Here is a 72,089-nt window from a genome sequence, read left to right as displayed (position 1 = left end):
ACTGTTTCTCAGAGGAGCTGAAGTGGATTTCTGCATGTATTCATAGAGTGTCCTTGAGGTCAGCACAACGTTAAAGTAAAGGTCCGTTTATGACCACAACAACTCACAATTCATGGTCACCTTGATTTTCAGCTATTCCAGTCGACCTAATGACTACTTATCCTGGTCACCTGGGGGTAATTTAAAAAAAGATTTCAATATGTTCCTTGGCAATTACGACCTCCTTACCATGAAATTTGCAGGCCGGTAAAATGAAGCATTATCAACAAGTCTCGCAAGACCGTACTGTCTAAATTGTCACAGTGAGGCTACTTAGAATCTATGTGGTACTCAATCTAACTGATTGCTGGTGATGATTTGTGTCTATTATCTCACCTTGTAGCATGAGCTGTTTGAGGACTTCCTGCATCCTCTTCAGGACAGGAACGGACACCTGGAACTGGACCCTGTCCTGCTTGGAGCTGAGACACTGACCGAACAGCCCGTCTGGAATGAAACACAAACACAGAAGAAAGGTTAACCCTTGTTTTACCCTTATAAGTTACTCCCAGCCCCGAGAATGGGCAAAATCTTGAAACAGCACATGTGTAAATAATAACGAGTGGCTGAATTCTGTTTAGCTGCATCGGCGTCGAGGTCTGGTACTGGTTCAGGCTTGGTGCCATTGTTGTCATTAGTGACATCTGTGCTTTTGCCGCTATGACGAATCGAAACGCCTGCTGTGAAAACAGGCTCAGCATCTGTAAGATGGCGTCGAATCAAGTCTTTCTTCCCTTTGATTTTTACGGCACATACAGTATTTAAATGAAGCTGAACTTGCGGCACAGTACTGTACTTTGTAATCCCCTTTAGTTCTTGTGTTAGCCCACACGGCACAAGCTCACAGCCGTGAGTCATGGTTTGAAGCGCAGCCCACACACTTAGGCCGCTCGTCACATTACTTTTGACAAGGTTCCGCCATTGTCGCTGTGTGCGCTTTGCAAAAAATAAAAATCTCCTTTGAAATAGTTGCTAACCTGCAGGCTGCCTCATGGCAACAGAAATAATAATAGCAACTCGGATCATGATCGTGAAATCATCCAATGTTTTGACCCTCTACTGCGCAGCACACAGAGAAATGTAACGTTAGCCCAAAAACAAGCCGATGCATCATTCTAAGCGTCTTGCTTGCGGGCCCATATCAGTGCACTGAAGTGTTCAGACGGATTCGTGCATGTTAAACAATCTGAAACTTTACTGTAGAGCTGTCGTCGTGTGGACGCACTGGCGAGGCCTGTGTTTTTCGCTGCGGCGTCTCCAAAAAGTGAGGATATTTTTCGGGAGAGGGGAAGGTTGTCAGACTGCGATGTGATGGGAATAAAGATACAGCCGAGCAGACTGTGTATTATCTGGCGCACCGATGAGTCACCCCAGTCTTTTCACTACGCCGGCTAAATCTCACACACAACCCAACCTGGAGCAGTGAAAAGGTGAACTGATAACAGGTTTAGTGAGGATTGATGCGTGTATAGAGCCACAGACGCTACAGGAAACAGCACAGATCTTTTTTTGTTACCGCTCAATGTACTGATTCATGATTTATTCACTGTTCTGTGGCTGATATTTTCAAATCCCTCTGGGTGGGTGGGTGCAAATTTAGTTAAGCCTTTTAGCCTTGACAAGAAATACAGAGAGATTTATATACTGTAGGACATTGTGTGTTTCCCCTCCCCAATGAATAAACAGAAAAGGGAGACAGTTTTTTGGATTATTTCCCCGTAATCAAATGACCCATGCTGATGATGTGATACGACGCAGGATATTGTATCTGGGCAGTGAATTGCACAGATAGAGATGATTGGGATGAGTGATACAGTAGCTCTTGTCCCTGGTGGTGAGCTGACTGATGACAGGCAGGGAGAGAGCGGGGACACAGGGATGATGACGAGGAGGAGGAATGGAAGATGAATGGAGGGAAGGCAGCAAACTGCACGGCTTGATTGGATTGGGACTATTTCTAGAGTTACAGCTGGGGTTATTTCCGCGGATGTCAGTTCTGTGCGGGGGAAGCTACAGCGGCGTTCAGCGCTGGACAGGGAAATCTTGGAAACTGAAAAAAAATAATAAATTGTCGGCTCGGATTGGGCTGATGCCTCGTTCAGTCTCGTTCTGTCCCTCTCATTCATCACCTGCAATTTTGGTTTGGTTTTCTTCTCTTTTAGAGATGGTAGGGATCGAGTGTCGTAAATATCCACGTCAAAGAATCATCCCGCTGTTTGAACACATGTACAAGTCCCCTGATGATCTAGGCTTCTAAAATCCCCATCAAAACAGGCCAACTGAACCCTCCCTCATGAGCTAATACATGGTTAACGAGGTCAGGCTTAACAGACCCCGCAGGCTGGAGGTGCAGGGGAGGTTCCTGCAACGACAACATCGACATGAGCATAAACTCATCTTCCTGGAGAAGGACAAGGTTAAACCAGCAGAGCCTGATTGCCCTGACACAGTGCCACAAACAGGCTGGCAACAAAAACCTCCACCTCTGACTATCTTTGACAGGGGAGGAGCACCTGCACTCCACTATTCCTACCAAATGCAGGGCAGGCGACAGGATAGGAGTTACAGGCGAGAAGGCAACCAAAAGCAGGTATTTTAAGCCAAAACACAGTGTTCTCCTCCCCCAAGCAAGTGATATTTACAGCATTGTCCCAACATGAAATAGACAGCTGAACCAAAAGAAAGTTGCAACATACAGAAATGTAAAATTTCAACATGTCCGTTGCGACAACCTGCAAAACCTCTAATCTGCCTCGCGCAGGGTCATCCACAGATAAACAGCTGCTGCAAGCGCCTGAAAAGATGCTGTGCATTCCACACCGAGGCAAGCAGGACACAATCGATCTTCACTCTCACTTGTGGCAGCAGGCCAGCAGAAAGTAAAGGACTTATACTACGAGGAGCCTTGAAGTCTGGTGAATTCGCAGCGGAGATAGAAGGCTAAGCAGCGCAGCGAGCACACATCAGTAGACATAAAGGCCGACTGTGGATGCACCACTGCCCTGCAAGAAACCTTACAAGATGTTGTAAAACAGGCTGATGTCTGTCATTTGTGTTGCAGAAGCAGACATTACACATTCATTTGCTGATTCAATGAAATTAGTTCAGTTCAAGGAATTACATCTGACATTGTTTTTTTGTTGATTCTGGCGATGAGGTTGAAACAGTGTTTTCTGTGCCGTACTGTACCACAAGACTACAGAGAAACTTCTCTCCTCAGGCTGTGACATCCTCGACAGCCTCAGCACTTTACCATAAAAATAGTTTACATTTTTATGACTTGTCCAACCAGGATACCCAGAACCTGTTGACAGGCAATAAAGATATAATATGTAAGAATTGGCCATCTGTTGAATTCATGAATAAAAAGAATAGGGAGCAGCTCACCAACCGGAGTAACGGCTAATTGCTGCTACTTTTAGCAAGTTAGCTCAGCTAGCTGTGAAGTAAGCAGTCTGGACTGGGAGTTCGGAGTTGTTATATGAAAAAGCAGCCTCACATATTAACTTCAACAGACATCTCAGCAAATACAGTACATCTTCAACATTACATCAACTCAGCATCAAGTTTTGTTATTTAAAAAAAAATCTTTTTACATATTACACCGTCACAAACTATTTTAAGCGTACAGGAATAGACATTCTTCTCACTGATGGGCTTGTTTGCTCATGTATGTCATATACAGGGATACAGTGTTAAACTGAGACAGTTAAAAGTTCACTGAAGTACACTTAAGCTAAGCTAGAAAGTGTTTTCCATTTTTTTCCATATCAGTCCCTATACGGAGAGAGAAAACTGCTATTGATACGTCAGCAAACAACAGGCTGCCACAAAAAGTCAAAGGTGCAATATAAAAGTACTCATGTGTACTCGTACACAGAACAAAATATCACTGGAGTAACCGCTAACTGCTGCTAACTGTGTCTGCTGTTGGCTAGTTAGCTCAGCTAGCCGTGCAGCTAGCAGTCAGGACTGGTAGTTTGGTAAATTGTGGGAGTGTTGGTCAGTTCTAGCACAGGAGCTTTGGACCAGGACAGACCGGGGTCTAGCTGGTGAGCATGCTATCATGTCATAATGTTGAAATTGTCGATCCATTTTTGTTGATTTTTACGGTTAGGGTTATGTTTTCACTAAAACTATTACATATTGCACCTTTAAAGTAATGATCAGTAGGATTCATACAAATATTGAAACAGAAACCGAAACTTGATGGCCATATTTTCAATGTAGCATAATTTAGCTATTTATTAGATAAGATATTAGATTAGCTATTTTAGATAATTAATGCCAAAAAGCGACCAGTGTTAGGATATTTCACAACAGCTCTGACGCCAAGTGTCATGAAAGCATCAGTTTACAGACATTTTACAATGATGCACTGTGTGGTATTGAAAGGGGTTATACTGAAAATAACACATATAAGATGCGTCAGCCTGAATGTGTTCTATTCATTCAATGTCCGACACCTCTGCAACCTCTTTATCTGAACTCAACACAGTTATTCTTCATGTGTTAGTCACCAGGAGACCTGCGTGCGTCTACAGAGTCTGGGGTTGTTAACTCTCTCCCTCTGTGGAGACTTGTATATCTTCCTCCAACAAGCCAAGAAATCAGGTCAATTAGTATTTGCTGGTGTCTAACAAACACACACGCTGATTGTTTACAGCTTGTTTTGCATTTTAGGTTCTTGAGGAGACAAAGAAATCAGAGAGACAAAAGCTCCCATTTCAGACAATCAGACTAAAAAAAAACCCTCTGAGTAGTCATTACACCGAGTATTGATCTCTGGGTGTTCGGTCCTCAGAACCACAGATGTGCATCACTGCAGCCCGGCACAGGCATGCGCCGATCCATTTTGTATTCTCTCCAATGGCCGTGCGTAAGTGCAATTTCCACAGAGAAGTGCGTAAGTGTGTGTCAGTGACTCATCGCTGTATTAGCACAACAACTGTGGGGGTGTCGACCTCACCGTGATGTCAGTGTTGCCATGGAGACAGCAGGGCGGAGGAGGGGCTTAGATAAAGGAGGACGAGGAGAAAAAAAAGGGAGAGGGGCAGGTGACGGAGGGGAGGCAGACACACAGGGCCGAGGGAGGAAAAATCCTTGACTTGTGTTTGTGTGTTTTCATAGGCGGGGTTTGTGTCGGCATGCTGCCAGGGACATACGGCGTACGTGTGTCCAGATGCAGGGTTAATAATTCAATGCGGTCTTAAAAGTGCAGAAAAGGGTCGAGAGAAGTAGCCCGTCTGTTTAAAGTTTAATGCTCAAGTTTGAAAGAGGGGTTTTGTTTGGCTGTGCGCATGTTTTTGTGCTGCGTCCTGTGTGTGTTTTTGTACTCACCATCCGAGCAGAACTGATCCCTTGTGCACAGTTTTCTCTCAAACAGGCAGCCTGAGGTGGAGAGAGAAAAGAGAGGACTCACTCACAGGTACTTGATTACCACGAGAACACAACAAAATGTGAGACTGGCCTCGGCTCGCTCGTTGGAATCTGCGTAAAATGTACCGCACAGTCACAACAAGAGCACATTTCTCTTATATTTAAATACATCTGTTGTAGAAGCCAACCTACACCGCTCTTATCATTTGTGATGACTTTTATATAATCACACGAGGATGCTTCAAAAGCCCCCTCACCCCTCAGCTGTGTCATTAAATAGTGTGAAACCTGGATCTTCATTTTTGTGGATGTGATTCACTGGGAGGAGAATAAACCTTGTAATTAAACAGGGGACACAAATTACAGCGCTGTCGTTAGTATTTTCGTTCACTCCTTCCCATTTTAGCCGCTTCACCGCTTTTTATTTTAGGGTGGTGAGTAAGGCATTGGAGCAATGTGGGAAGGAGCAGGTGGCTTCTGGCAGATAGCAGAATATGTGTTACACGTCACAGCCTGAGCCTCTTTTCCCTACTTCCCTAAAAAAAAAAAAAATCACATTTCGTCTCAATTTGCACACCCCAAAGACAAAAAAACAAAGAAGCGCACACACGGTGTGAACATTTGTCTGTTGGTCCATGCAGGTGTGAGGAAGTGACAGATGTGACCCAGGTGGCAGGTGACAGGTGAGGAGCTGGTGAGCAGAATGAATGCAGGTGTGAGGTGAACGAAGAAAACTCGGTCGGAGAAGACTGACGTGACGCAGTTGCTCACAGCAGTTTCAGTGACTCACCTCGACTCTGTTGGAGGAGAAACACGCACATCGCACGCACACACACACACACACACACACACACACACACACACACACTCAGGGAGAAAGAGTGTGTGTCTTGTGTTTCCTTCCTGACTTCTCAAACTTAGAACTTTTGAAACCTGAGAGTACCTTTTGATGATGAGTAATGGGGACAAGTGATCTCAAGGTGAATCTAATAAATGTCAGTACTGGTCATTAAACACTGATTGGTTGCCCGGTGAAGGACATCCTGAAGTGCTGGACCATCATGAGCAACACGGAGCTACGACAAAGGCAAAACAAAATAACAATATTTTTGTTTTTATTTTCGAGGGTTTGAATTGTTTATATTTCTCAATCTCATTTTAATTAAAATTTTTCACTGCAACACTGATTGAGGAAGTTAATATTACAACAACTTGTGTTTTTAGACCCGCAGAAACTCCCTGATAGTGAAATAAGTGGCCTGGTAGCAACAACACTTCTTTAAAGTGGCACTCTGTAGTTTTTCAAAAGACCCTCATTGTCTTGTTTTATGTCTGTACTAACAAGCTGACCGTAAAGGGCAACACAGTTTCATGCTGTTTTTCTTTGTGGCGGACCCTGCCAGCTTTCTAGCATCAACCACTGTTCTGTGGACCTTATTTTCCTCTGAGAGCAGCTTGTTTATTCAGTTACATAAAAGATAAATATTTATGAGTTTGCATTATTACCTCATAAATGTTCCAGATCTGCATTGTGTCCCTTTAATTGTTAAACAGGATAATTATCTTCATCTAAAACGTAAACAGCACGCACTGTATCGATGAATTTCATGACACCGATGAGCAGATTTATGGAAACCGTCATAAAAACAAGAGATCCACCGCGGGAGAAACAGCTGGCTGCGGAGACGTCATCTATACCGTGTGAGAGAACGGACGGAGGGACGTATGGATGGACGTCTAATCAGATGAACGGGTGGATGGACGGATGTGTGAAAGAAGAGAGGCAGAAACAAAGAGGCGTGAGAGGATGAATGGACAAAGGGAAGCAGCAGTGGTCGGTGGTTTCTCTCCATGGTGCTGAAAACACACTGGCAGAGCGGCCTCCAGCTGAGCCGCCTATTGTTCAGTGTTCTGTTGGATTTTATTTCACTGCCGCTGTAAATTTTCTCACAGGTTTTCTCAGTGGTGTGTTATCTTTAATGGCAAACTGTACAGAAAATGAGCATTTTGTGTTCTATTCAGCTTGTTTTTGTGTATTTTTGAGATGCATAGTACGTATAATATGGCTTCAGAGTGTTCACAATGAGAGTTTCGACAATGTGGCAGCACATTTTGAAAGTTATTTGAAATACTGAACGTTCACGTCCCTTGTCATCACGACGAGCTGTCTACAATGAGATGTCCACAAACAAACCACAAACAATCATTTCTCAGCTGCTCGATGCATCACATTCGGTTGCTTCCACTGACACTGATTATAAAATATACCTCAATTATGCCTAATTATTCAAATTGACTCACATATATGTATCTACAGGGAGCAGGAGGAGTAACAGGGGCATTCTTCTAACAGAGCGAGAGCGTCAGAGAAGCTGAGCAAGAGGATGACATTTGGCCTTTCCGCGTTCTCTGAGTCTGAATCACTCACTGAATTTGCTCCCTACTTCACAAATCTCCACCTACACATGTCGGGCGAGCAGGTCGTCTAAAAGTGTTTGTCTGTGAATGTTGCACTTGTTGCATCTTGGCGTCGATTACTGGCGGCGCCTGTTCAATACATCGATCCACAGAGAGAAAACCAATGAGGTCACTTTATCTTTAGCGTAAACCGATATGAAATACTACTGTTGATAGTAATATTAACATGGCAGCCACTAATGCTGATGTGGCAGCCATTTCTGCTATTGAAAAATACTAAATTGAACTTGTTTTTTCAATTGTTTTGTTATCAGTATTTGATATATACATTCTCAAACATATCTCTGATTAATAAATGCGGTTTTCTGTTTACTCGAGTCAGTTTTTGCTTTTTCTTTTTGGTCTCTTGCTTCATGTTTACTGCTGCTCTGTACTCACTTTCTCCTCTCCCTTCTCAATAGAGAAATACTCCAAATAATTGCTAATGTAATTTCACTAATGGCACGAGGAGTGTCAGTGGCATGACGAGGGTCACGATTCCTTAAAAAAACGCCCAAGGAGAAAAAGGACAAACAACAACTGGCTAGATTCTGTTTTTTTATTTGCCCTTTTTCACTCTTTGCACCCTGCATCTCTCTCTCCCCCTCCTCGCCACCGTTACACATCATTAGACTCTACATGGATCATCCCTGCTGCAAATCCACTGTTCAGTTCACATAAGAAGACTCCTCGCACAGATGTGTCTTAAATGGAAGTCTCAGGACACTGGCAGTGGTGCCACAGCAGGTGGTGGGGGGGAGGTAAAGTGTCCTACAGTGGGATTAGATCACTATAAAGTCATAAAAGGCTGCAGACACACCATGTACCTGTGGGAAACATAACAGCCATATTTCTGCTTTCATCCTCATCATCCACATCATCCTCATCATCCTCATCCTCATCACTGTCAGCTTACCGTATTTGTCTGACATCCCTGGCTGCCACAGCACGGTCAGCAGCAGCAGAGCTCGCCATGGCTTCAGGTGTTGCATGATCCTCTGATGCCTCGCAGCAGCAGCAGCGGCAGCAGAGGAGGAGGAGACGCAGAGAGAAAGATGCGGAGTCCTCCTTTTTTTCTTTTAGTTGGTATTTTTCTTTCCCCCCTCGCTGCCTCTTTTTAAATCCCCATATTGTTCACACGAGCCGCGGCCGGTGTCGACAGCTCACACACTGCATCCACAGAGCCCATGTGACGGAGGAATATAAATAAATGGGCTGAAAGAACTCATTCCTCGCGAGAGGGGGGTGAAAAAAAAGGGCGGGGCGTGCGGGTGAGGATGATGATGAGCAGGAGGAGGAAGAGGTGGAGGTGGGCGTGTTTTTTTTAAATTTATTTTTTTGAATCTAAAGCAGGTTAATAAAAGGCGACTGCACAAGTGCGGAAGTAACGTAGAAGCCGAAGAAGAGGGGTAGAAGGGGAGCTCTCGAGGGTTGGAGGCATATCGACCTGAAACTACGTCAGCATGACGGTGACGTCTCATGTCGTCCACAAACGTCACGCATTCATTATCGCTCCTGCATGCATGCACACAAAACGTGACGAATGCAGCATTTCTGTCCTATCAGACAGCTTGCGGGTGTGCACAGGTATTTAGATCCAAGTATGTCTTTTTTTTTTTTAAATAAATAAATAACTTTAATTTAATTTAATTTAAATATGTTTGACAGCTATCAAAATGTATGCAGAATTGGTCTCAATGGGACGAAGCCCATGCAGGAGCTAGGAGCTAGGTGTGCTAAGGGGGCTGCAGCACCCCACAAAACGAGGTTATAACATGCGCCGAATTTACAAGTAGGCCGAAGGAATTATGAATTTGGTGAAACTCTTAAGTTTCTTCTAAATCAACAACTCACAAAATTAAGCGATTTTTCAAGGGAGTCTGGATTCTGAAGTCTGAATTTCTTCCCCTCGTCATCTCCTTGCTGTTGTTGACTGTAGTATGTTGGTGTTCAAGTTTGCCATCTGCTGCAGTGCAAAATGTTTTCAACACATCAGATAGATGTTATCCTGGCCATTCAAATGAATACAAAAACTATTACACTATGACATCATTGTACAGACTGACCCCTCAGCACCCCCAACTGTGACTTACCATTATGTTTCTAATGCAATAATAATTTTAAAAATACATATAATAATGTTTATTGTTTAATTCTTTTAAGCTTAACATGCTCTTTAAATGTGATATTACAGAATAAATGCTCAACAGCTAGCTAAGGAAGGAAGGAAGAAAGGAAGGAAGGAAGGAAGGAAGAAAGGATAGCCCTACACACTCCTCTCCTAAATCTACCTCAGCTCAGGTGAGACTACGCTACAGAGGTCCAATATATGGAAACAATACCCCTGTATTTAATCAAAGAGCACATCCCCAGTGTCCTGACAGATGAGATATCTTGGGTGCACACTGATGTTTCCTAACATCATTGCTATTGTCTCTGGCAGCACTGTGTCATTAACCTTAATTGATCCCCTCTGATTGGAACTGCACTGCATTAAGCAGAGAACCATAATTAAACTGAGGAAGTCGCAGCGGTTCATCTCGTCTCGTTGTCCTCTTGCTCCCTCTTGTGTCTGTGAAAACCAACTGGTTGGAAATTTTCCTGCCTGAATTTGAATGATCGGTCCACTTATTTATTTCTGTATTATTTTCTCTTGAATTTGCCCCTTTGTATTTTGCTAAATAACAAATGATTATAATAACACAAATAATAACAAGTAAAGGAGTCTGTAGTTTGCAGCAACCCCTCCTCAAGAATTATAGGACTAAAAATATTTGTAACTATATTTGAAATTGAACTTGTATGGAACGAAACACTTTAAAATGTTGTGTCAGCTCTGAACCGGCGACTCACTTCTGTTTAATTTAAGCTGACTGGCTCATGGAGCACCAGACTCTTGGCTTTAGCCCTGATACGCCCACACTGATCCTATCCTTGGCATATCATGGGCAGCCTCCGATGAATGTCTGTAAATGTCAGGGGATTAGCATCGCTAGAGCTCCGCAGAGTTTACTTGTGCTGAATGTGAAGTTGTGCATTGTCCTCTCATGGAACAGTGCTCGTTCTCTTGTCAGAAGTGTGGGGCAACTGCACTGTTTTTAAAACAGAAAGCCGCCTTTTATATCAAGCGTGACTCATGGACCACATGGTCTGACTCGATGCCCGCTGCTCTCTATTTCAAGCACATTGTGTTGTTGCCGGCTTTTTGATATCATATCTCTCCTTAGATAGACTGAAAATAGATCTGGAACAACTTTCCCAGTAAAAGATGATCACAGAGTTTGTTCCGGTTACTATGTTACACGGCTTCATGCAATCATGTGCAAACACTGTGTCTCTCTTCCTCCCTCCTTCTACTCTCATCCTTTCATCCTCGTGTCACTCTAGCGTGACAGCTCAACTTGCTGGCATGTGTGTATTTGTGTTTGGTCGGTTGCCGGGCAACCTGCAGTCAGCATTTCTGAAGGGTGAAACCAGCTGAGGACCCCTCACCTATACGCACAGTTTATGTCGTGATGAAATATGATGGGATTTTCACCACCTTTTGCCCGCCAGCTCTCACTTTTGCTATTCTGCAGATCTGCACGGTGTAACGTTCAGTGAGTCTGTGACTGTGTTACTGTTCACTCGCTCTTTCATGGATTCATACAGAAGCCTCTTTGCAATGCCTCTGTTTACTGAAAAAACAAATTGTCTCTCTATTTTAGTTTTCTCATCTCTGGTGGTTTAAAAATGGGATCATCGAACAATTTCCCATCAGGCAGTTTTCCTGTCGTGTCATCCACACTGCTCGGCTTCTGACTGCCCCAGCATGCCACAAGCCCGACGCCCCCCACCCTACCCCGAACACCCCACCCATGGGTGGCGTTGTGAACGAAAAATGTACAGATGCCAGGATAGACTGAACTGTTACCACAATTATGTCTCAATAAAAGTCCTTTTAGAAAAAGAAATGTCCCAAAAATGTCACCCTGATGGGGATATTCAGTTAATTAGCTTCTTCTGACGCAGAATTTTTTCTAAAGACGACTCCTGATATTTTTATATTACAACTGCATCCTTTCCCCAAAATAAGGTCTGGCTGCTATGTGCCGCTGATATTCTCAGACCTGTTGCGTGAGTGTGTGTCTGTGTGATAACTGTTTCTCCAGCCGCTCTGAGATCCGGAGGCTAATTTAAGAGCGTTTTTTCTAGGCTACAGGTCAGTTGATGCTTCTGTGTCTGAGGTTGTTAGGCAACATATAGGTGGCTTGTTTTCTGCCCTGTACAGAGATGATGTCGTCTTCAGCCGGGAAACTCCAGGAGCTTCTGGTCAAGTAGCGTCATGTTCATGTTAGGTCAGTTCTGCATCATATGTGACGGTAAAAAGCCCCCTCATCAATCCTGACACATCAGTGCAGGAGGTGGATCAAAAATTATAACGTCTGACTCAAAACAGGATTTATTATTGGTGAAGTTTTGGTGTCCCACTTTCTTCAAGTCCAAAACTGAGCCCTTGGTATATAACAAATCACACGACTTGTCAACATTTGAATATGATGTGTGTTAAAGTCTATTCAGACATCTTTGGTGTTGGAAGAGGCAAAATCACGGTCCAGAAAAGAGGTCTGGGAAGTTTCGAAGTACAAGCCACAAAGGACAGAACTTCTGTATGATGATAAGGAACATACATCGGTGTACATGTTACAAATGGTTTGGGAAAGTGGCACCCCGTCCCCGTCCCCGTCCCCTTACGTCTCTGGCATTGGTTTATGATGGGAGAGGAAAGTAAAGTCAGTATGTGGGGACCACCTGTTTGGATTTCTTTGAAGATGATTTACAGCTGAACAGGTGCATTCAAATTAAATTCCTCAGGCCTCTGGTCGAGTCTCGCTGTAGAAAAATGAGTCTTTCTTTCGCTGCAGAAGACAGTCTCCAGCAAAAGAAAGTGCAAAACAGAAATTCCGTTTTTGTAGGGCTTCCAACCTAACTTTTGTGTGGTTGAAGTTGGTGCTTCATCTGGAAAATAATCGGTAAAACGGAAATGCAGGTCATATCGACAAAGTCCAGGCCACACACCACAGAAACCTGACGTTAACAGTAATTGCAATAGATTTTTTAAACAATTTTATTTACTTAAGTGACAACCCAATGAATCCTTACATGCATACATATATGTTTATATGTTAATGTCACTGTTAACAAACAAAACAAACCGATTCTTTGTTGTTTATTAAGTAACAAATAATAGTAAATGCTTTATAAATATGTCTATAAGCCATTCTAAATTTGCAGCTGATGTTTATATGCCTTTCAAGCTACTTTGATTTGTGGGATATAAAGCCTGCCATTGTTTGTAAAATGAAAATGAAATAACTATTAACAAATGATAATCGAACTGTTGATTTACAATTAATTATTGAAGCGTTACCTTTACAGTTTTCCAAGGTACATTTACGAACGTTTTCAAGACATATATTTGCGAGGAGACAACTTTTTGAGCTGTGAAGCATTATACACAAGGAGTATGGAGTTCTCTGAGACAGTGTGTTCACCAGTGGCCGCTCGTCTCTCCAGCAGACATGTAGAGTGTGTTTTATGCGGTGCAAAGGAACTTGCAACAGACTCCTTTAGTGATACCTGCTGTTGTGCTTGGACTCCAATCTGAGGGAAATCTTATTTTCATTTGATATTCGATATAAGAGATTTGATTTATTTGTCAGCAGCTATATTTATCATGTCAGTAAAGAGAAACATCGTCATTATTTTTATTTTTATTTTTATTGGGGGTGTTGCGCTCTGTCTTCAGTCCCATGATCCTTTGGGAAAGTGTCGGGATAACTGAGTTCAACCGGGGAGGCTAAAAATAGAGCTGACACCACTAGCAGCTGACACACACACACACACACACACACACACACACACACACTGCTCTGTGAAATTAACGGGAGACCACACACGAACACCAGCCCTGGCAACCCCACACATATACATATACATACACACAAACATACACACACACACACACTCTGCTCTGTGAAATTAATGGGCGACCACACACAAACACCAGCCTTGGCAGCCCCACACATACACATACACATATACATATACAAATTCACACACATACACACTCTTGTTGTCTCTTTAAATTCATTTCTTCATCTCCAGGATAAACACAAATGATTTGCTCAGGTGACTGCGAAACATTCTCAGCTCATACTGTCGTGTCTTTGCCACAGTTTGCACCACCCAGAGCAAAATTGCATCATTTCATGCTCACTCGCGTCTTTTCATTAACTTTGCAGACGTATTGCCTCCAATTCCGAATTCCCTCTTCGCTTCTCAGTCTGAATACACCTGACAAATCTTGTGTGTGTGTGTGTGTGTGTGTGTGTGACAGAGAAACAAGTTTCTCCTAAACCATAAGTGACTCGCTGTGTCAGCCGGTGCAGCTGAACATGTTGATATAATATTTGTTGGTTCATTATTCAAAGCTTCTTGAGTTGAACGCTTTAATTTCCCATTACATTTGAATGCTTCGTTGGCAGAAAACTGAGTCACGCAGTCAAATTGCCAAGATCTTTGCACTCGGAGTGACAGCAGATTCTAATGAGTGCTGATGTGATGTGGGAGGCAGCCCCTTCTGCCTTGATGCTCATGGGTCACAGACCTGCTGTTTGGATAGTGTGAGATGGGAGGAGACAGAAGAGGGGTGTATGAAAAAGTGCCTACGCACCAGTACAAAACAGGTGATTTCACTTCTGAGGCCCGTGTTGGTGTTGTCGGCTTAGTTGCACCTGTAAGGGTGAGAAAACGTCCCCTCGTGGTACATTTTGTGCAGGTTTTGTGATGTTATGCAAAGCAAATCGAAACTCCACCCACGTTACCAAGAGTAAATTGAACCTTTAAATGTAACTGTGTTAGGAAGCCAACGAATGTTATGCCTCTGTTCAGCTCTCGAAAGGGATGTTTAGCATCTCATGTTCTTCCTCATTATCGTCATCGTTACCACCAACACATTAACACAGATGACACGGGGAGGGCGGTGCAGAGATGCCTCACAAGTGTGGGCTGGCTTTCAGCCGCAGCAGCCCCGGGTGTCTGACATGAGTAATATCCGTCCGTTATAGACCGACAGCATTCATTCATACGCTCACACATCGACACACTCATCACACACAGGGCTAAACTGCAAAAGTTTTCCCACTTAAATACATTCAAGGACGACACGTTGCGTTGAGGGCTCGGATGAAAAACATGGCAAATGGTATTCAACATATGCAATTTTTGGATAGTGTGTAAAGAAAGGGAAGTACCTCAGCTATACTGCTTCTTTTACCTGAACCCTTTACCTGGGCTTAAATATAACCAGTAATGTGAGATGAAGGGATTGCAGGTTCTGTCATCACCAAACTCGGCAACTCTGTGGCGCTTTTTAACCTATTTTAGCTCATTGTTTCGGTATTATGGCCTGAGCCTGAGATGCTCAACCATGCTTCCATGCCTGACTTACCGGATGTACATTGTGGTGATAAAGCCTGCCACTTGGTTCCTGATCCATTATGCTATCTGGTTGTTACTGTCCCTGGTCTCTGTGGGATACAACAACAACCTCCAAGCTAGCAACCCACACTTCGGAAAAAATGGCAAGTTACTCTAACAGGCGAGCAGCTCTTACCTTTTACTCTGCAGGGATTCGGTCATTTTAATGCCATGGCTGACTTCCCAGCGTGCGATAAACAATGTTCCCCCCAACACTATTTTGCAGGGGCTAACCTTGCAGCCTCCCGGGCTTTCTGCTGCCCAAGACGATTGTGAAGTGGTTCCAAGAAACACAAACAAACCACAGCATATTTTTCCCCTAATGAAGAATTAGTTTTGGTGCAGCACCAAACAGCACTCTGATTAAATTAGCAACTAACTAACGCAAGAAGTCAAACAATAAAGCAATCTAAGGAAGTTAAGAGACCAAAAATAGACCAGAATGGAACACAATGTCACTGGATGTGTAACCAGGCGGCTGCAACTTGCTCGCCATAACAACTTTACGGGATGATAATACACTTGTGACTCAGCTTTAACCTGGTTATAACTCTGACAGCAACCAAAATATTGATGCTCCGACTTTGTGAGGATTTAATTTTTGCCTTCAACTTGATGAATATAACACACAAATAGCTAATTTGATATGCGGGATTACAAGATGATGCAGAAACAGATTTGTAGACTCACACATGGTGCGTGTAAATCCAGTGGAGATTGTAAGTGACCTTCCTGGCGGCAGCGCTATCAGTCAAACCCTGCTGCTCCTTATGTAACCAAGGGTATAAACATAACTCTTTTGTAAGAGAGCTCTATAGCTGCTGGCAGAGTAGTAACTCCAACACTGTGAGATGTCACAATATAAGATAAATCTTATTGTCTCAGCACCAGGACACTGTTAGGTATCAGTATTATGTGAGTGAAGGGATCACATTCATGCAGTTTAGTTGAAATCATCATTACCATGATGTCATTAAAAGAGCGGCTGTATGTCTGAACAGAGGGATGTGTGTTCTTTTATGAGCCTGTGTCTTTTGCACCATTAAACTTTAATCCGCCCCAATCACAGTAAATATGTCACATGGCTACTTCAAGCATGCAAAGCTATTTAAAACTGACTCAGAATGGGATGTGATCTATTTTGGGGCGAATGACCTATAGGCTGCAGACTGTAACCCATGGATACTTTTCAGTATGTAGATGGTGTCGATGAAACAGGCCTATATTTTCTCTCTAACAACTGCGGAGACTGACCGACTCGCTTACTCACTCACTTCATGATGGATTCAACTCAAGAATGCACACACATATGCACAGGCACGCACACACACACACACACTGGAGGCCGCCGCCCTTTGGAGCAGTTGAAATCGGACCTTTGGACAGCTGAACCGAGGTCCAGCAGCAGGCACTACATTGGGAGGGAGAATGCGAAAAGAGTGGCTGGAGAGGGGGAGGAGAGGGAAGGCCTGGAGGATAATGCATGACATGTGAAGATAATATAATAAACTGATTTCAAAAATGTCTTCTAAAAAAAATTAATTTTTCTTGGTATCAGATCGTGACATTTCCTCTCAAAGGCAATCTTTTATCCGAAATGTTCATGTTTAAGACATTAAAGGGGCAATATGTAGTTTCAGAAACAAACATCAAACTAAGAAAGTTAATATTTAGAATCATAATAAGTTGATAATACAAACTCAGAAGTAGTTCTCTGATATATTTCCAAATAAAAACGCTGTCCTCAAGGAGAATAAGGTGACCAGAACAGAGAGGAAACTGCTCGGAAGGGTCTGGATGATGTTTTTAATAGTCACCTCCTTTTGAATAAAGCCCATATATAATCTATAATTTCCAAGTTCCAATTTGTAAGAAAGACTATTGTTGAGTCTCAGTCTCAACCAATCAAATACTGTTGCTTTGAGATGGATGATCGGGGCGGCTACCAACTCAAAGTGTCGAATTGGGAAGGACACCGAGACCTTTAAGGCTCATTTACAGTTTAAAGATGATTAGATGCAAGCAACCTGGGAGTAAATGTCACAGAACATTCTCTGCTGATGATCTCCTCTATGTTTTCCTAACCCTAACCCAAGGGGAAATCTTCCTACATGGGTTCATTGACAACTTTTTTTACGATGGTGACAGAGTGATCAATTAAAGCAACATGCGGTTGAGGTACAGTGTTGGGGTGATGGAGTAGGAGGCAGTGGGAGTACTGAAGTGACGAATGTAGACGGGGGGGAGGACGGAGAGGAGGGGTCGGGGTGGGAGTGGGTGTGGTAAATCTACAAATAGCTGCGCTCGCGGTCTGGGATTCCTTCACATCGTCTCTCTCCCAGTTGCCCAGTGGGACAGTTGGGTCTCTCAAGCAGCTTCATCAAATACCACAAGACAACCCGCACAGTCAACCAGCAATGAGCAAGTCATACTCCTCGTCAGCCCAGAGCGCCTCCTCGTACCGCCGCACCTTCGGCTCAGGTGTCGGGTCAACCCCAATGTCCTCCTACTATTCTTCCGGAGCCGGTGGCCGCAGCTCCTCCTCGGCCAGCATGTCTTCCCGCGTCTATGAGGTGAAGAGCAGCAGCCTCCCCTCCTATTCCAGCTACAGGGTGTCCTCCGGTGCTGGTGGAGCAGGGTACGGCGCCTCTACAGCCATACGCACCTACTCCGGAGAGAAGCTGGACTTCAACCTGGCCGACGCCATGAACCAGGACTTCCTCAACACAAGGACCAACGAGAAGGCCGAGCTGCAGCACCTCAACGACCGCTTCGCCAGCTACATCGAGAAGGTGCGCTTCCTGGAGCAGCAGAACGCGGCGCTGACGGTGGAGATTGAGAAGCTGAGGGGCCGCGAGGGACCCGGCCGCGTGGCTGAGATGTACGAGGAGGAGATGAGGGAGCTGAGGAGGCAGATAGAGTCCCACTCCAACCAGCGTGCCCGGGTGGAGGTGGAGAGAGACAACCTGGCTGACGACCTGCAGAAACTCAAGCTCAGGTAGGTTTGAGGGTGATGAATGAGGGGATGATTTGTAGCGACGGATGCACGGTTAGAGAGTTTGGTTGAATGATGAGGTTGATGTGGCTTTTAACAGCAAGTTCCCAGAAAACAGAGAGAAAGACCAGGAAGGAACACAGCAATTCACCTGGTCTCGACAGAGAATTGGATGGTACAACTGTCTCCATCAGGAGTTCCCAACCTATTTGGCTTTTAACCCTTAAAAGCGAAGCAAGCTCTACTAGCAAACCCTCGTCAGGGTTGGGGTTAGGTTTGGTATGTCTATGAGAGATAGAATAGTGGTGTTTGCCCCTCACAAAGCTAGAATATAAGACATTTAAATCTGTAGCACAAATACTGTACTTTCTTCCCTCTTGTTAGAGTTAGGGTTGGGTTAAGGTTAGGCTAAATATGTCTATGAGAGGTTAAAAAAGTGATGTTTGCGCCTCTTAACAAAAGAATATTAGAGAAGGTCGCCAAAATAAAATCTGTATTTGAAATATTTGACATTTTCCCCCCTCGTTAGGTTTAGGGTTAGACTTGGGAAATGTCCCTGTTGTAGGACTAATAAAGGCGTATCTTATCTCAGTCGTTCAATGACCCTTCAGATTACTCTTGCCGCTCCATGGAGGGCTCTCGACCCCGAGGTTGGCAGCTGCTTGTCTGCATCAGAAAAACAGGGTGACATATTGCTGGATGTTACAAGAAAATAGCAAATAGGGAGAGAGGAGAGGGAGGAAAGTGGTACATTTTCTTTTTAATGCGAAGACGCCTCGCAGTGATTTCCAGAGGGTTTCTGTTCTCTTCAGGAGAAAAGGGTAACAACAAAGGAGAGATTTTGAGAATAGCTACACTTCAGTGAGCGGTTACGGTCCGCCAGCTTTTCACAAAGGTGTTTTATAATTTATTCACAAGAGACACTACGCAGGGAGAAATGAAGAGACAGACAGACAGACGGTAGGAATAAAGTCGAGGCAGATAGAGTTTCAGTCAGACGGAGAGAACAGATGAAGACATGGAGTCTGTTTGTGTACGCTTGTGAATTTAGAGTGAGAGTAAAATGAAGAAAAAAGAACAATTGTTTCCAAAAAAAATCAAGGATGGTCCTGTTTGACAGGGAGCCGTGATGTATCTCTGAATAGTCTATTTGCAGCTACTAGGTCAGTTCTTTGGATTTAGAATTTCTGTCACAGCAACAGCAAGCAGCATCACTTAAATGCGCACACACACATACACACACACACACACACACACACATTCAATCTTCACTTTCTTTCCATCAGTCCTTTTTTAAATTGTTGCCTGCAGCACTGAGTGAAGCTTGCCAAAGCACCTGCTGCTCCCACTGAGATCAAAATACACACACGACCGCCTGCCTGCAGTTACAATGCATGCAATGCAGACACGCACGAACACACACACGCGCACGAATACACACACGTACAGACGTATACATCTCTATAGAATGTGTGCAGAAGCTACAGATAGCATCGGCTACATTACATACTGTGAAAACAAGTTCATCTCAAGGTGCTTTGCTGCAGCTGCAAAAAGGCAGAAAGTGAAAGGTGTTTGTAAGGCGCGGACCACAGGACTGTTGATGAGGAACAGAACAAGTCCACAAGTGCGAACCCAATGTGCCACATAGTACGAACAAAGAAATCGAATCAAATTCAAGAAAAAAAGACGTGTCAGGAGAGGTCAGGAAGTCATCAGGCCCAACAGAAATCACAGCATAAAAACATAGAAAAACGTAAAGAATTAGTACAAGGAAAAATTAAAATATATCTACGTTTACAAGAAAAAAATGAGCCTTTGTGAATTAAATGTGACTGTTAAAAAAAAAAGAAAATGCTTAAAGATGACGAGCTCTCACCAACGTGTCTCTTCACGTTTCGTTCAAACCTGCAAATCTGTTCAGTGTCACACGTAATAAACCTTAGATTTAGCACAAATGACCAACCAGCGTCTTTAAACTGCGTATGCAAACGCTCCAGGTATGCATCTTACTCTTCATCCTCCATTTGTTCAGGCTACATAGTGAAATGCTAATTCTGGAAACATCACCAGCCGAGGGCAAACCTCTGCTCCTTGCTCACTGTTACCATTATTATGACTGTGACGGTGTGACAGCAGCTGCACCACAACTTTAGGACCCAAAGAGCGAGCTCACCAGTGTGTGTGTGTGTGTGTGTGTGTGTGTGTGTGTGTGTGTGTGTGTGTGTGCACGTTAGATTATGATGTATCATTGTCTAGCCGGTTCTATTCTTGTAAATGTAGCGACAGCCCAAAAGAACAGGGAGCAGAAGGCTGGAGGAATGATGGTGGTAACTACTTTATCCATCTGGTAATTGGTCCCTGGGGAAGAAGCCGTACGCGTTGCTCAGACGCAGCCGAGTGTTTGCATCCACTCGTGTTTTAACTTTGTTTTTTGCTCTTTTGTCTGTCGCCGTACGCAGACTCCAGGAGGAGATTCACCAGAAGGAGGAGGCTGAGAACAACCTCTCTGCTTTCAGAGCCGTACGTCTCCCATTTCCATAACAATCACACCTTTATATCTCGAAGCTCAGTCGTTTTACCCCTACGAGTTCAAAGCAGAAAGTCAAATCTGTTTTTCTGTGTGTGTGTGTTCGTGTCCAGGATGTTGACAATGCCACTCTGGCCAGGCTGGACCTGGAGAGACGCATTGAGAGTCTGCAGGAGGAGATCGGCTTCCTCAAGAAGATCCACGAAGAGGTCTGTTGATCCGTCTGTAAATTCTGTCTGTCTGCAAGCAGGCCGCCACACCTACAGTGCGTCTATGTACTATGTATGTCAGTAGGGTGGTGTGTACTGTATCGAGTTTTACTGTAATATTAGATGCATCGGATCCTCAGTGGATCAAATGTTTCACACTTGAACACACCCACTTGTGCTAAAATAATATGTTTAATATGCACATTTACACACACACACTCTCTCCCTGTCTCTCTCTCTCATACACACACATGCACACTCCCTCTAAAAGATAATAACAACCTGGGCGGTTCAGGTCTCATGCAAAGCAAATGCAATGAGCGCCCATTCGTCCCACAGACATCAAAGGGCACACGGAGCTGCGCGCTCAGACACATGTCAGCACAGTTGCGGCCCCGTCCTGTCATTTTGTCTTTCCCCTGCCTCAACTCTGACCTCCCAGAAATGCTGAACCAGTGATTGGTTGAAGAGAGCATGTCAGCTGTTGTGCGCGTCTATCTGAATATGTGTGTGTGTGTGTGTGTGTGTGTGTGTGTGTGTGAGGTGAAGAGGGAGAAAGAGTGTGTGCATGCGAACAGATGCTAAGCTATTTATATCCTTCGGTTTGAGGAGAAGACAGCTGAGTTGGACCAAAGAAAGTCCCATGTTTCACAAGGTTAAAGGAACAGTTCGCCCCCAAAACAAAAATTCGGTCATTATTTCCTCACCCTCATGCCGAAGGAAAGTTTTGCGGGCCACAAAACATTCATGGAGCTTTGGAGGGTTGCAGCATTCTCCTAAAACAACTGAAGTGGATGGGGAATTGTTTTAAAACATACAAAAACAACCAAGAAAAGAAACTTAGAATGCCTCCACACAGCGTGTCCAGTGTAATCTCCAGAAGCAACGTTTCAAACAGCGTTTTAGCCTTTTAAGCCAAAATCTTCACTGTAGCTGCCGAGCTTAAAGCATTAGCGCACGTCAAAGGGTTCGATAAAGTCTTTTCAAATCAATCTGAGAATGTCACGTCACTTAACCACCGGGAGAATTTGTTGTTTGACATGTTCTCGCTCTATATTGTACATCACTTTAGCTAACCTCCTGTCTTTGCGGTTAGCAATCCCCTCTGTCCTCTTTATGTCAGCACATAATCACCAGAGAAAGCAGCAAACGAACAACAACAGACAGGAGGATCCTGCCCTCCAAGCATTTACGAGCAGACAGGACCGCCTCTTTGTAGAGTTCTCCGTCCTGATTGGATAAAGTGGGCGGGGGTACCAGAGGATGTCTTCTCTCTTGTTGTTCATCGTTATCCTCCTGTCACCTCGCAGGAGATCCGCGAGCTGCAGAGCCAGATGCAGGAAAGTCAAGTCCAGATCCAGATGGACATGTCCAAGCCCGACCTGACTGCTGCTCTGAGGGACATCCGCATGCAGTACGAGGGCATCGCCGCCAAGAACATCTCAGAGGCTGAAGAGTGGTACAAGTCCAAGGTGAGATGGAAGCACATGCACACACACGCACACACACACAAACACACACGGATTATCTCCTCGAGCCCTTTTAACTACTAAAACCTCTTCCCTTCTCTCCTCAGGTGTCCGATCTGAACCAGGCTGTGAACAAGAACAACGATGCACTGCGTCAGGCCAAGCAGGAGAGCATGGAGTACAGGCACCAGATCCAGTCCTACACCTGCGAGATCGACTCGCTCAAGGGCACTGTGAGTATCTCCTGAGTGTCCTTTCTTTCTTTCTTTCGTTCGTAACGAGCGCCCTCTTTCTATCTTTTTCGTTCTGTTTTTCAACCACTCTGCTCCCCCGCAGAACGAGTCTCTGCTGCGGCAGATGAGAGACATGGAGGACCGCATGGGCCGCGAGGCTTCCGGTTTCCAGGACACTATCGCGCGGCTGGAGGCAGACATCGCCAAGATGAAGGTAAACATCGTCAGTGGATGAACCTCCTGCGAGAATGCTGTCCGTGTTTGGGATTCCACTTCAATCTTTCAACAGTTGATTTTGTGTGTTTTTTTGGGGGGGGTTTTTTGAGCGGACAATAAAACTTCTTGTGTATTGATTCAAAGGACGACATGGCTCGTCACCTGAGAGAGTACCAGGACCTCCTCAACGTGAAGATGGCCCTGGATATTGAGATCGCCACCTACCGCAAGCTCCTGGAAGGAGAGGAGAGCAGGTGTGTGTGTGTGTGTGTGCTCCTCACATTCAGATTCTGTCTCAAGGCCGTCGTAGCTTGGCATTTTTTGCCCTGAATTGCTTGCCAAGCTGAATATATGTTTTTGTCCTCCCTGCAGGATCACCACCACTGCGCCTGTGCAGTCGGCCTACTCCTCCATCGGCTTCAGAGGTAGAGAGACACGCCACGTTCTTCCCCTCACTCTGTAAAAAAAAAAAAAAAACCTTTTACATTCCAGATGAGTCAATGGGGGAAAAAAAAAAAAAGACTAATTATAGCTTGTGACTGTATATGGCAGGCGCTATTCTGAGAGCTGTGCACCCGCAGTGACACATTCTGACCACCGTGTGGCGATACGCACATGTCAAAATCACTCCACGGCTCCTTGATTCACAGGGCCAATCATCAACAAGGCCACACATCAATAATCACACAGCTTAACCCGTTCATTTGACGCATTAACATTTTAAAACGCGCAATTAATCTCTGCCGGCGAGGAGAGGTGATTAAAGATGATGTATTACTGTAGCTCCGGCTGAAGCTGATTGTAAATGTGAGTGAGGATGTTACACCTGCGCGCGGGATCAGACGGTTTCACCGCTGCCCTCTGAATATTGCTCAGAGACAGTTAACCTGCCGATGTCAGTGTCTTGGATCTCCACGAGCTTTGTGCAGCTGTGGCGAAGCTTATTGTACCAGTTTATGAGACGGTGTGTGTGTGTGTGTGTGTGTGTGTGTGTGTGTGTTTGTTTATCACAGAGACCAGTCCCGAGTCCCAGCACCAGCGCTCCTCAGAGGTCCACTCCAAGAAGACTGTTCTCATCAAAACCATCGAGACCCGCGACGGAGAGGTTCGAAAACACACACGCACACACACACACACACACACACACACACACGTAAATACAGCAGTCAGCTACAACGTTCAAAGGACAAACAGATAAAGAGAATAATATCGATCATCCCCGTTTCATTTCAATGTTCTGGTCCTGGCTTTTATGTGGATGTCACTTGACACACACCACAAGTGTTGTCAAGTGCACAATAATCCTTTGTGGCGTGGGGTCCGAGTCGAGATCCCAAGCAGAGCATTTGAGATGATCCATGTTATTCACATCACCTGTCCTTTCTCATACTGTTGCTGACATGACATACGGCACACTTACATGACATCAAGTAGACTTTTATGGTCCTGACACACCAGGCTGACGGTCGGCCAGCGCCTGTGTTTCTAGTCCATGCGGCGTGTCCCACACCGTTGGAACCGACCACCCTTGTCGGTGGCTTCTTCCCAATCGAGCACGTAGAATCAGTGTAGTATCCACGATTTCACCCATTTTCTCTATATTTTACTCCTCTGCCTCTTCGTCAGTGCCATTTACCACATTTTAACAGACATGTTCTCTTTTGGAGGCGGGTATGTTAGCGAGAGTGGCGTCAAACAATGCCGCTTGACGGTGCGTTCGAGTGCAGCTTGATGATGATGAAGGAGACATCAGACAATACAGCAGTCAGCCCTCACCGTAGCTCATTCTTTGGTGTGTCGGGGCCTTTAGGTATATAACAAAATCATGAGCGTCCAACTGAAGCGTTTTTGCTTTGCTATATTTTTATCCAGATGAAGTATTCTATGAGCCAGGGTGCCCAGTCTGTAAGTCTCAGCCAAATGTTCCACCTACGTGTTATCGTCTGTTCCCTCCAGGCTGAAGCAAACTACCAGATTTGAAAAGCAGATTCCCATTTTAGATTGGACTCTGATCTCCACCTTTGAATTTCCAGAGAGTATAAAGCAATATAAAGTATAAAGCGAGAAACATTCGAGGGAAAAAAAACAAAAAACATTTCTGGTCTCTAACCGATCCCTCGAATCTTGTAGTTTGCATCGACCCTGTGTAGACACGCTCCACACACTCCCCCCTGTCCGTGAACAAGCGGCTTCACTCGCCTGCACAGCACTTCACTCCAAACAACACCTGCTTCACTTGATGGGAAAAATAAGCTCATGAATTACCTGCAGCCCTGAACACAGATAATGATGTGTTTTCTCTTCTTTTCCGCGATAATCCACAACACCTCTTCTCTCCTCCTCAGGTCGTCAGCGAGTCCACACAGCACCAGCAGGACATCATGTAAACCGGAGGAGGCAACCTTAGAAAACTGCAGTACATCCATTAAAACATAGTTTAAAAAAAAAATCTACATTTTCCTTCCACTACCACGACGCTGACCATTTCAGCTGAAACACAAAATCCACAACTGAATGCAAACGGGAGACATCGTCAGACAGCGTACGGTACGGAGGCACAGTGCATAGTGCCTTTAGCCTGGTTTTAAAATAAAGGTCATTCCAGGAATAATGCTTGATTTGTGTCATTATCCGAAAAATGTGTCATATCTCATAATTCAAGTAACGATTTCAAGTGAACGACACGGCTTCGTGGAGCTGCAGCGGTGCGAGAAGCCTGCAACACCAGGGTCACACGTAACGGTCGTGTTTTTGTTGTTGCACGTGTTCCAAGTCTTTCTGTGCCAGCGTGCGAGTATATGACTTGTTTAAGGATTATCTGTGTAACTGATCGAAGGGAAGTGACGTGTTGGTGTCAGGTTTGAGACATTTTTTCAGGCCGACGAACATCTGATGAGAAAAGGGAACTCAGTCATGTTTGAAGTTTGAGGCTGGGTGTTTGTGTGATCATGGGTGACCACGTTGTGCTGCTTCGCCGTGCCGAGTATCTCGAATAAAGACATTTGTTACCACCGTTTTAAAGACAAATCTCTTTTTTTTGTGTGTGTGTGTCTGTTTTGTGTAAGACGCTCTCTTTCTTTAAACTCCAGTCATTAGCATTCCTCATGTAGCCTACGTGCCTTGGCATTGGCTTCCTTTATGAACTGTTTTCTACCCACTGCGTTCATCATCTGATGTGGGCCGCATTAGCCTGTTTTTTTCTGAAACGATCTCAGCTTCTTCCCCCAGCCATGCGAAGCAGTCTTCTGTTAACATTTAATTCACTTTTATAAAAGGAGAGAGGCGTTGCGGCCCCGCTGAAATTATCAGTAACTGCACCGGTCTCTGTGCAAGGGAGAGCAGAACAATGGTTTGTTAATGAGCTGGCTTTCGGTCGCTCTTTTGTTTCCCGGGCAAGAAAGCAGATTAACACAGCAGTGAGAATTGTATAGTGTGTGTGTGTGGGTGTGCGGTTTCTGTCTGAAGTCACTGGACTGAAAATGTCAGCAGAGATAAAAAAAAAAAAAGAAAGAAATAAAAAGAAAGAAAAGAAAAAAGTGGGGGTGGAGGGAGGAAAGAGAGAAGACAATAAATGAGAATGCGAGACAGTGAGGGTGGTAGAGGGAGAAGAGAGAGAGAATGAAAGAAGGATATTTAGAGGCAGAGAGGAAGAAATGAGGGAGATTCAGGGAGAGATAATGAGGGCAAAAGTAAAGAGCAGAAGAGGAGACAGAAGGGAAGTGAGAGGAAGTCTGCTTTTGCCAAGAATTAGTGGCCAAGTGTTGATCGGGACTTTTCTGCCTCCATCGCAGCTCCTGTCCACAGCTTCCCAATCATTAAAGGTCAATAACAAAGGGCAGCATGTTCCTCTGTTCCATTTCCTTCAAACACAGTCAGCTTAACTCTCTGACCTCTCCTCCATCAGCCGCCCGAGGGACACCTCGACGGCACTCGGGCGTAAAACAAAATGAATTTTAATTCAGCTTCCTTTTTTTCGTGCGGCCTGCAGCTTTTGTAGCAAACACTTCTTATATCCTGATTAGATCTGTATTTGACACTCAGTGTTCAAGTTACACCATTTTGCTGTTACATAACCGCCGCTGCTACTGTAGCCCGCTATTAAGCCGCGATGCAAATGTAGCCTGAAAACCTCCTGTCAGAGCACATCAACGCTTTTGTGAGGAGTTAAGTGGAAGAGAAAACATCATGAAGAGGAGCTCAAACAGTCCACGTGTTCTCTTGATCAAGGCTGAGCTGCTTATAGTCGGACACAGACTTTGTTTGAGACTCATACTGACATAGATAGCTGGTAGATCTGAACTGGAAATGTACTTATGAAAAACATTATAAAGTGTCTGATTTTACTCTAGAATGTTGCTGTTTTTTTTTATCACTGGTCACTCCAAATCGTAGATAGAATGTAACTAAGTACATTTACTCCAGTACTGTGCTTATGTTACTTTATACTCCACTACATTGATTTAAACATTTTGGTAACTCGTTACTTTGTAGATTGCGTGCTGCATCAGAGCCAAAGCAGCACCTTTTGAAATTAATTTGTTTTATCAGCACTCAGATTTAAAAAAAACCCACACAGATTCTAATAACAAGAAAAATGAAACGAGCTTTGGATCTGATCATTTGACAGGCCGATAACGGCTCGACTCATTATATATATATTAAACTTTTACTTTCAATACTTCAAGTGGCAGCAGACAACTTCTCCCCCGTAGCACTGTCAAGTGGTATTATTGCTGTAATAGAAATGGACCGGAAGTTAACCTTTCTTTTCCTGGGTGTCTGCATGACCGGTAGCAGACAAAGTTGTATAATGACAGTGAGGTTTACAGGGAACCAATGTAAACACAGATGGTTTCATTATTCTGTGTCCATTACCTTGTGCAAACATTTACTTCATACGTTGAAGCAGAAAACTCGTGCGTTGCCAGTTTAAGTAAATCCAGCGCTAGAATATTACTTTGACAGTTAAATATGTTTAAAGCAACATTATGTAGAAATTGGCAATTTGTGAGAATTGAAGTTCCCCACAGTTAATGAGTGCAACAACACTGTCATAATTACATATCACAGGACTGTCAGATGTGACGTAGGTGCCTCCTACGAACAAAACTCATCACGTCAACAATGTCATGTGTTGAAAAACGTGTATGTTGACGTGAAAATGTGTGTAACGCAGTGATCCGACCTTCTCACTGAAGTTACATAGAGCAGAAACAAGTGATAGGAGGCGGAGTGACTGAGACAGAGACACCATTCACCCTGTCACAAGACACTGCACCATCTACATGATGTTAAAGCTGTTATTTTAAGGTACAAAAGTTACAAAATGCTGCTTTAACTTTTGCCAAAGCACTATTGTAACAGGATATAACTGAATTTAACTGAGCTGTGACTGCTTTTGTGTGTGTTTATTTGATAATTGCACTCATGAAAGCACCTCTGAACACAAATGACTAAAGCATGTTGGTACAACAGAGACAACAAGACAGTTAGATTGTAGACTCACAATGTTTATCATATTTTAGGTCCATATAAATCCATGCTCAATAATAATAATAATAATGTTGATAATAATAATAATAATAATAATAATAATAATAATAATAATAATAATAATTATTATTATTATTGTTATTATTATTATATTAATAATAATAATAATAATGATAATAATAATAATAATAATAACCAGGCAATGTGCACAAATTTAAAGGGAGTGGTAGGAAAATGAATCTTCTCCTGAGGGAGAAAACTGTTGAGTGACAGATGTCGAGGCTCAGTTTGTTTGTGCATCCCCCACCCGTCCAAATCAAAACCAACCGGACACACAGCATGACCCAATATAAATCAGGTCTTATCCATAAAAAAAGAATCTCCCCCAAAAATCAAATGGATAAATTACATAAGCAATCATGATGTAAACATGAAAATTAAAAGACATTTGTACACTTAAAAATTATTTACAGTTCAATATCTACAATTGTGTGGTGTTCCCCCAACGTAAAATCAGCAGTGATGGGCGATGACAGAAAATAATAAAAAGCAGAAATAAAAGAGCTAATAAAAAGGATTAAAAATCTTCTAACAATAACTCAGTTGGTCACAGAATTTTCATGTTGTTAATATCAGTCTTTCCACGATGTAAAGACAGCGACGATGACACAGGTGCACTACGATAAAACTACAAAAGAAGAACGAAAACGGGACTGAAGTGTGAGCAAAAACTCAGAATTACACTTGGAACAGCCACTACTGCAGAAACATTACTGGAGTAACACTGATACAGCAGAACAGAGGGTGACTTAGCACGGAGCATGACGGGAGGAGGGAAATGATTCAAATGCCTTTTCAGAGCCCTTTAACCTGGACAGTGTAAACAGAGAGAGAGAAGAGAGAGAAGAGAAAAACAGACGAGGCGTTTCTGCCGCTTCCACTTTGGATCCAAGAATCCTTGAGCTGTACCTAGTCATCGTGACAAAACAGGTCACAGGTGATCCTCAAAACTACTGAAAAACTACGAGATCGTGATGTAGTTTTTCCTGCATAACGTCGACGATGAAACGCATCGTCGTCGTTCCACAACTTCCGCTGGGTTCAGTTGACGTGGACGGTGTGTTGGGATCAATGAACTACTGGAAATCTGAGGTTTTCACATGACAACAGTTGACACACTGAAACACTGACACATCGGAAACAGTTACACACGGATTCTCATGCAGTAATGGGTTATGGAGAGAATGATCCTTCAGCGCCAAGCCCATCACATCCCATCAGTACTGAGGAATATATTTGTTTATCTTAACCTCCAGGTAATTACATAAAACACACCTCTAGTGGCCATTATCCGATTAATTCTAATACATTTCTTCAGTTTTGTATATATGTGGCTCTTTATAGTAGCATTTAGATTCAAGTGTTGGTGTCTGAGGTTCAAATAAAACAGAAATAGCTCCTTTGCACTGAAAAATACTTCCCCTTATACTCCTTCACCTCCCTGGATGTTCAGCACAAGGATATCAATAATTTGAGCGCATTTGAATTTTAAAAGCAAAAATCACACGCAAATGCATGTACACACAAACATATGCACACAAACAGTAAGTCTAGAAAAAAGAGGTCCAGTGGTAAACATCAGAGGGCGCCGTTCACAAATTCATCTTTCCACTACGTCTCATCGTTTCCAGGTTTCCTTCATTTTAAGAATCCTCCTTTTTTCGTCATTCAGCACCTCATTCAAACTGAAATATTCACATTTTTAACCAGTATAGTGGCTCAGAAGAGGGGAAAAAAACACACAGTATGTTCTGCATTCATTACCATGAATCCCCCCTCTCCTTCACCAACATTTGGTACAATCCATCACTGGCCACAGGGCTCATGTGTCCACTCACAGGCACAAACACACTATATTTAACATTTTCACTGTCACGTATTGTCATCCCTGCTACTCGCTAAAACAGCTTTCAACTGGAGGAGCAGTGTTGTCTTTGTGTCTTAACAGCATATTTAAACAAATTCTTCAAAGGTAGATTGTTTCTGTGATAAGAAGAAGAAAACGGGACATGAGAGCACGTTACATACAGCTTACAAAAATGTTCTTTTAAATCCAGTAGAAAGACAAAAGAAGACGGGGAGGTGTGGATGTGTCTCCTGCTCAGGTCCGCGGTTTAAACAGTTGTCGGTTGAGGGCAAAAACAAAGCGATGCGATGTGAGCACATTCCCCTGGAAAACGACAACAACGGAGGCGACGACACATGGACCGCTCACATACAAATTGTCCTGTACACGCCTCCAACCAGTCTCTCCCGTCCATTTTGAAGACTTGTGCTGCCATGTTTGGATACGCAGGCTGAAGATACCACGTTGACCTCATGAACACCTCGCTTTACACGCTGACCTTTCAAACAGGAAAGTGATGAAGAAGAGCTGCCTCGCGGGTTTCAGTGTTGGCTCTCTGTGTTTTTTTTGATCATTTTACTTTGAGTTGTCTTACTAGAATCCTTGCAGCGATTCGTTTATCTCCTTTAATTACCTTCTAAGCACAGATACCGTTGAATCCATGAGATCCACGTGATGCATTTTTATCTGGAATGGTGCAGCCTTATTATTGTTTTCATTTTTTCCCCACTGCAAATCCCACTGGAATTACTTCTACTGTCTCGAAGCGCCCCCCCGAAAAAGATTTTCAAATCAAATTTTCAGCAGAGATATTTCAGTTAACGTCCCAACAGACAGGTCCATCTTTTCCAGTGTGCTCCAGACCAGTACGGTAACGGAAGTGGTTCTGAAGTCAGTACGTGATGATTCATGATGATTTGTTCACATCGCCTTCAACAGCACTCAGTTCTTGCTCCATCCAGAAGAAGACATTCATAAAGAACAGAACAGGACCAAACCGGCCGAATAAATACGACATCGAACAGGTCTGACAGCAGGGAACCAGAGTGGGACCACCTTCGGGGGAAACTGTGTTCCTGTTTGGTTAATAGGCAGTTGATTAGGTTGGCACTGTTCGTTTGAGTCTCTGTCCCTTACTGTGACAAACAGGGTTTGAAGTAGCCTTGTGTGATTGTGTGTGTGTGGCTGGATGTGTGTTTTTGCTGTCTTAGATGCGAACCGGGGCTCCACTCTGGGCCGTGAGGGGCACTTGAGAGCCGCAGTCGTAGTCGAGTTCGCCCATCCGGGTGCGGCTCATCATTCGACTTTGGGAGTAGGATCGTCTGTCGGTTTGCCGGTCCCTGAAACTCCTGATGTAGCTCTGTGGAGGGACAGATGATACAGGGTCTGGGTCAGAATATATAGTGGACAAGCAGAAAAACCTTGCCCTCATTAACTTCTGTTTGTTAAAGAAATTGATCGACATTTGGGAAATTCTTTTGTCTGTTCTTTATAAAACTGGAGCCAGTAGACAGCTAGCTTAGCATAGCACGAAGACTGGATAAAGAGGCAAACAGCTGAGGTCGAACAAAATCGGCCTTCCGACAGGTAAAGCTACCAAAAGCTACTTTTCCAAACAAAATATCCGGAATTCAGCTTATCTTCGTCTGCCCTTCACAGCTTAAGCAACTCTGTCCTCAGATATATGAAAAAATGGCATTTACTTGTCCTTTTTCTGTGTGACTATACAACAAGGCCTGGACTGTGTCATTGGCCATATGGTGTTTGCTTTCTCCTGTATCTCCATGTTAATGCTTCTTCTGTATCTCCATGTTAATGCATCACAGCAAGAAAAAATAAAAACAAACTGATTTTTAGACTGCAGACTTTTAAAAATGGCTGCAACCAAATTTGAATTTTTCGGGAATAAAATGATGTCCCTGGAAAAGGGAAAGTTCCAGTTAAAACTGGCTAAAGTTGCATGTTATTTCTCATTTTTTTGTGTCAGATTTACATTTGTGGCTTCATTTTTTTTTGCCAGACTATTTCTTGGCTGGGAGCAGCGACTTCCGCAAGTCTTAGCTGGTTGCCAGGCAGCGTCACTGAGACGGCAAGACTTCAGGAAGTTGCTGCTTCTGGCCAAGAAACAGTCCCACACAAGCCATCATCAAAACCTGGTAGGCGGATTTTTGGCCATTTGTCACTTTCACGCAGAGCCAGGCTAGCTGTTTCTACTCTTCATGCTAAGCTAAGCTAAGCTAACTGGCTCCAGTTTCATAGGGAACATACTGACGTGATAGTAAAATATAGAAAATGAGTAAAGCGGCCAAAAATAAGGCGGAAACTGTCTCTTACCGGTGACAGCACATCTCCGTCGAAGCGTCTTTTTGGGTTGGACTTGCGGTGGTAGCCAGGTTCAGTCTGAGGAGGAGGGACTTTAGGTGGCTGGGCGCTCTGGGCTTGGTGGTGAGGGTGGGACGCCGCCGGGTGATGGTACTGCGGGTGGTGGTGGTGATGGGTGTGGGGTTTCTGCTTGTGGCTGGTCTTCTGGTTCTGTCGCTTTTTCTTCTTCTTGTTCTCCTTCTCCTTTTTCAGCCTCTCTTCCCGCTGGCGGATGCGCATGAGCTGGACCCTCCGTTGTTGTCGACTCAAAACCACTGGAGGCAAAACGGAGTGGGGAAAGAAAGAAAGAAAGATAGAAAGAAGGAAAGAAAGAGAGAAAATAAGACAGAGGGAACAATAGATGATCAGGAGGGAGTGAGAGGATGATAATGACAGAGAAAGGCAGCTTTGTAGAGAAACAAACGTATCTGGTAAAGTCAGGAGGAAAAACCAAAGGAACCTTCAATCAGATGAGACTTTTCTTCAATATTTGAATCTCTAGGGGTGGTTATTGTAAGCACAAGAGGAAAAAGGAAGGAAAAAAAACGCTGATGTGCGCTTCCTATTTTCCTTCATTCTTTTCAGTCCGTCGACAGACAGTTTTCCTTGCAGCATGTACTCATACAGAGCCGCTCACTCTCCTGACATATTGTGAGTGGGTGAGCGTGTTCGTGTTATTTTCCACACCCCGTCTCTGGCAGAGGATGTCCAAAATCCACCCTGTCTCACTGTTCATTGATTCCCCCATACGATTATTTTTTTTTTGTGTCTGCGAGTTTAGCATAACAGTAGAGTCAGGGATCTGTTTTCATGTTCACCGTGTGAGGTCAGAATGTGGCCACAAGCGCGAGGACCCCCGCTGAACTACAGGCGAGACGAGATGTACTGTATGCGTCACGGTTACGGCGTATGGGTGGGTGTGTAAGTGTTATGAGGTCTATTGTTGTTTCTTTGTGCGGGCGGACAGCTAACGAGGCACCATCTGCCAGGGAAACTGCTTAATGATACCCCCCCCCCCCCTTTTTTTTTTTTCTTTTCCTCAGCTCACCCCACCTCAGGCCCCTTTGGTTACATTACATGCTGCTGTGTTGTGTGTATACATAAACTGTGCATGCATGTGCTTGGACATCTATCTATGTGAGGAGCATTATGGGCTTTAAACCTCAGCAGGGGGGATATCATGTGCAGTCTTCACTTTGAGAGGCAGTTTGAGAGGTTCGGTTTAAGTCAGGCTATAAGTCACTATTCGTGATGGTTCATGTTAGACTTGGGAATGAATTATAGAAATGCATGTGTGTTCGATCATCGTCAAAACCAGCGAGACAAAAAAGAAAAAGAAAAACACGTGCGAGCTAATTCATTCAGGCGCGTGTCCTGCACGCTGTTCAATCAGCTGACAGACAGATGATTTTCCTCACTGCTCGACTCGGCTGGCCCACTTACCCGTTCTGCCCCAGTTAATCACCGTACTCTGCCCTTCCCCCAATACACCTGCCCCCCTCTTTTTTCTCCTTCTCCTTCTCCCCATCCTCATCCTCCTTTCCTGTCAAAACAGACAAAACTCTTCCAGCCTCATTCACATATAGTTCCTGTTAAATAACTTGGATGACCTTTCAGGCACCGCAAGGGATTCTCATTATTCACACATGCAGATACATTTGGGTACATTTCTGCCTTGTGACTTTTCACATTGCTGGAAAGGATGGAAACTCCAGAAAATGGTGGCGATGAAACACCTGTGGATGCCAGCTGGTGAAAAAACTCATCAGAAGAAGAAGAAGAAAAAGAAGAAAAAGAAGAAGAAGGGGCTAGGCTAGATGTGAGTGTATACTGAGGTAATCTGGCACATCACCGTCTCAACACTGGGGAGAGATCTGGCTCCACCAATTGTCATTCCGGTACAGGGAGAAAAACACTCTGGCTTGTTTGCATTTCTTTAAAACAATTGGTTTCATCTTGGGCGGCACTAAACCCAGGATGAAGCAACAAAGCAGGCCTCTCCATGTGAACGTTGTATTGCGTGTGGGGAGGCGAGCACTGGGATTAAAATGGCAATAACCCCGCATAAGAAAAAGTAATAGCTGCTAGCTTGTGCATGTTCTGACGGTTGGCAAGTGACTTGCCATTGATAGCGATAGGACGCCAGCTTTGAGGCTTTTGTTTCACGCAGCAACTGGTATTCTGAAGACAGTAACACACACATAGAGGAAGGAGGAGGGAAATGCCACCTGCAGTAGGTGCCAAATGTCAGGCTTATATACCAAGAGTCTCCATCGGGCGAGTTCGACTAAAGAGGAGGAGACGTCTCTTATCATTTTCAACAATGTGCTGGACAATGAGGTTTTTACGGTGCAAATGTTTGTGTAATGCATTTTCAAGTGGTATTATAGATGATTTCCTGTTTTCCTCAGAGCAGCAACAACATAGGCAAAATGTGAGATTATTAATTCATTTAGTCTATAATGGAGATGTGAAAGCAGATGGCAGTGGTGCCAGGCCGCCAGCCTGACTGGATCGTGGCAGACGATATTGTCTTGCATCAGAAACACACTTCTGACACAGTGAAATTAATATTAAAAAAGTGTTGGAAGCTGAACTGTACAGAAGTCTAGACAAATCTGATGACACTGGAGTTTTTTTATTTTGTTATTGCAGGCGAGGAGCTGCTGCTTTGTCATTTATTGAATTACTCCATGTGAAAGTTTCTTTTGTCCATGCAATATTACTTCACATCTGTACCTGCATTTTCCCCGAAATTTTACTAAGTCTTCAGGTGGGGAACTGGAAGTGCAGATTTTCCCTGAACAATGATCCCTGCTAACATTCAGAGACGACAGATGCAGGAAATGTTCCTGAATGTTTCGTGGGGATCAGCTGAACGTGTGAAAAGGTCTCCCGACAGCTGCTGTATATTGTAGGTATATTTCAAGGAGTTTCCTATACCATAATGACCCGGTCTGGAGTCGCTCTTATCACAAAGCAGCAGGAACTGCAAGAGCATTCACATTTCTCACTGTGGAGCTTTGTGCTTTCCCCTCTTCACGTGACCAATCACAGGCTGTGTCTACGGCAACAAGCATGAAATGCACACAGCCAACATGCAGTAGATCCAGAAATGATGTTTTCTTGTTATTTCTGGTCTTGTTCATTAACCCTCCTTTGTTACTTCTGTTTTATTCTCTCCTCTTTGTTTCGCTGTCTTTCTTTTAGTGAGTGTGGTCAATTCATCTTTTAATCTTGTGGCCACATGAGGGGGAAAAAAGGGCTTTCTGCCAACTTCTTGAACAAAGCAGTGAGTCTTCAATTTTTCGAAGAATCAATTCCGTCTCATATAGACAGTTGCCTTCCTTCATGTCTCTATCCCTTTCTAGGTCCCCACCCCCCTCTGCGCTTCACACGCAATTGTACAGTTTTCAAAATAGCACTAAAAAGCTTCCTCTATCGCTTTGCCCACACCCTCTAACTGGAAGCCACAGCAGCCGGCTGTTTAATCCCATTATTTGAGGCAATGTGTGACTTCTTCTGAGACACCACTCTGCATGTCGTACGCCAGGAAAGATCAAATGAAACAGTGTGTGTGTACAAATGAATGAGACGTGTGTGTTGAGTGTATGAGTGAGTGAGAGACGATGCCCCAGTATATTTCTGTCTCTGTTTGTTTGTGTGTATTAGTTGTGTGTGTGTGTGTGTGTGTGTGTGCTCATGTGTGTATGTGTTTATAATCTTGCCATCTGGGTTGTTTTCAGAAAGGCTGTTTCCGTCATTAACACATTCTAATGTCGGTGTGTTTAGTCTCACACGCACACACGCACGAGCACACATTGTTTCTGCCCTCATAACGGTTATGATTTCTAAAGCTGCCGATAAAACTGCCTATTTAATCAAATTAGGATAGATTAGCCAGTCTTGATAAAATGGTACCAGCTTGTAGTGGCCTCCGAGATCAATACTGAAATGAGCCGCATCATCATTCTGTGCACATGACGCGATTAGTGAGAGCCTAAGATTGAACAGGAAATTCAAAAACTGAATTTGTGCTTGGAAGTTGCACTTTTATTAAACGAAACTGGGCCAAAGGAATCTTTAATTAAACATTGGTTCTAAACTTTGGCATACCAGCAGCCAAGCGTTCCTCCTTCATTAAAAACATTCACTGTCGTGGTTACTATGGGAGATAAATACTGTAATATAAATTAAAGGATTAGTTCAACCAAAAATGAATATTCAGTCATTATCTCCTTTCGCAGTCCAGTTTCGTAGTCCACAAATCATTTGTGGAGCTTCAAAACAAAACAGCACTGCAGCATTCTCCTAAACAGCTGAAGCAGATGCTCATCCTTCTCACTGAAGTCAACCACAAACTGAGGATGAAAAACAGACTTATTTTCAAAGGGTCTGCAGCAGCCTTGCCTGAAGCTTGTGGCCGTGGCCTACATTAGATCGGACACGGTGAGGTGAGCACCGCCTCTCTTGAATCAGCCGTTTCTGAGCATAGTCATTGCACGGTCACAAGTTGGGGAACGAAGCAGACGCCATGACTGTAGCGTCTAAGCAGTAAACTACAGTTAGATGGATGCAATTTATTCATAAGATGTTTGTTTGTTCATTTTCCTGAATTCATCAGTGTTTTTAATAAAATCCACCACCAAGGAAAAGATCAAAGTCTGTGCTACAGGTTCTGAGTATGTCCTTTAGCCACAGTCACTCTCAACTCCCCTAGGACCTTGAATTATTGTCGAATTTCCCCACAACCTGCAGATCCAATTTTTTCCCGAAAATGTCCCTGGTCCGTAACCGACCTGCAGACCTCTTAATTCCATCATCAGCTCCTTGGTAGCCCTTTAGCTGTTGTTCCCTGCTAGATTGCCTGTACCGTCATGCATTCTGAGTGTAAATCTGCAGATGATCTCTGCCTGCTGTGTAGTTTTTTCCCTGCTTTTGAACACCATTGCAATTGTCTGTTGTTCGGACTAAACTCAAACTGCTGAGTTAGCCTGTTCTTGGAGCATGAAGTTCCTTTAGTCTACCTGCTCTGCCTGCACTAGTCTGCATTTTCATCCTCCTCTCTGTTGCCAGAACATTAACTACTGACAACTACATATTTTTACACAATATGTCATTAATAATGCAGAACAAGATAACTGTTGCAACTAGCAACTAATAGATTTTATGAGCAAAGTGTACACGAGGGAAGAGTTTAGTGTAAAGTCAGTGCTGCTTTTGTTTTGCTTTGGTTTTCATGGGTTATACTGTAATAAAACAGAAACATCTCTATATTGTGCTTGTGTTTCTGGTCGTAGAAACATCGTTGTATATTTGCATGTTAGTTGCATTTCGTACACTTAGTCATGATCCCTAAACAGTTCAAAAATCATCCTTAATAATGTTGTTTTTTTATATATACCTTCTGGACATTGTTGTCATATTTTCCATCTTTTCCACCCACTCACATTTTCTTGGAGTGCTCAGTATGCTGGCATCATGTGAGAGCATATCGAAGTAATACAGTCCTTCACATTTTCATAAAATAAAATTATAAATCTACCTCTTGTGGCCACAAGAACAAAATCAACAAATACGGCAAAATTGATTGATGATTTTAAGACACAGTGCTTCAACCACAACAATATTTGTGTCTAAATTCAGTGTTTGAAGCTGGTGAAAGGAGTCTTGTTATGTGTGTAATGTAGCAACACTCACCCTCTGTGTGAGAAAATCCCTCTGCAGTGACTTTCCATTGGATCAGCACTCCGAGGAGGGCCAGCACCGGCCACACTCCCATGATGACCCAAGTAAACCAGCACACTGGTTTCTTAGGCGCCACCTGCAAAGATTACACTGTTTTAGTTTAATGATTCATTTGGATAAAGTGCTGAACTATAAATCTATACAAAGCACTGTGACTGATTTGCAACTAAAAAAATGTCGCTTTTGTCAGTTTCTCAAAACCTCTTTAGAGTTATTTCTGCCCAAAAAAGAACACAGCATCATGAAATGCTAATCTATTTTAGCATAGAGAGCATTTATCGAGTGATTTGGTTGCAAAATGAGACCATTAAAGATGAGAACATTTAAAATGGGTCATAAACCATGCATGCCCCAGCAGGGCTTACCACTGTCTGCATACAGCTCCGTAGTTTAGTCAAACAAACATGAAAGAGGTCATTTCTGAATATGGCTTCTCTATAATTGAGAATCAGATTAATTTTGGCACCACAAATCAAACACAAACAGTACCAATCGAACGAAAGACCTCAACAAATGATTGCAAAGTCTGGCAACCAAGAACGATGGAGGATCTGAAAGTTTTTTACTTTACTAAACAGTCCACAGACTGACTTCTTTAAGAGGAGGGAAATAACTCGTCAGGAAACCAAAGCTCAGGTGATTGGATGGAGTAAAAACCTGCAGACTGTTGATTCTCTGTGGCAATTGTTCAATGTTCATGTACTGTGAAATTTTGTACATATTTTGCTCCATCTTATGTTGTATCATTTTGCAGTGTGGACTCTTTAATGGCAATATTGGATTTACAGGATTATTGCATTATTGTGATGATGAACCCTGACTTGTTCCTTATTAATCCTCCAAATGAGCTCGAAAACAGACATTTCCATCTGTTAAATATATCTACAAGTAGTTAATTAATTAAATGCTACAAATTTGACTGTATTCACATATATCACTATGACAGCAGCAAATTACACATCTCTGATTGAAGATTTTGTCCATATTGCCTACAATACTGTTTTCCTTTATCTACACATTCAGTGTATCTAATTCCCATCCCCGTTGTTGACTCACTTCATCATCTCAGCTCTAATCTGCAGTCCCACTCGAGCTCCTGGCAAAGTTTTGTAGACAGTGACTGCACCAAGGTGAAGTGTCTACAATTGGGTTGTTAACCGCTCTATAAAGTGGTCAATATCAGAGATTTTATCTATCCAATCGTCTGTCTGTCTCCCACTCTAACACAAACACAAATGAAAATCACTCGCCAGGACAAACAGTCCAGTAACAAAATTGAGGGACAGGTGAGCACCCTCGAATATATCGAACACTCACACGGTAAAACACGGGCTTGAAGGTGACTTCAAATAGCATGATATAAGACAATCACACAGACGAGCCTACCCTGAGTCTCTCGTAGACGTAGTGGACCAAGGCGAAAAGCTCTATAAAATAATCCACGGTGACAGTGATGATGGCAGAGCCGAAAGTGGCGGTGGACAAGGTGACGAAGCAGCGCTGCCACTGAAGGGTGAGGACGGCAAATAATGTCCCAGAGCCCAGGAGAATACCCAGGGGAACCCACACGGTCCTGGGGTGGTAGAACTCTTCCATAACCTGGGAGAGAAAAAGGAGAATCAGATCCTGGTCAAATCAACAATTATGACAGCAAACATATGAACACAATCAAATGGATTTGAATGCAGCTGATAACAACAGTAAAGTAGATCTGCATCAAGAGTTCAATGGCCTACCATTGTCTTACAAAACGGAGAGCTTAAGAATAAGTGGGCTGATTTCTAGTTAGCTTACTATTTTGCTAGCATCCTCAGTGACAGGCCAAATAGAAAGCTGGACAACGTGTACTTGTACTACCTATGCAATACTTGTTTCGTGTTGCCACCATTAATGCTGAAGGATGGTAATTTAATGGCATTTCAAAATGGGCTACAGGATCGCCTGAATGCATATTTCTTTGAAAGCTGTGCAAAAGTGGTTAAAATGTAGAAGTACATTAGCAGGTTTGCAAGTGAAATGCCACAGTAGTAACAACGGCTAGGATACATCTATCTACAATCATACTTGTCAACCTTCAGACCTCAAAAAGAGAGGATTTTGAAACCATAGCGGGGTTCTGGGGGTCAACAATTTGACTTTCAAGGACTGTATTTCCTGCATTCTGATATCAATTAAAGAATGAGAATAACACAATAAGTGCGAAAGCCTTTTATATTAAAACAATTCAAATTTTACTTTTAATTCTCAGAAAACAACGGAGAATAATTTGCCCTTCGGCGTCATTTATTCATTAACTTTGTCCTCTGCCCTTTAGAGAGTCTGTGCACGCCACTACCCTGTTTGTCGGCATCTCGATGAGGACTGACGTGGTGTGACCCCCTGTGTTTTACAGAAAAATCGACGTGGCAGATTTTACAGCCTCTTTCCTTCAAAACTTTAGTTAAAAAATGTGAATTCCTATCTCCAGGGTGTCTCTCACATAGCACTGCAGCGAATATTACTCTGCTTTATTCCTAAAACTATTTTGTTTGAACATGAAACTTGTAAGTCATTTGCAAATAAACATCAATCTAAACATCGCAAAATACAAGTCCTCACCACCAGTGAAGCCACTCCGACCAGCAGGCCCAGCAGCAGGCCCACCATAAACAGTCCCACGCTGCGGACCAACATGGTCACCAGGCCACACAGGGTCCCGATGCCGAGGCCGATGCCCACTGATGCCTCGACACTCAGCTGAGTGTCCATCACTCTCTCCTTGTAGCACAGCATGAAGATAACCACAGAGCCAAACATCAGGCCTGTGAGGAACAAAACGGCCTTGAAGCATCGATAGCCTGCAGGAGGGAAGGCAAACAGACCACTGAGAGGCAATCACATGCATACGAAACATACAGTATCTGTACTGCAGCGGGAGTCTACAGCCAGAAACACATGTGAAAACAATTATTCATTATAAGGACAACATGGAAACAACAAACAAGTCAGTGAGTGCATATGAGATATTTCTTGTAGCCTGAAATAGAGATGAACACCAGAGGGACTACACACACACACACACACACACACACACACACACACACACACACACACACAAACAAATAGGTGTATGTTATCTTTTCCAATTTCTTAATTTCCCCCGGAAGATTGCCGAGAACTTATAACCGTTTAAGTCTTCAGTTGATGGATGATTGCACAATTATAGCAACCAAAAAATTCTTCCACATGGTATGACTGACATTTAAAGAATTAATACATTATTTATTGATCAGTAATTAGTCGCTACTAAAAGTCTTGGCTGATTTTTATCATCTTTCATCATAACTTGCTTTTTCTTGCAAACAAGCTCTAACTTTCATCTGGAAAATGATTTGCAAGAACACGTTGATAGATGAAGGCAACGCAAAAAATCTGATGTATGATGATAAACTCTAACGAGCAATTTTAACCATTATTTGCAACCAAAATGAGCTGTTCCTAGACTTGTTTCTTTATTCCAGCAGCTCTTTTAAGTGTGTGGAGTGTTTTCTTGTGGATGCGGCATGCCAGAGAAACCCAATGCGAATTTCTTGGCATTTTCTCTTTTCTTTTTGTTTGTTTGTCGTTGTTATTTTCAGTCATTATTCTTAATTGTTGGGCTCGGTCAATGTTATTATCACTTTTTAAAGTGGCTGCTTGTCTATGTCTGTTTCACTGCTAGCGTTTATGCCTACTTTAGATTGTTGTATCGTGTGTTTTATTCCTCAAGAGCCTAAGCAGGGACAAGAACTGAAAATTAGCCATGACCTATATACATTGCATTGGTTGCATTTTAATTAGACATAACACTGTCTACATGACTAGTAGATAAATAGGCAACAAAGTGAATCTTGAATTTTGAATCTCTTTTCTGCCTCTGGAGTTCTCTCAATGAAAAAACCACAGCAGCATGAGACGATAGGAGTTGCTGTTCGACAACGTTCAACAACCACCGTTGATGATGATAATCTATCTGTGTGACTCAGAAATGTTCACAGATGAGGTTATGTTGTTAATGTTTCATTCGCGTTATATTCAGTCATGTTTGCTGACTTCGTTCCTCACTCTCTGGCAAGTCATCTGATGTTTACCCGAGCGTTATGGCGACAGGCGACCGGATGAAAAGCACCTTTGACCTCGACTTCATTTGTTGATTTTTCTAAACATAAAACAAGGGTGTAGTCATTTCGCACATTTCAATGGAGAAATGTTAAATATATCTTTAAATTATGTAGATAGTATCGATAACATTCACAATGAACAGCAGAACAATAAACAGCAACCTTCCTGTGGTGGGTAAGGGAGAAGCATTTTCTTATTAGAAGATGATGTGGAGAGCAGATAAACTGTTTTTGTAAAACTGCTTTAAAATATGATAATCGTCGTATTACAAAAGGTCATCCACATTCATTAGTCAACAGGCTGCTGAATAGAACAGCTGCTCTCCTTCCACTTTTCTTCTATTCACCCATTGTTTGTTCCCTCGTGTCCTTGGCTTTCTCTTTTTTTCTGTCTCACAGGTTTATTCGCATTTTAATGTGCGTCTAATGCAACAAAAAAAAAAAGGCAGAAAAAGATGCCACGGCATTAAAAAATCTAATCATCAACAGTTAGAATCTCCTTGGCTCTTGCTTCTGTGTTTATTCATGTTTGCGTCTCCCTTTATTTTTTTGCTCTACATCTCCTTCTCTCTCTGTCTGACTGGACTCTGTCTCCAGGGGATCCAGCTTCAGATTGTTATCTTTGTGTAATCAGGCATCGCACAGCTGAGCTGTACAATACTCGTCCACTCTTCCAACCCACCGTCCGCGCTCCTCCCCCGTGACTTTACCTCATTTATGTGTGTTTTCTTAGATATCGTTCAGCCACCAACAGGCCTTTCAATGAAAAAGTGCGGTGAAAGCACAAGCATGAATACAAGTCTGACAAAACATCCACAGCCTCATGAACATTTTGTTTGGTGAGCCGCCATGACTAATTCACAAACTTTGTTCTTCCACATCAGATCCATAAAAGCAGCCAGGGAAAGGCAATATTTCAAAATGTATTAATACATTCCCTGGCTGCTCCAAATCTTCTTGGCCCTCTGACCCATCCTTTCCTTGGCCCGTTATCCCCCCTATTGTTCCACCCCTCTACTCTTTGCCTTTCCCCCCACTCCTTCTTTTGTTCCTCGTTGCTTCCCTTACTTTTCCTCCAGCCATCAAACCCTCCACCCCATCTGTTCACTCGGCTTGTTCAGCTCCCTTCTCCCTCCCTACACTCTCTCTTGCTTTGTCTCATCCATCTTGCTCCTATAACATCACCCGTCGTTTCTGCTGTAACATTGTTGTTTTTCTGGGTCGAGTAAATGACAGCTAACCTTTTCTTCTGAAGACCTTTGGACTAACCGGAATCCTACAGGCAACATGTGTTGGTAGGGAGAATCAGTTTTTCACTGCTGAAAAGCAGCAGGAATGTCTTTTTCCCAAAATTAATAAAAAGTGACTGTGGGGTTTCTGAGCAATGCCGACAATGTGCATTGTGGCTCATTTGCAGAATAGTGATTTTGTTGGGGTATTGAGGAAGATCTGCCACCGAGGGGAAAAGGCACCTCTTTATTTTCTCCTTCTGCTGTCAAACAAACAGAGAGACAAACAGACAACAGATGGTGAAGAACTGAGGAGATTAAGTATCTCAAGCAAAATGATGCCATTGTCAGGAGACGCCTTGCTGCTATTTTTTGGATCCGTGTATGAAACAATTAGTGTGATTCAATAAATTGAAGTTTTTGTCAACTGCAGACATTTAGAGATGATGTTAATTGAGCAAAATCAGAGAGCATTAACATGCTATCATGAGGATGCTAAAAGCAATAAATCTAATGTGCATGCAAGTACGGCAACGTAAAATTGAAGTGGGATAAGACATCTTCTGTTCCCCTTCACCACCCTGAGGGCAAACCTGACATTTCCTCCTGATCTACGAATATCAGCGTTCTCTTCATTAGTTATCCACCCAACAGTTTTGTTCCAGAGCTACCACCGCCTTGTTTCGCATGCTGTCAACTTTTGTAAAATAAAGTTGTTGGGTTACCTGTTTGCGATGCAGGCTCTGATGCTGCCGATGCTTCACCCGGACATATACAGTGAATGTTAATGCAGTCTGTACGCTTCAGCGATTCCTCCCCTGTCCATTTGTATGCCACACATCTGCTCAGAGCTTCAACATGCATCAATATTCATCCAAAAGCAGCAGGGTTGCTTTTTCCCAAAAAAAAACTGTAGTTCTGTATATTTTCCACACCACACAATTCTGTGTTTTCATAACGTGGAACATTACCTTGTTTATTTTCCAGCATGTATTTTGTTGCTTGTGTTACTGGAAGTATGTATTAACATCCCTGTGCGGGTCTGCAGGTAAATAATCTATTTTGTGAGGAATGTAATTTTATTGGTGTTACGCAGTTTATTTAAATGACAATACTGTATATATGAGCAGTGGCCAAGACATGTAACCACGGATGATTGAGAGGTACACAATACGGCCTGAAAATAATATAATTTCATCTCTGGTGATCAAAATCAGCTTGCTTTTTTTTGCAGGAAGTGGTACCACAAAATCATGTTTACCCTAAACCAAGTGGTTTTAGTGCTTCAACATAAGCACTGCATTGTGGCAACATAGAAATTAGGAAATTCAACGGAAGCAAATGTTTAGTTTGCAAGTTTAACTTATATATGGTTCTGTACTTAGCTAACATTTATTGTGGTGACTGGGTTGACCATGATACATGATATGCCTAGATGTTAGGAAATCTCCTGAGAAGCACGTCATAAAATGGGGGCAACCATAATGACTGGGCAACAAACACATAGCACAGTGTTGTTGACCAAATACCTCAACGTCGTGACTGTATTGCCAGGATGACTTTTGGTACTTTTCATTAAATATTAATAACACAATGAGATTTCTGAACAATAACCGTCAGTATTGCGGACATGATGACTAAGTGGGAAAAGGGTGAGTGGTAGAACAGGCAGATAATGACCTCACTTTACTGTAATGTAGTGTAATGCAGTTTGTAATGCTGCCATTAAAACCAGGAAAAGACAACACTTCTGCCATATCAGGATAAAAATAACATATTGAGGACAATCCGTACAAGCTGAAAATTCAGTGCTTAGCAGTTTGGGAACATTTATAACCATACTTGCTAACCTTGAAACATCACAATTAGGGAAGGATGCCACTCCTGTAAAATGTGAGATTCAGAGACTGTGTTCCTACATTCTGGTGACACTTAAAGAATGAAAACAACCCGAGAGTAGGTGAAAGGAAACAGCATCTTAATGTAAACATTTTTCACTTTTAATTCTCAGAAGACAGTGCAGAATAAGTTGTCCTCTCACGTACACTTGCCTAAATCTGTGGCAGAAAGTAACATCAAACACTTTTCATTAGTTTCTTGCAACATGCCCCTTCTGAAGTCCGTGAACTCCACTGACCTCATCATCAGCCTCTTGATGATACGACGCGAGCCCCTTTATTGACAGGAAAATCTACATGGCAGATTTTACAGCCCCTTTCCTTTAAAACTTTGGGTAAGAAACAGGAGTTCTTCTCTCCAGGGCGTCTGAAATTCATTCAAATATTCTTTCTCCTCTCCATTTCTCTGTGCGCCAGCGGTACAGCAGACTACACACGATACAGTGCCAGAAACAGGTTCTGATAATTAAAAGGGGAAAAGGAGTCAAGAATTGGGAGATGGTAATGAAACACAGGAGTCTCCTGGGAAAATAGGGAGGGTTGGTAGGTATAATAACTTGCCTGGCTCCACAGTGTAAAGTATGTTTTATTTCAATCATGTGGATCAACTCTCTGACCACCAGTATTGGTAGCAATACCGGTGGTCCAAGGATTACTGATGGAGACCTGGAATATAGTTCAAGTCTTAGCCTGCAATACTACAGTGCTCCAAAAATAAGAAAAATAATTAATTTACAGCCACAGCAGGATGAAAATGCCTATGAGTAACTAATTACACAATTTCACTGTACGGAAACACAGAAGTTAATTGCACCTTTGAACAAAAATGCCAATAATTGAGCACTTTTATGACACAAATGAAGCGGAAATACAAATCTTAATCATTTTTTACTGTGAAATTCTTGTACAGCAGATCTTTCTCTCTAATTATTTATTGATTACACATTCCTGTAATGACTTTGCATCCTAACTCATTAGGATGAGCCCTTAATACTAATGATGCAGTCAAACACAGTCACTCGCTGGGCACAAAATGGAGCCTCAAGTCGGGACTTTGTGTCTTAACATATGAACGGAGCCATGCATGTATGTAAGTACGAGTCTGGTTTTTGATGCCACAGAGGATTTAATAAATATATAAATACAACAGGGGGTCCACTCCCAGTGAGGCCTGGGATTTCTTTTTAAAATGTAAATCTTAAATCTGTGCTGTGTTTTACAGCGGGGCTGCTTCAACATTTAGTTGAAAGAAATTGGAACAAGCCTTTGAATAAGCTGCAGATGATAACATGTTGTCCTTTTTAAAAGACAGCAGGCAGTCCAGTCTTTTTGGTATCAACTCTGATGATGACTGCAGTTCAGAACAGGACGAAGGAGAGTGACGGTGGAGAGAGGATTCAAGGATTCGAGAAAGCACAGGAGGAAGTGCAGGGCATTTACTCCCCCGTACTCCCTGAAGTAAAGTATATACTGTATGTTATAGCAGTGCCACAGCAGCTTAGTCTACAGGAATGAGCTTTCAATATTGATTCACGTAGCATGAAAGAGGAGAGCGACTCTTTAATGCTCTTAAATCAATACATCATACACCAGCACAGCAGAAGGTGCTACAAATAAAAGCAAAATGATCAACAGTAGGTATTTCCGCACCTATGTGCTGTGGCAGCGCTTTCAAATTATATCCTGGCACTTAGAGATATAGGAAACATATCTCAACATGTCACTCTTTGTGGTTGACAACATGTTTTAAGTTAATGCTGCAGGCATTCTTGTACAAGAGTAGCTTTTGAAGGACTAAAATGTCAAAGCACAGCAGGTAGGAAACTTGTTATGATGGCTGTTGGTGGATTATACACATTTTGAAATTATTCTGTCAAGCTAATATCAAAGGTGAGAGTTTGTGGATAGACAGATGAGGAGATGGTTAACTTTCTCATATATGTGGAGTACAAGGCTGCAGTCAGGAGACAGTCAGCTTAGTTTAGCATGAAGCTGAGAACCAGAGGGTAATAGCTAGCCAGACTCTGTCACAAAATCTGCTTCTGCAAAATTTCACTTCTTTAGGTATTACATCTTCTTTGTTAAATATATATATAAAGTGTAAAAACAACACATTGTGGTTTTACACATAGTTCTGTGTGGTTACTGCACCCTTTTTCCTGGAAACACTCATTTCCTGCCACTTGCAGTTTTTACCCTTGTATTGCATTATAGCACACTTAAACTTTGAAATAGTAAAACAACTGGGCATGTAGCAGACGCTTTTGCTTTTATCATGCGTTCACGTACTTGAAGCACTTTATCCAGTGTGTCAGTGCAGACAGCCCTACAGGTGCTAGTGTGTCAGTGTTTTTTTGTTCCTATTCGTCCACACTCTTTAAATGTATTTTACGAGTGTGTGGTCTTGTCTGTGTTTGGGTGAGCTCACCAAGACAAAGTCCAATCAACCACGTTGAGAGTACTGAATCTTGAATCTTAACAAGCAAGATATATCGTGTTAATTGTTGATCTTTAGATGTGCTTATTAGGCTGATTTTTGTTTTCCTAGCTTACAGGCTAGCTGTTTCTCCTTGTTCCCAGTCTTTGTGCCAAGCTAATTTAAATGTATAGGAGAGGTACATTTAAAAATGATTAAAATGTAATATGATGGAGGATAATAATAAAAGCACAGTATAATGTATTTACTTATTACATTATTTTGTCTTTCTTTGGTATTGCTGATATTCTGGTTGTTATACTTTGGTTTATATAGGATAGGCAAAAATAAATACATTAATTCACTCATTCGTTCATTAACGGCTCCTTGTGGTAGCTTTTTCTTTAAAGCACAGACATGGGAGCGCTACTGATCTTTTCATTTAACCCTGCCAGAAAAAAAAAATTGAGTTTGCTGAAATGTCAAACTTTTCTCTTAAATGTCAACTGAATGGGAAAAGACACAAGACGTCTTATGGCAACAGTGGAGCAGCTATGGCACTCTTAACTGACTGTGATTAGCTCCTCTTAGCTGGCACTGACAGACACAAGTGGCAAGCTGTATTTTTAACAAGTGAGCCTGATTCAGAATCCTAATTTCGGCGATCCCATGTAATGAAGGAGAAGATTGAAGTTGCATTTTAGAGAGTACCACCTCAGGCCTGATGGACAGCTGTGACTACGTCATCACTCACCAAAGAAGCAGTAGATGATTCCAAAGAGGCAGCACATGGAGCAGACCACCGAGGGCACGATCTCGTATCTCCTCTCGATCTCCTGGTCACACTTCAGGCCCACCTCAGCCAATCCCAGAAGTTGGCTGGTGGAAGTCATGTTGGCGACGTTCAGGAGGGGCACAAAGGCGGAGGGGACGTGTAGGGATGACTGAGTCAGTGGGCCTCACCCATTGAAACGTATCAACCTGCCGAGGGGAGGCGTGGTGTGAAAGAGCGGTGGAGAGTGCAGGAGGGAGGATGTATGAAAGAAAGAGAAGACAGAGGAGAGAGTGATTATTGATTACTCATTTTAAGTACACAGCTGTGAGTGCTGACAGAGCAGTAAGCATGCATTACGATGTTGGAAAAAGGAAACATCTCTCAAAAAAAAAAATGCAATTCAGCTCCCATCATTCACTTGGATATACAGTAAAGAGGCTGCAACAAATTGTTGCTGGCAGTTTGAAAGTATTGACCGGTAGCAGAAGATTTTCAGTGCACACATAATGGTTGCCGTGGGAAGGCAGACAGAATTAATTTGCATGAATTTGCATGTGGCACGAGTACAAGGCGGTTTGGGAGCCTCCGAGCTGAAGTTTTTTTCAGAGGGGGTTAAAAACAAAAGCTGTTAAACATTTAAATCTGTGCTCACTCCTGATCTGCTGCCGCTCTAACTCGCTCGCTCGCTTAAAGTGATACTTTGGCAAATACCCACTGCTGTTGCGCTGTCAGGCTGCGGGGCTGCTATGTGATATAGTAACTTTATATGGTACACAGTAGTGCTGCAGAATGGATCAGGTATAGTGTTTCACTGCTGTTGTGAAACACTGCTGTTAATGTGTTTTCTACTGGAAAATTCAGTGCATCATATGTCAGATTCATGATAAACAGGGCTGCATGATAGGGTCATATTACAATTATTCTGACAGATACTGTAAGAGGAAGTTTGTTACTGCTCAATGCACCAAAGTTGTGTCTGCATGTCCCGTTTAATATTCTCTTATTAAATGAGCGAACCCGAGGTGCTCTGTTACATTGTCGGCGGTGGTGTTTCGCTTTCAGCTGACTGCATGGAGTGTTTTTTTTATTTTATTCGCGCTGTCGTTATTTGCGGTTTCTTGGCTGCCTCAGGTCAGCTCGCAGGCAAACTTTATTTTTGACCTTGCCAAGGATGAACGCGGCTGAGTTACAGACATGTGGCGGGGAGATGAAGACAATTTTGATCCCAGCATGAGGATGTACGTTGGTGGTGATGGGAGACAGTTTTCGAGGCTGGGTGAGATCAGAGATCAGAGTGACTGTGGGGATCAGCGGTGACTACAGTCACTTTACTACCTCAGCTACCTCAAATTCAATCCCCCATCATCCATCGTAGTTTTTTACTATGGACATCGTCATATGCCATTTCAGTAGACATCGTCAAAGTGTGAATGAATTTTCATTTTCACTGAAACAAACTATTGAAATCGGGATGATGTGATGATTTGCTGGGGTCTGTACCAAGCTGGACATCTCTACAGCACTGCAGTTCTTCATTTAAATGCTGTTTTGTCTGATAAAAATGAGGCGCAATTGCACGTGCCCACATTATGATTCTGTTCGCATATCGATTAACTTTGCGACTCTAATGACGAATTAGACAAAACGATCGGTTTAAAAAGCTAAAACTAAAATATTACACTTACATGAGTAAGGATTTTTGGTTGATTTTAGACGATGCAGTTTAGTAATTCAACAACTGACAATGTAAAGAAGATATCACTGGAATACACGCTTCAAATCCAGATTTGAAACATTATCAACCGATCAGACTACTTTGGATTTTAGTATTTTAGGACTGTCATGAACAAAAAACTCACGAGAGACACTGGCAGCTAAACCAGAAGCACATCACATCAAAAGACAAAATCTGGACAGCAGTGTGTTCATTTTACATGAAAAGAAATCATACATTGCTTTTTTTAACCTAATCCAACAAACAACATTAATGTGCGGCATCAGTAACTCAGTGCGAGTACCTTCAATGTTTAATTAGACTCCACTGGCTCCACTGTATCTAATTGACTTGTAAATGTTGCTTTAGGGCAAAAATAGCTTTGACTGTTACACATTTTGTCAATTACTGATTTTCCAACTTTTGTTCCCAGGGCGTAACGTATATTACAACCTTTCATCTGATGAGATGCATGTTAAGATATATAGTTACATAAAGGAGCCCAGTATTGACAACTATAGTCTCAATTGATCTCCTTGTGTGCTTTGGGTCGCTAAGAGTCACAAGGAGATCAATTAGGAGAGTGGTGTGTGTGCTGCTTGGAGATTCCAATCCTTTCCCTTTTTTTTAGAGGATGAAAATGTGCCTGGGGCTTCCACTTTGGTCCTTTTTTCTTGGTTTAAGCATTGGAGCCATCAGCCTAATAAGAGTGATCAAAGTCGGCTGTGTTTCACATTTTTCGTGCGAGGATAGCTGAGGGCGAATTTAGTCAACCCTTACATAAATAGACTTTGTTTCAGTCAGAAGAAACGGCATTAGAGTGAATTCTAAAAGCACATTTTCAGGTAAATTGTGCACAGAAAAACCATTTGGCTCCAGCTTAATGTGTGTGATTCAAGAATTATAGACTCATACTCCATCACCCACACACAGCGCCACACTTATTCAGGCACCAAATCCCACTGGTTTAATTCATTCCAGTTGAGACACAAATTAAGACCTGCTAAGCGTATAAACTCACTCAACGGTGGACACCTTAAGACGAGGCTTAAAGTGGCATAAATGGCACTGTTTCACTCTGCATCATCATTATTTCATGAAACAAATACCACACTACATCTTTACATGGTAAATCTACATGGTTCTCTCTGTAACCATCATGACACCTCTGGTTAAGGCACAGTCATTCATGCACAGACACAGACCTGTTCTCGTCTTCCTTACGCCTATCTGCAAATGTGCTGTCTGTCTGGTGAAGCCCCGGACTAAGTAAGAAACATAGAAACCTTGAAAGTGACGGCTTACAGATGTAAAAATCGCCGTGCAGTTTATTCTCACTCACTGCAGTTTATTCTCCACTGCCGACTCTAATAGCTTTGAGGAACTGACACTGGAGACTCAGTCATATATTTGTGCCTTCATACTACCCCAAAGACATATCAGCTTCTCCTCTTAGAGAATGCGCGCAAAACCTACTTTTACAGCCCCTATGGGTGACAGGTTTGGCTTGAAATATTAAGTTTTGTTATTCATGATCCATTACTTATTTCTCTTCCAGGTCACCGCACTTGTCATGTCAGAGTACAGACGACGAACTCTCCGAATCCTTCAACTTCTCTTTTTCTTCCAAACAAATTGTTTGCTTCTACAAAATCATAGCGAAAGAGCCACTACCAGGGGTGCAGTTAGTGAAGACTGCGAACCAGCAAAGCACAAAATAACATTTGGTCCGTCCTTTTATTAGAGTTAAAAGACCCACAGATCTGGAGTGCCCTGCTGTCATGGTCCTGAGTTTTATTTTGTAGCTTTTATCCTCATGATTCATATCTCTTTCACCAGTTTCTCATCAGTCTTCCCTCCCTGGTGTATATAAAGCTGTGTTTTTCTTTGTTGGTTCGTGTCACTTCTGCGTTTTCACATCTGTTCCTCAGCCCTGTTTTGCTCCTCATGCCTTTCTGCGTGTGCTCATTGTGTCTTCAGTGTTTTTTGGTTTTGTTCCCTTTGTCCTTACCGTTCGTTCTCAGTTTTGTTTTTGTATTTGCCTCAGCGGCTTTTTGTCTGTTTTTTTTTTTGTTTTAGTTTTTTTGGTGTTTGGACTTCAGCTTTACATTATTAAATCGCCTTTTGGTTTTCAGCCCGTCTTGTCTTAGCGCCCAGCTTTTAGGTCCTCCTTCGCCAAACACCCTGCCATCAGGAATAAAAACATAAACTAATCTCACTGCTGTCAACTTTTACTGTGGAACTTTTACTGAAACAAAGGCAAATCTGAGAATGTTGTTCTTCGTCAACATTTTTGTCACAGTCATTGTTTATAGTGGCTGCTTGTTTCTGTCTGTTTTACTGTGAGACTTTTTTTTCCAAAAAAGTCTAACCATGGACAAGGACTGCAGATTAGCCATGGCAAGAAGTTCTATACACATTGCAATGGCTGCATGTTATCCAGATGCAACAATGTCTAGACTTAACATGCCTATTAAATAAACCAATAACTAAAATTTTAAAAACATTTTTTTTCAACTGATGAAAAAAACACATCTTGGTCCAATTCCCAGTGAACCCACAGCACCAGTATAAGTAAATAGAGGAAAATCAAATTGTGTTATATTCCCATGACAAATGACTTTGTATTTTTGTTAAAAATATTTAAAAAAAGGTTTTCCAATGGTCAAGGTAGGATAGAAAGCAGTGAAATTCAAATGCAGTGAGCATCACAATGTGGCGAGCTAGAGTAGAGAGAAGTGAACTGTGAAGGGAAAAACAGATAAAAGCAACTTGGTTCACACAGCATCGGTCAAGGTCTACCAGCATTCACTTTCAAAAACAAGGGTTGTTCTAATATTGATACCAGCATTGGAAATGCCTCCTATGCCGCCTAAAAGTTGGAATCAGCATCAGTGAGCACACGAGTCTATCCACTGAGCTAATACTTTATTTATTAAGGAACGCTCCTTCTCAGCAGCATCCAAAGCTCAACAGATGTTATACTGCACGAGTAGCGCGCACCCATAAACAGCAACCGACTTGAGTTATTTCCATACTCTAACATCTATGGAGTAAAAAGCGAGGAGCAATTAACATTTTTAAAAAGTCTACATACACTGTACACTGGAAAAATCTAATGGCAGAATTAACAACTGACATTTATCGAGTTGTTATATGAATAGGTGCCAGAATGTAATCACTGGAGTGTCTCCATAAATAATTGCTCTGAGTTTCCAGGTGTCATTAAGACATCTAAATGTCAGCTGCTCTGCTTAATTGCTTCTTAAGCCCTTTCATCAGATCTGTTCCTACTGTACGTCAGCAACGCCCACCTGAGTGTTTGCCTCCTTGTCACCTCTTATACGGAATTAAAAGCATTAACAGGGATTAAGATGAACTATAAGCTTGTATTAAACATTTTTAAACAACACTCCCTGTGGAAGAGGTCGGGAGCGCATGACTCAGAGCCGAAGAGAAGCTGATTATCTTCACCACAGGGTGTCTGCAAGCAGAGGTCTTCATTGGCAACCATGTGAGCTACATGTCCTATATATACTATGATGTGTCCATGTCAAGTACGACAATCACAGCTGCCAGTATACTATGTGACGCTATAATGAAATACAAAAATAAATCCTGAACCTTAAGCTCAGAGAAGAACTACTGGAGCAGGAAACCTCAGGTACTTATTGACAGGAGAAACTCTGTCTGGTCAATCCTGCTGCCCGACACACTTGGGATTCCATGATGATTGATTTTCATTATAAGTCACTGCAGGTGGGCGAATGCAGTAACAACTTCAAGGGGTATACTTTGCAGGATTTTCCCAGAAAAACAATGTATAGACAAAAATAATCAATCTCAATCATCACGTCGTGACCCACTAGAAGTGTTAGGTGCTGTCTGTATCTGTGGAGACCTTGCCCTCTGCCTGGAACTCCTCATTCTCTTAGCACTTTGCCATGTTCAGAATGTTTCTAGGTGTCTACCTTTGGACAGTGGGTGTGTAGCTTCCAGCTAATAGCAGTATGAAGGGGGACCTTTATAAAAGTGCAGCAACCAGGTCAAATCGCTGCTCTGGGGCCGTCCTAAAGAGCTGCAGGCTTGTGTGACTGTTTGACTGAAGGCGGGGCAGAGCGAGCTATATACACACATACACAGGCAGAGCAGAGAGGCAAACAGCGAACATGATAAAGCCTGCGTTTTGGCTGCATTTTCATGAAATCAGAAGGGTTTTGAGTGTTTATCAAACAATCAAAAAATTATTTATTACATGTGGGGGATATATGTGCTGTTCAGTGCCGCTGCACAGAGGAAAATAGCTGAATGTAAACAAATCTTTAAAATAAATCTTGGATATGCGCCTGTCACATGAAAACTGCATTCCTTTACATTCCTTGCAGAGTTTGTCAAAACCCTGAAAAGCAATTGGAGGAATCCCAGTTCATAATTGCTTGTTCTCGGAACGACGGACTCCAGCGGTGAAACAGATCGTGAAGACTGCAGCTTACCTACACCACAGTTACCTGACTCAGGAGATGGATCCATCTGAGAATGCATGACAAGGGGACGCTACCACACCACCAGAAAGAATAGCGATGAAGTGAAAATGTGCACAAAGGATTCAGTCTCTAAAGCTGCCTTAATTTTTCTTCTTTCTTTCTCTTTCTTACAATGAATATCAATCAAGACATCCCGAGTGATGAAGGACTTTTTTGTTCTTCTCAGGGGCATTATGGTATTTTTAACTGTTGGCTGTGCTGTGATTAGCCAGCTGTTGTAAAATGTCTGCAGGAGATTTTAATACACTGCAATAACTTTATTTTTTTTTCCTCTGTGCCCCCATTCTTTTTTGTATGTCCCTTGCATCCAAAACATACAATTCATTTCAAACATGAATGAAAAATGAAGCTGCAGCTTGTGTACCATGCCATTCTTCTGTGTCCAAAGCACTGCACCAATGTAAGCCTTAAATAAACCTTGTACTTATCATCCTCGGTTTGCACTGCATGACTATTTAAGCTGATTGTCGACTTTATTGTGTGAAGTATTTGTCAATTCACACTCTGTGGTGACCTGACCTCTGCTCAGTGCTACATCCACAGCTAGTCGACAACCAAAAAAAAACAGCCAACAAATAAGGTCAGAACAAGGACGAGGGGGAAAAAAACGACATATTAGGCAATGATGTCACGTCCAGCCTGTTGCTACAACAACCAGCAGCGTTACAAGGACCCTGCAGATGGGCTCGTCTCCATGGGAATGTGCATGTTAAGAGCCAATCCGTGATGGTCTCTTAGAGGCCCCTGGCAGCAGACAGCCCTGACCTTTGACCCTATTCAGCTAGTGCCTCTTTATAATTCACCAACACATCAGAGTGAACAGAGTGTTCTGAGTGCAATATAGCCAAAAACAGCCCCCATTACTGATTTTTAAGCATTTTTGTGAGTGCAATGGAGCGAGAGTGAGACACAGGCGAGGCAACTACCTGAATAAACTGAAGATCTAGTAATATATTCGATGGCCCTGCCCAAAGGCTCAGAGTTGTGGGCTTTGATGGATCAAAAAAAGTCTAGGCTAACCAACAGGAAGGTTTTGGTTAACAAAAAGATTAAAGCCATATGTAGAGCAATGGAATCTCTTCACTTTAACACTCAACTGTATAAATTCGCACTTTTTTTCATTTATAAATATCTGCAGCTTCCTCCCAAGGTGAGAGTTTGTCTAAGATGTGCCGTGCGCTCATTTTTGCATCTGTGATTGATGCCAACCACCAATTTCAAAAGCATCGGCAATCATCGCAGGACTGCTTCAAAAATCACACAGTGGAAGACATCACACTGTAAATTAATATCAATGCAGGAGAGAAGAGAAAATCTGAATTACTGTTGGTTTTTCTTCTTGATAGACAGCAAAAATACACTGAAGGGTCGCTGCTTGGTGCAAAAACATTCTTTGCTTCTGTTTGGCACACATAAAGTGAATTAAGGATCTGACTGAGTGCACAGGAGTTACACATTCACATAATGGGCACAGGAGGTTTTTTTTGGTCTGAGGTACATTTAAATAAGGAAGATCTACATAGATATAATTTAGCAGCTTGGGCTGAACGATATGCAAAACAAACTGGGTGATGGACTCTGAGGTGAGGCCAAAATTGTGTTGACCCATTAAGGTAACAGTTTCTTATGGAAGGGACGACATGCAGCTGCATTGACAACCCTTAGCTCGGCATTTACTCCCACTTTAAAACCCGATGTACTGCCATATTGGTGAAGTAACCTTGCAAATATCAGTGAGTGTTGCTTCTGCCGCTATGACAGCTCTGCGTGCATTTTCTTTTCAGAATGAAAGCCATAAAATGTTGTAAAAGCTGGTCGATATCTTGAAAAAGATACGGTGGCAAATGGTTTCAACCATCTCAATATTCGGATATCTTATGTGTTATCATTGAGGTAGGCAGAGCATCATATTTTCACTTGCAAGACCACTGACCAAGCTGCTTTATTTGGAAGGTTGAGAGTGAGAACGTCTTGACCACATTGCTTCATATTTCATGCTGTGACAGATTTCACCTTTATCAAAAAATTGCAGCTCCAGCAATTTAGACATTGCACCTTGCCATTTTGCTTTTCCATAATATTTTCGATGAAGTTCGGCCCTGGTTTAAACACAGGTCACAGTGTTCCCACTGCGACAAATAACCTGAAAGATTTCATATTCCACCAGCTCCACTCGAGAGCCTGAGTATGTAAACTCAGCAGTGAAACCAACATCTAAATGCTGTTTCACAGACTCGCTTTTCCTCCCTCCTGACAAACGTAGAGCACTGAATCACAGCGCAGCGCCTGTGACACAAATCACAGTTCACACGATGATTTGCTCAGCCATATCCTTGTTTGCATGCCTGTGTCAGCCCGACAGGCCAATAATGTTAGGTTACATATCAAAACCACTGGCAGTGTAATAACCTTTCTGCGTGTTGATGTGCTCGCTGCTGGAGTTTCGCTTCTGTTCCCCTCTCCTCCAGACGAGCAGACAGTCTGAGGTCACAGATCAAATCTGAACACTGCTGGCGCTGTAATAAGGCTTTTTTGATTTGATCTGCTGTATGCCGGTTCTGGCCTCGAAACTCCATTTGCCATTCACAGTGTAGCTCTACCTTCACCTCTATGAGTGTGCCGACTTTTACAGATCTGTGATCTTTGGATCTTTGATCTTTATCTATTGTTGAAAATGATATAAATAGCTAACACAGAACATGCTGCTGTCCTTGCATGGCGTATATAAATGCACTTGCACACATAATTTAAAAAACAAATCGAGAAAACGTGAAGTACACATCAAACTGTATTATGCAAAAATTCCGAGGAACGTGAAGAGGAGTGAAGTCTTCTCTGCCTCAGCTGTGAAGTGTGTGTGTGTTTGCACGTGTAAGGCTTTTCTAACCAAACATGCTGTGAGAGAAATTATATTTTCTAATCTTCTATTGATATGTGCAAACTGACAGGGAGAAAAAAGGAGATGAGGGGTTTGAAAAATGTTTGTGCCCGTGTGTTTGTGTCTCTAGGTGTGTGTTTGTGTATGTGTGTCAGCATGAATATTTCAGAGGCCCCACGCTGAGTGGTGGCGACAGAGCATCACCAGAACGAGGACACACTGGTCTCCAGGGTGGGGATTGGGAGGGTTGGACGGAGAGGAAGAGGGAGAAGGAGAAAGACAAAAAAGACAGAAAGAAAGAAATGAAACGGAGAGAAATAAGCAGGAAAAACAGGACAACTCAACACACACAAAGAAAAAAATCATATAATGAGAAAGTTTCTGCAGTTTAGGTCTGTGAAGCACGTCCTCTTTTCTGAAGTGTGCTTGCAGGGAACAACAAAGTAAAAAATGAATCCAGACAGTGAGTCTGACTTGGCGATGAAAAAAAAGAAAGAAATCAAAAGAAGAAAGTTTTTATCTCCTGGCAGCCTGAGGTCAGTTTCCTGCCTTTTCAACATGTGCAAGGTGAGGAGTCATCCTCGACAAAACCAAACTCAAGTCAACCTCCAGTTCTGCGCCAAGGAAACCTGACAAAACAACAGAAGTGTTGGTACGTGAAAGCCCTGAAGGCTGAGGTTTGGTTCAGTCAGAGGTACGACATGTTATTTTTTGTCAGAGGATCAGCTTTACAAGTCTCTTGGGTTTCTCTAACTTGTTGTTTTATTCTAGGGACTTTAGAGTAGTGAATCTTTCTGTTGTATTTGTATCCTGTAAGGCACACTGCATTTCCTTGACGTATAAAATGTGCTCTACACATAAAGTTTCCTCGCCTTGGCTTCATTTTTTCAGGTTTGGAGATTTTTTTGTCTCAATGATTTCGGCGTCAGCAACAATACGACGACTGTGAATGAAACTGTCAACAGCAAAGTGCCTTTCCATGAACATTGTGCTCATTACTCTAGCTAACAAACAGACCTGGACCTGGAAATCATCACTGGAACTACCTTCCACTGAAGAAACAGTGCCCAGAAAACTCTCGCCAGCATGTGTGGTGGACTATCCAGAGAAATAGGAACAGCTTGTTTCTAACAAGTGTTTTGTTGCTCCTGAATTTTTTAGAAGTAAGTGTGGATACATATACACAGGACTTTTATATTTCATACTCTATGAGGGTATAGCTGGACAGTCTTGTCTCCTAATTCTGGTATGAAGTGGTGATATTGATTTTTAAATGCACCTAAGTGTACTTAGCTGATCACATTATTAGGAAGAATATTAGATCATGGCTGTAACCAATGTCATAATTCCTGTGTGAAGACACAGTACAATACAAACTGTGGTGAGAGTGAGTGGAGTTCACTGGGTTACAGTTCAGTGGGGTAAAAGCAGGATGGAGACTTAGCCCGGTTAATGTCAGGTGAACCGGTTCAGAGGTAACCCTTACTAATACCACTAAAGCTATTACTGAGATATCAGGTGTTGTCCCCTGGTGAGGTTAACAAGACAGATAGGATCATTGAAAGTAGAGAGAGCAACTTTTTCTCTTTTGATTTGAGTCCATCTTGCATGATTTTAAAGAAGTCAAATTGTGTTTGCTAGAAGTGTTGATCCACTGCTTTGGTATCGGGCTGTGTGATATCACCTTAATACCACAATATTTTCAGGCTATATAACAACAGACTATAGGGATGTCCCAATCAGGTTTTTTTTTTATCTCGATCCCGATCCAAGTCCTTTAATATTTTGTAAATGCTGATACCGAGTGGCGATCCGATACTTAGCCTTAACTAATATTTTCCTGGATAATACAGCTGCATTAAGAAAAAAGTAGTTTCTTAATAGGTTTTTTTATTTTGTTGAAACAAAGTATATACTTTCATATGGCTCCTTCTTATTCTGCATATGCTATTGCAACATTGGCCTACCACCTTTCTTGCGTTAGCAGGTGAGTCCGTGACGCTGCACTGTGACAGCAGACCCTCGAGTACAGCCAGCTGATGTGTGTGCGAGATGCAGCCCACACTTGGTACCTCCATATCATCCAGTGCCTTTTTTCATATTCCTTACGTTGTCACGTAAAATGACATGGACGCGTTGCTTGTCTGGGGATTCATAAACTCCAGATGACGAAGAAAACCCTGATTCTCTGCCACAGAGATGTGCTGGTTATCCAGAGCGATTAATTTAATTATCTTCTTAAATGTAGCTCTTTTGTTACCCCCTCACGAAACGGTCGTATTGCAGATGTTACATGTCGCCGTTGGACTGCTTTCGCTTTCTAATTAAGTTATATCCACACTGCAGACATTTTATCCACAGATTTGCCAGACTAACATTATGTGCGCGTCTGAGTTCTGCCACAAATGGTGATCTGACGTAAAAAAAATAAATCGGACTTGATGATTATGTTGTGAGGATGACCTGTAAGAACTCTAATCATCTAACTTTTAATCTGGCGCAATAGTCAGGGTTAAGAAAACATCATGTTTCGGTTTAAATATGTGTTTTTGTTTTTTGGAATTGTGTCCTGAGGTCTCCTTAAAAATTTCCATCGCTTTCACATTTACAAATCTTGAAACATTGTCTTGAACTGCGGTCACTAGCTTGGCAGCCTAATTTGAACGTGACATGACAATGTTGTCAAAATGTTAATATGGTGTAAAGCCTGTGACCGCGGTTTGCAGCAACATTATCTGCCAATATATTGTCGTAGCAACTAGGCTGTAGATCCAAACCCAACCCCCCCAAACGCTTAAGGAAATTTCTACTTTCTTCATCAATACTGCACATTGCTCACTCTCATACCAATGCATGTGGCATTACTCAACCAGAAAAGTTGTTAATTAATGTCGGGAAGCAGAGAGTCAGTGCTGATGGGTAGCTGATGTGTAATGCAGAGACTGGAAGAGTCTTTGCATTGTCTGACTCATCATTTTTAGATTTATAGAGATGGGCTTTGCTGTAGATCACAATTCCTTGCTGTCAGTTTGGCTTTTTATCAAGTCCTTCTGTCGGACCATTTACAAACTCGTTATGCGCCTACTGTAAGCCGCAGACTCGTATCCCAACCAGATTTAAGATCTCGATTCAGAACAAACAGAAAGTGATTGTCTTGTCCTGGGAATGATCAGTCGGCACCTTCGCTCTGCTGTTCCGTTTCCAGTTGAGAGACTCAGCGAGGAAGAGTTTGCATGTGATCGGTGAGTAACAGTGTTGCTGATGTCATGGTTACTAACAGGATGACTGTGTTTCCATCGAGCCCATCTGTCACTCTGGAGACTACTACTGTGTGTGTGTGTGTGTATGTGTGTGTGTGTGTGTGTGTGTGTGTGTGTGTGTGTGTGTGTGCGTGTGTGTGTTGCGAGAGGAGGGTGTTGTTGGGGAAGCAGGGAGAGACTTAGAGAGTTTGAATCTGCTTTGGATTCAAGGCAGATACAGACATATAGAAAAAAAATACAGCCCTATCTGGCATCTGTTCTCTCGCAATCTGCTGTCAAATAAAGACACTGAGTGATTAATTCACACTGCAGTTACGGTTATTCTACAGACCAATGAGATGTAGGGTAAATACATCCCAGTTCTACCATTTCATCTAAAAGAAGAACAGTCATATTATAGTAATGATCTTGGCTGTGGATGTGACAATGCAGAGCACTGTGAGTGCAGCGATTTAAGAAAAGAACAGCACCTGTTCTCTGCTGACCTTTGTAATACACAGGAGGATGTACCTCACTGTGATGATAGGTGTGACAGTGTGCAGTAATGTGCAGCAATACTGCCTACAATGGTTTCAACATGTTTGCCATTTAAAGTGCTTACGCGGAGCATTTAAATCATTCCAAACTGCTTATGAATCGGTGTATCCGTCTTTGCAAATATGAATATTCGCTGCTTTTCTTTGATTTATAACCTTGTGAACTGCACATTTGGGGCTTCTTTGAAATGTATGTTGTACAAACACTGACATCTTATAGATTAAATGATAAATGTGTTCATTTACAAATTCATGAAGATGAGGAAAATCGTTTGTTACAGAACCTGAATGTGCAGTTACACCGAACTAGCTCCCTATTCAGTTGGCATAGTAACCAGAAAAGGCGTAGATGGCCTTGTTTTTCATTGGAAATGCCTCCACAGTTGTATTTTCTGATTAACTGACTGCAAAGCTATAAAAACAGTACTGTACACTATAAAAAGCTGCTGGTACAACAAATATAAGAACTGCAGAAACAGTGTAACTCAACAGTTAATGGTCATTTTTACAGATATTTAATGTTGATGTTTTATACCCAGTATAAAGACTCAATTCATTCATCACTGCATCCTTATCTTACTGTGATTGTGTCTCCTGATTGCTTTTCTTCTCTCTCTTTCCAAACCAATTTCCTTTCTGCCCATTTCCTACTTTTTTTAAGCTTTTTTTGTGCTGATCACATCTTACACTCTGTGGAGCCTGGTCACAAGATGAATACACATTTCTGAACAAACAAAATGTATTCTTAACAAAATACAGTTGTATTAATACCTAAATCATTGGCATTAGTAGATAAGCAAATGCATGAAATGTTGACAGCACAATTCTCTGTATCTGTGTTATTTAGAGACAAGCGTTCAAGGCCCTGTCAGTGTGAAACTGAGCTTTTAACAAAAACAAGTTTAGTCCCATTTTAAACAGTTGAAATGCCTTTAAACGCTCACAGACTTGAGTTCATCATTTTTTATCATCTGTGTCAAGATAAGCTCTTTAAGTTTCTCTCTCGCATTTAACTTTTCCCTTTTTCTGTATTTATAAAATAACACATCAGGACGCTCGTGGTGAAGCAGCCTCGGCCTGGGTCATTTGGTTGCTCGGGTCATTAGGTTTAAAAGCAGCAGGGTGATTTGTATGGGAGCTGTTGACTTTCTCCTCACAGGCTCCCTCTCTCCCTTTGAGCTGTGAGTCTATTGAGATGTCTCTGTGACCCATAGACCCCTCACACACCCGCCCACACACACACAAACACATACACACAGACAAAAACACAAAAACAAAATGATGAGAGAGAAAAGTATATCCAGAAACTATCTAGACGTCCTCAGCTCATCTCTAGCTGATCATTCTCGCATCTCCTTGACCATCTACTAAACTGCTATGAAATGAGTGTGAGCATAACCTGCTTTGCCGTGCAGTGATGTCAGGTGTATCTTGTTGTTGCATGTGCACCGGCCTCAGTGCACTTAAGTCAAGCGATGTGAAGGATGTATGTGTGCCGGTGTGTTGGTGGCCTCAGCATTGATCCCTCTCTAAGCCTTGGTCATTGCTTGTGGCCTGAAGGTGAGGTGACAGGGGAGTAAAGAGGCTTTCATCAGATTACAGCTCATTCTCTGTCTTTCACCGTCTCTCTGTCCAGCATCATTTATCTCACTGCAGCTTTCAAACTCTTCGCTCTTTCTCTCCTTGTCTCTCTTGCTGAACACTAGACCTTGCTTTAAGACACAATGGTGAATTTGTCTTCTGACACTTGCATTGTCTCTCTCCAAATGTTCCCAGTCAGCTGATAGTGGCTCTTCAGGACTGTACTTAAAGATGAAAACTAACTTTTAGAACAATTATGCACACGCTCGTTTTTTATTCAGGTAACCGAGGTCAATCTATCTGACGCACAGATGAATACACAACTTTTCTTACAACAGAAAACCATTTGCCACTGCTCTCAAAAACCCATTACGCTTTCATTTCCAAAGTATTTATTGTTATGCTTCTTTTAATGAGCTGTTTCTGCTTTCAGCGAGCAGTGAGAGGAGACAGGAAGCCAAAAGGCTCTTCTCACTTTTTCCCTCGGTAAGCATGACGTGCCATTCATATTGTAAACATCAGTGGTGAGAGAAACATACTGATCTTTTATTCAAACAGCCTCTATGTAACAATTTGTAGCAGTTTGAATGTATTAATGACTTTTTTTGTTACTTTATTTGCCTGTGGACAATTTGTTTTAGTTGTTTAATGCTGCTAAACTGCGGATTTCTTTGTTTAGTATTGAGTATACAGTGTTTGTGGGGGAATCTCCAATGGTTTCACTGATTCCTTGAGTAGATTGAAGTTTAACATTAGTCACAGCTCTCATGAGGACAATCCAGTGTTTCCCATTTCAAGTCTCATAGCTGACTTTTTTACATTGGTTGCACTCGAGCGCCTAACTTCTTAATTTCACATGCATAATTAAGGTTCACCCAATAACACATTTTAATTAGATTACTTCACACAGTATGTAAATGATTGTATGATTGCAAATAAATGATTTTCTTCATTTAAATCACAGCACACACAACAAGAATAACAATGCAGTAACCTCACTTTAAGTTTTAAAAACCTGACATAACTCAGGGATTAGAAAAATCAATATAGGTTTCCATAATAAGTTAAAGAAAATACGACTATTGGGTGGTATTTGTTCAAAGGATAGCTGTCTCCTCTACACATACAGGTGGTGTCTGTTTTTCTAATTTGATCTGCTGAACATGAGGCGCATCGGTACGACCAAGGAAAATGTTTAGTCCCACTTGACAGGTTTTTATGGCGCATGTGCGACAAAAACGCTTGCATCCTGGAGCCCTGCATGCTGTACAGACAACACGTACACACACGTACACACACACACACAGACCAACAAACACACATTTTTCAGACATTGTTACGACATAAACGCAGACAGATGCTGCAGATGTGTCTGCTTACACGGTACTGTGAGACTCTTTCAGCTACAAGCCAACGTTACGGCCAAGCGCACACATACACACGCACACACACACTCACGCTACATTGCCGGAGGGCTCTTACCAGTGTGAGTCAGATCTGGTTGAAACTGCTCGCTTTCAACCTGATGCTGTCCTCATTACACTGACGCCGTCCTGACCGCCATACATTTAGTGTTCAGAGTGCTAAAATCATTAAATGGATGTCAGGGGTGCAGCACGCAAACATATATCTGACCAGCCCTTTGAACCAGTGTGTGTGTGTGTGTGTGTGCGTGTGTGTGCACGTAATACGCCAGTGGGAAGGACAGTAGCGGTGTGTATTAATGGGATTAAGATCGACTTTACCCTTTTCCCTCCCGTCTTCTTTCACACTCATGCTTTCATTTTTTATCCTCCACCCTGGTCAGTCATTCAAGTCTATTTTTCTTCTTTTTGTTTGTTTGCATCCCCCCCCCCACACTTTCCATAAGTCAAAACCCTGCCCCCTCTACATTTCTCCTCCGACCTTCCCTCTTCTCCCTCTATTCCTAATATTTACAGCCCTTATAACTTCCATCCGTCTTTCTGTTAAATATACATCAAAAACATGGGGGGCCTGTTGCAGACTTGCTCCATCGGACGGAGGAGCCCCTGTCGACGTTTGGTGCTCAGTCTTGAGTCTGACTCTTTTTTTCGCTTATGTTCACTGCACTTACATAACCCGTCGTCAAAGCACTGCGCAGTGAGTGCGTAGGAACACAGGCAATCCATTAATTGTATGAATGAAAGTCTCACTGGTACGCAGCCTCGCCTCGACACTAAGATCTATTAAAAGAGATCCATCTTAATACTGATTAACTGAGTAGTGAGGCCATTTTTTTTAATCATTGTTTACAACTGTTTGAAACATACAAGTATCTCTGTTCATGCCAAAAATATTTTACTTTGTGTTGTTGAATGATATTTTGAGCAGTTCAGATAATAAGCTAAGATATTGTTCTCATTGTGGAGAAAGGTAAAATAAGGAGAATTAATTTTTGACTTGTGGCCAGACTTCTCATCAATTCAGAGCCTGTCCCTTTGGCCAAAGTCCTAAGTCTGAGGACTGCTTGGCTCTCCGTTAGGGTTACATAACTATCAGCATAGCGCCATATGGGGGCCTCAATCAAACCGTTTTTTAAAAGGTGTGGGATTAGATCCCAGTGCATGGTACGTTGTCACATTTGTGTCCCCTCTCTGCCCTCCGAGCTGTTCACTCTCTCATTATTCTATCTCCACACACGGACCTAACCGTTCATTATGTGACAGTGGGATTTAAATGTGATATCCAGAGCTGTCATCAGTGGAGCACAGCAAATGAAAAAAAAACACCTGTCAGCTGGTGTAACTAGTTTTCATACCACTGGGCATATTAGAGAAATGAGGCTCCAAGTGGAAAATTGCTGGATGGACCATTTGGATGTCATCGAAAAAATGAAAGTTATTGTTCAACATTTCAATGTTTTTTTGTTTTTTTTTGCTATTTCAAGACTGAGGATGGGACGACAGAAGATTTTGAAAAAAGAAAAAAACACTCAGGACAAACTGATCGAGATGAATTTCCATTATAGACATAGTCGCTAATTTCCTCATGGGACGGGATGGGAAAAACTGTAGCTCACTGACATACAGCCCTACACTTTCCTGATGTATTCATGCAACAAGGGGAAGCCGGCATCTTTCAAGTCAGTCCAAAATGCTAAGCCTGCAATCAGAAAAGTTAACCACATGAATACATACTTCCATCAGGTTCTGTCGCTGTCGTTTCCGAACAAAATGTAAGGTTAGGTGAATCCATGTTTTAATGCGACTTTAAGCACATCTTGATGATTATCGGGAGAATATTACATTTAGTATTTGTCTAAAGCGACCTACAGTAATTCATACATTCAAACACTGATGGCGGTGGCTGCCCAGTACATACGGGGTAGTTTAGGGTCTACCTGGCTCTACCCCTGAGCCACAGCCGCGTTGCAATTATTCGAGCCAGGGTAACCGTGAGATGAAATTTTTGTAACATCCCATGTTTACTTAACACGTCCTGTAACAGTTCCCTGATGGGTGACCACCAAACACACAGCATCCAGCAGCAGAGCGCACTGAGCAGAATGCAAATAAGTCGCATTTTATTTGATAAACGAAGGTTAAAAAGAAATGACAGAGATCTGTTATTTCCATTGTAGGTTCACTGCGCTGATCATTACCCAAAGTTCAGCACAGGAAACGACTCACAAACTGAAGCCGGGTCTCATTAAAATCTTAATAGCACCACAAAGCAGGATACTCTGTGGGTCTCTCTTCAATGCATCACACAGCCGAAACAAAAGCACAGTCAGTAACTAGCTGCACAGTGGTTTCCTAACACGTCTTCCCCATGGCGTCTTTTTCTCTGCATCCTCTTTTCAAACACTGCACAAGCCTCCAGAGATCCATCTACAGGGATGGAGTCTCACTTTTATCTAAAAAGGCTCGGCTGGTCATTTTTCACGCGTGGGGACGGCTGAAGTGTTCATTATAATCTGTAATTGTGAAACCACAAAAACAGCCGTAATCTCACTCTCAATTTTATGCCCTTTGTGTCTCCTGCTCTCGTGTTTCATGGTTGCATTTCACATCCTTTCCTGTAACATCAAAGCTGAGCATGTCATCATCCGCATGTCCTGTTTTTTTTCTTTTCATTCTGGTTTGACTGTCTCGCCTCGCAGTTACCAAACACATTATTAGTCTCCCGAAACACATGAGGACTGACGATCTTCTATCATAAGTTGAAATGTATGTTTTTTTTGTGAATAATGGTATCTCACACTGCAGAAGAGAGAGAGAGAGAACACACAAGTTGAGATGCCATTTTTCCAGAGCGCGGCACAAAGACAACATTTGCATGTTCAACAAAAGGCAATAAAAGTAAAAAAATTAATAAAAAAAAATGCCTGCACAGTTCTCACAGCAGGGCTTGCTGCCTATAATTACTCCTTTCTTTGCTCAAGCAAAACTACTAATTATGAAGATGTTTCATGTGTTGTTACTGTGCCCTGAGGAGGAGGAGGAGGAGGAGGAGGAGGAGGAATGAAGGACTTGTTGTTTTTTTTGTTTTTCTTCCAATAGGGTTTAAATTCCAGATGTGCTGTTGACAGATAGGATGAATGGATGGCTGGACAGATGTGGGATGGGGTGCACGTGATTGTTCCGCGACTGCAAATCAATCCTCCCTCCCAGTGTTTACACACTGTCCAACCCGATTATGCACGCACGTATCACATCCTAGAGTTTAGCCTTTATATATTTATATAAATGTTTCATCCCCGCACATCATGAAGGATTCATCTGGCTGTCACTGATAGGGCTGCTGCTCGGAGAGTCTCTCGGAAGCGCTCGGGCACCCGCCAACAAAATGTTCCGACTGAAAACAATAGAGGGAAAAAAAACAACAACAACAAAAAAAAAAACAACAGAGGCTGCTCCTCCGTGTGTCTCACCCTCAGAGGCAATTTACGGTGATGGGAGAACACGAGCTGCGGTGCGGGAACATAATTAGCTCTTTTCTGGAAACACATTTTTAAGCCGGGTGGAGATGCCGTTCACGAAACGCGTTCACACTTGGCGAGGCGGAACAAAGAAAAAAAAAAAAAAACTCACTCACCTCAGAAACGCAACATATCAGCTCCTCGCTTCTTTCCTTTTGTCACCCCTCGAGTCTAGGAGGAGGAGGAGGAGGAGGAGAGTCTCCCTCTTTTGTCTTTTGTCGGTTAGCTCGCAAACCCAAACATTGTGTTCTCGGCGCAACTCCAGGAAGAAGAAGAAGAAGAAGAAGGAGAAGAAGAAGAAGACGACAGAGGAAACAATGCTCAACTCCTCTTTCCCCTCTTCAGTTTCTCACGCCGCCGCTCGGTGTCCAGACGGAGGAGCCCGGGCAGCTCATGTAATATTGAACACCGATAATGGAGCGAGCGAAGGAAAGGAGGAGGGGGGGAATTAAAAAAAACGCTTCTTCTTGCGCTCTTCTATTCCATGTTTACATCTTGCTAGCTCCTCTATATCCTCTCACCCCCCTGGACGAGCGGTGTATGCGCTTCCTTTGTGCTCTCTCTGTGAGTCGCGCACTGTGGATAACGGGTTAAACCATTCCCGCAGCGGGAGAGGGGGGGTGGTGCTGGTGGTGGTGGTGGTGGTGCGCGCAGAGACGGACAGAGAGAGAGAGAGGGGAGCTATTCATGTGAGTGTGCGGGCTCGGTGACTCGTGGCCAAATGTTGTTGTTGTCGGGGAGGAAGGGACGAGGGGAGGGAGACCGGAAATGTAGGTGTGAAAAGATGATTTTATACATTTTAAAGGACTTGTGATCCCCCCCACCACCCCCTGTCTTTTACGCAAGAGAGGTCTAAACAATGTGACGGCAACACAAGAGAGCTTTGTGTTCCTCACCTCTCCTCAGCACCCATCCTCTGTTACAGTTCAGCACCTTGGAGAGCTCTCGGCCCGGCAGCAGACACCTGTGTCAACGAAGAGCTGGACATTTAACTCTATCATTAAACAAAATTGAAATAATAAAATAAAAACGCAAAGGAGATTATATTTTTAGTATTGTAGGGGTTGTTGTGCGTCAGGAGCAGTGGGATAAAAATGGAAAAGCCAAGTTGTGGGTTGTGTTCAGGTCACTGTGAGGCTGCCACTCAGAACAGCTCGGATTGTGCGATAATGTTACAGACTCCCACTTTATTCGTCTGCGCAGCCTTCGTCAGATTTTTGCAAAAGAAAAAAAAAAAAAAAACAATGGCCAAAAGAACAGAAAAAGAGTAAAAGTAGAAAGGCTTCCGTTTGGTGTCTGTTGGGTGTGAAGTGGGCCAATAGCGCCATCTCCCGGAGAGAACACGAGCTCACCGTGGCATGAGTGGATGAGCTGGGTCGGGTTAGAAATGTAGTCAGTTGATGTATACAAGTCATCAAAGTAGTGGAAGGTGGAACTCAAGTAAGAGTACAGTCACATTACTGAAATATTACTCAATTACAAGTTAAACTACTGGAAATAAAGTAATAATTAAAGGTGCACTATGTGATATTGGGTAATATATTGTGATCAGTACAGAAAGATCTAAGTTCAAAGTGGTATTTAACATCATTTCACCATTTATCATCTTTCTATTCCAATTGAAAAAGCAGATGAAATGTTAATCATTATAAATAAACTCTTTGTTTTTATGATCGAATAAACAAACTGACCTTAAAGAACAACACAATTTCATACTGTTCTACTTTGTTTATATGTGGCGGACCCTGCCACCTTTCAAGTTTAACCCTAACCCTAATGACCATTAACCAGCATTCTAAGCATCAATGCAAAGAAAACAAACTCAATTTATGTAGTTTTGGGGGAGAGATTTTAATTAGAAGAGAAAAATCTTTGATGCCTAAACAAAGTAAATGATCACGCACTTTGTTTTCATGACTGAATAAACAAACTGACCTTAAAGAACAACACAATTTCATACTGTTCTACTTTGTTTATATGTGGCGGACCCTGCCACCTTTCAAGCTCCAAACAGTGTTCTGAGGACCTTATTTTCCTCTGAGAGCAGCTTGTTTATTCAGCTATGGGAAAGATAAATAGCTCTGAGTTTGTGTTATAACCTTATTATTATTGTAATTATTAAAATTCTGAGTTTGAATAACTTCTCCAAAAAATACATAGTGTCCCTTTAAGTAAGCTGCTTATTAGTTACTCTTTGATGTTTAATGCATTATCACCAGATTTTAAAAGTAAATGAGTAGATCACAAGGTTGCCCCCCCAAATGACCTCATTAAAGTAAATTGAGGAGATGTTATTATTTATTTCGACCCCTGGAAATGAAAATTTAAGTTCTACAAATATTCTTGTTTTTCTTCAAACATCTCAAAATATTTTCAGTGCAAATAAAATACATATTTAGGAGAGGTGAGAAAGAGATTTCCCCATAAATTTGGCTTGACTGGAGCCTCGTTATAACTCCTCGCGGTGTAAACTAAAATGACACAGATTGAATATATAGTAGTTATGTACTTCCTTTTAACATATTAACTCTGGATTTTTGAAATTTGCCTTTTAAAGCATCATCATGTAACTTTTTTTTACCTGAAAATAACAGCTTCAAACTCATGTTGATGGTACAGAGTCTTGTGGCAGGCTGAATGGTGTCTTATCACTTGTTTCTGCACTATGTAACTTCAGTGAGAGGGTAGGATGACAGCGTTACCTCCATGTTTACTTCAACTTAGTTTTCAACAGATAATACTGTTATAGCATAATGAGTTTTGTTTGTAGTCAGCACCTACATTACATCTGACAAATTGTTACAGACCTGGGATCTGTATCTACAACAGTGGTGATGCATGCAGAAACTTTGGGGGGCGCCAAATCACACAAAATGCACATTTTCTACATAATGTTGCTTTAAGGAGCGTGACAGCCCACAGCCGCCTGACTTCCTGTTCTGGGCTGTCCTTCACTATTAGAAGGGAAACAGGAAGTGTGCTTAATTACCATCTGTGATTGCTGCTCTTTGTCACTCATACGTACTACAAACACTATCAATGTTAAGATCTTACATACTTTATATTGTTATTTATTAACTTGTGTTTGTGTTGAATAAATCTTTAGTTAAAGCATGCGTCGTCCTCTTCTCTTTGTCCTACCCTTGAGCCGCGCTGTGACGGGAGTGTTCTGTATTCTTCAATTAGACAGATCTTGTGATGCGTTGTTGGATGGTTGTCTTGAAACGCATCGTTCATCACCGAATCGCCGTTACCATGGGCAGCGTATCGTGAATCGTATCGAATCATAAGTGACGCTGTGATTACCGCCTCTAATATTATGAACTAAAACAGGAACACACACAGGAGGACTTAATCAGAAACAAGTCCTTGGCAATCTACTAATCACACACCTTTTCAAATGTAATCTGGGTTGATGCCATGCAGTCCATTTTACAACCAAATCATGATCCTAGGGGACAAAATTTAGGCTCTTTTTAACAGTTAACACAAAATTTGGATTTGAGATTTGGGACTCAGGCCTGGCTCCACACTCACGGAAATTATTAATTTTTCATGGCACTGGGTGTCCTCTCTCGTGTTTACAAGTGTTTTCCTCGACTGCTGAGCTGCTCCTCAGTG

The 72,089-nt window shown here is 42.5% G+C and overlaps 3 protein-coding genes across 4 annotated transcripts in view; 1 reads left to right on the top strand and 2 right to left on the bottom strand.

The window, feature by feature from the left end:
- The window catches only part of LOC115588164 (receptor-type tyrosine-protein phosphatase-like N), a 12,945-nt gene extending 12,048 nt beyond the window's left edge, over positions 1-897 (bottom strand). The window contains exons 1-2 of the mRNA XM_030428551.1: positions 885-897; positions 376-486 (exon numbers count right to left, since the gene is read on the bottom strand). Of these exons, the coding sequence (XP_030284411.1) occupies positions 376-486; positions 885-897 (124 nt within the window). The remainder of the gene's footprint in view (positions 1-375; positions 487-884) is intronic.
- Positions 898-17,726: 16,829 nt separating this feature from the next.
- desma (desmin a) lies at positions 17,727-26,069 on the top strand. Of its 2 annotated transcripts, XM_030429317.1 has the most exons (11): positions 17,814-18,394; positions 20,854-20,914; positions 21,035-21,130; positions 22,441-22,602; positions 22,707-22,832; positions 22,936-23,046; positions 23,193-23,302; positions 23,421-23,473; positions 24,062-24,153; positions 24,921-24,953; positions 25,394-26,069. In XM_030429317.1, exons 1-11 carry the CDS (start codon positions 17,814-17,816, stop codon positions 25,433-25,435), a joined length of 1,467 nt encoding a protein of 488 aa, XP_030285177.1. In that variant the 3' UTR covers positions 25,436-26,069. The 2 variants fall into 2 exon arrangements, with proteins under 2 accessions (XP_030285178.1, XP_030285177.1); XM_030429318.1 differs by lacking the exon at positions 24,921-24,953 and having other exon boundaries at positions 17,727-18,394; positions 25,394-25,659.
- A 2,468-nt stretch (positions 26,070-28,537) lies between these two features.
- tmem198aa (transmembrane protein 198aa) lies at positions 28,538-69,103 on the bottom strand. Its single transcript, XM_030428761.1, has 7 exons — positions 68,585-69,103; positions 48,993-49,219; positions 41,155-41,393; positions 39,943-40,155; positions 38,509-38,632; positions 32,782-33,083; positions 28,538-31,807 (listed from the first exon to the last, which is right to left on the bottom strand). The coding sequence occupies exons 2-7, from the start codon at positions 49,129-49,131 to the stop codon at positions 31,655-31,657; spliced, it is 1,170 nt and encodes a 389-aa protein (XP_030284621.1). The 5' UTR covers positions 49,132-49,219; positions 68,585-69,103; the 3' UTR covers positions 28,538-31,654.
- Between the last annotated feature and the right edge of the window lie 2,986 nt (positions 69,104-72,089).

This window comes from Sparus aurata, chromosome 9, assembly GCF_900880675.1.
Source record: "Sparus aurata chromosome 9, fSpaAur1.1, whole genome shotgun sequence".
In the NCBI taxonomy this organism is placed as follows: Eukaryota; Metazoa; Chordata; class Actinopteri; order Spariformes; family Sparidae; genus Sparus; species Sparus aurata.
This window is presented reverse-complemented; position numbering and strand designations above follow the sequence as displayed.

Bases quoted from the DNA above. Each gene is read 5' to 3' on its own strand.
- desma (XM_030429317.1), top strand. From the start codon at position 17,814: ATGAGCAAGTCATACTCCTCGTCAGCCCAGAGCGCCTCCTCGTACCGC. The intron at 24,154-24,920 runs GTTCGAAAACAC...ATTTTTATCCAG, and splicing joins TCGAGACCCGCGACGGAGAG to ATGAAGTATTCTATGAGCCA. The intron at 24,954-25,393 runs GTAAGTCTCAGC...TCTCCTCCTCAG, and splicing joins TGAGCCAGGGTGCCCAGTCT to GTCGTCAGCGAGTCCACACA.
- tmem198aa (XM_030428761.1), bottom strand. From the start codon at position 49,131: ATGACTTCCACCAGCCAACTTCTGGGATTGGCTGAGGTGGGCCTGAAG. The intron at 38,633-39,942 runs GTAGGCTCGTCT...TAATCTTTGCAG, and splicing joins ACGTCTACGAGAGACTCAGG to GTGGCGCCTAAGAAACCAGT. The intron at 31,808-32,781 runs GTAAGAGACAGT...GTCCCTCCACAG, and splicing joins ACGGAGATGTGCTGTCACCG to AGCTACATCAGGAGTTTCAG.